General features: G+C 33.3%; 8 protein-coding genes, 2 long non-coding RNA genes and 2 pseudogenes across 16 annotated transcripts in view; 8 read left to right on the forward strand and 4 right to left on the reverse strand.

Annotated features, from left to right (window-relative positions):
- Positions 1-845: 845 nt before the first annotated feature.
- LOC108223675 (two-component response regulator ARR14) lies at positions 846-4,503 on the forward strand. The gene is made up of 8 exons (XM_017398049.1): positions 846-927; positions 2,603-2,749; positions 2,839-3,060; positions 3,161-3,229; positions 3,322-3,398; positions 3,534-3,711; positions 3,797-3,996; positions 4,249-4,503. The coding sequence occupies exons 1-8, from the start codon at positions 846-848 to the stop codon at positions 4,501-4,503; spliced, it is 1,230 nt and encodes a 409-aa protein (XP_017253538.1).
- A 131-nt stretch (positions 4,504-4,634) lies between these two features.
- LOC108200850 (uncharacterized) lies at positions 4,635-5,385 on the forward strand. Its single transcript, XM_017369116.2, has 2 exons — positions 4,635-4,827; positions 4,922-5,385. The coding sequence occupies exons 1-2, from the start codon at positions 4,714-4,716 to the stop codon at positions 5,135-5,137; spliced, it is 330 nt and encodes a 109-aa protein (XP_017224605.2). The 5' UTR covers positions 4,635-4,713; the 3' UTR covers positions 5,138-5,385.
- Positions 5,386-7,082: 1,697 nt separating this feature from the next.
- On the forward strand, positions 7,083-11,598 carry LOC108205449 (F-box protein PP2-B10). Of its 2 annotated transcripts, none has more exons than XM_017375414.2 (3): positions 7,083-7,426; positions 10,769-10,863; positions 10,976-11,598. In XM_017375414.2, exons 1-3 carry the CDS (start codon positions 7,139-7,141, stop codon positions 11,400-11,402), a joined length of 810 nt encoding a protein of 269 aa, XP_017230903.1. In that variant the 5' UTR covers positions 7,083-7,138; the 3' UTR covers positions 11,403-11,598. The 2 variants fall into 2 exon arrangements, with proteins under 2 accessions (XP_017230903.1, XP_017230901.1); XM_017375412.2 differs by having other exon boundaries at positions 7,084-7,426; positions 10,766-10,863.
- Positions 8,247-44,442, reverse strand: LOC108205450 (putative F-box protein PP2-B12). Of its 2 annotated transcripts, XM_064085795.1 has the most exons (5): positions 44,288-44,442; positions 19,029-19,273; positions 18,036-18,154; positions 17,538-17,954; positions 8,247-8,779 (listed from the first exon to the last, which is right to left on the reverse strand). In XM_064085795.1, the coding sequence occupies exons 1-4, from the start codon at positions 44,331-44,333 to the stop codon at positions 17,543-17,545; spliced, it is 822 nt and encodes a 273-aa protein (XP_063941865.1). In that variant the 5' UTR covers positions 44,334-44,442; the 3' UTR covers positions 8,247-8,779; positions 17,538-17,542. The 2 variants fall into 2 exon arrangements, with proteins under 2 accessions (XP_063941865.1, XP_017230904.2); XM_017375415.2 differs by lacking the exon at positions 8,247-8,779 and having other exon boundaries at positions 17,319-17,954; positions 44,288-44,440.
- On the forward strand, positions 12,936-13,728 carry LOC108205451 (uncharacterized). The gene is made up of 2 exons (XM_017375417.2): positions 12,936-13,117; positions 13,209-13,728. Exons 1-2 carry the CDS (start codon positions 13,004-13,006, stop codon positions 13,428-13,430), a joined length of 336 nt encoding a protein of 111 aa, XP_017230906.2. The 5' UTR covers positions 12,936-13,003; the 3' UTR covers positions 13,431-13,728.
- On the forward strand, positions 13,970-17,304 carry LOC108205452 (F-box protein PP2-B10-like; annotated as a pseudogene).
- Positions 25,708-31,507, forward strand: LOC108223682 (homeobox-leucine zipper protein ATHB-14-like; annotated as a pseudogene).
- Positions 32,887-34,116, forward strand: LOC108199216 (uncharacterized). The gene is made up of 2 exons (XR_001802336.2): positions 32,887-32,987; positions 33,767-34,116. It is a non-coding gene; the product is annotated as an uncharacterized LOC108199216 (long non-coding RNA).
- On the reverse strand, positions 38,685-44,292 carry LOC135149889 (uncharacterized). The gene is made up of 2 exons (XR_010288099.1): positions 44,214-44,292; positions 38,685-39,244 (listed from the first exon to the last, which is right to left on the reverse strand). It is a non-coding gene; the product is annotated as an uncharacterized LOC135149889 (long non-coding RNA).
- Positions 44,443-52,494: 8,052 nt separating the features above from the next.
- LOC108223699 (uncharacterized) lies at positions 52,495-53,525 on the forward strand. Its single transcript, XM_017398083.1, has 2 exons — positions 52,495-52,573; positions 52,696-53,525. Exons 1-2 carry the CDS (start codon positions 52,495-52,497, stop codon positions 53,523-53,525), a joined length of 909 nt encoding a protein of 302 aa, XP_017253572.1.
- Positions 53,526-63,363: 9,838 nt separating this feature from the next.
- LOC108198373 (B3 domain-containing transcription factor VRN1-like) lies at positions 63,364-66,792 on the reverse strand. Its single transcript, XM_017366134.2, has 8 exons — positions 66,626-66,792; positions 66,287-66,324; positions 65,553-65,636; positions 64,967-65,423; positions 64,705-64,826; positions 64,256-64,514; positions 63,962-64,101; positions 63,364-63,811 (listed from the first exon to the last, which is right to left on the reverse strand). The coding sequence occupies exons 3-8, from the start codon at positions 65,619-65,621 to the stop codon at positions 63,575-63,577; spliced, it is 1,284 nt and encodes a 427-aa protein (XP_017221623.1). The 5' UTR covers positions 65,622-65,636; positions 66,287-66,324; positions 66,626-66,792; the 3' UTR covers positions 63,364-63,574.
- A 2,662-nt stretch (positions 66,793-69,454) lies between these two features.
- The window catches only part of LOC108209117 (DEAD-box ATP-dependent RNA helicase 1-like), a 6,760-nt gene continuing 4,749 nt past the window's right edge, over positions 69,455-71,465 (reverse strand). The window contains exons 5-8 of one of the 5 annotated variants that reach the window (XR_010288100.1): positions 71,337-71,425; positions 70,424-70,676; positions 70,096-70,230; positions 69,455-70,000 (exon numbers count right to left, since the gene is read on the reverse strand). Coding sequence is in view for 2 of the 5 variants with exons in the window: in XM_064085797.1 (XP_063941867.1) it covers positions 71,004-71,104 (101 nt within the window). In the remaining 3 variants the exon portion in view is untranslated. Of the gene's footprint in view, positions 70,001-70,095; positions 70,231-70,423; positions 71,105-71,336; positions 71,426-71,465 lie in introns of all 5 variants that reach the window. The other 4 variants (XR_010288101.1, XM_064085797.1, XM_064085798.1 and 1 more) reach the window with 4 other exon arrangements.

Below are 71,465 nucleotides of genomic sequence, written 5' to 3' on the forward strand. Positions count from 1 at the left end.
AAAAAAATTTATAGTAAAATTAATGATTTGCAATGGTGTACTATGTAACTTCATATAAGGAGTACCTCCCCGGAATGTTGTCCCACATAACATATATGATTTTCAAAGTCTGCAATAAAATGCAATGGTTGGATAGCTCAGTGGTTAAGAGCTTATCCTCTATCGTCCCAGGTCCTGGGTTCGACCCTGGCTCACCCCCGAGAGTTTCGTAGAACAGATACTCATTTGTAAGGCTATAAGCCATATTTGTCAAAAAAAACCATATGTTAAATGTAACATCCCAAATCGGTCGGATAAAAGAGTATTTGGGCCTTTATTTGCACAAGCAAATAACTAATTTATACCAATTTGCTAGCACACATCTGGTTTTGGGCTTGAGATGTTATAAATGATATCAGAACTCTACTGGGTGTTTGTAACATCCTACATCGATTGGATAAAAGAGTATTTGGGTCTCTATATGCGCTAGCAAATAACTAATGTATACCAATTTGTTAGCACTTGTGGGTCGACCTGTGGTGGGTTGTTGGGTCCGGTATACATTGGGATGTTATATTATATGTCTTCATAAGTGAATATATTTTCGCAATTAAAAGATTATAGAAAATATTAACACGGACGTATCTACGATTCATCCAAGGTATAAATATATGACGAAGATATTCTTTTGCAATACAAGATATTATAAAAGAAAAGAATAAAGCAATTTAGCCACCCTATCTAAATTGTTGAAAGAATATCTGTATTCTTGTAATGCGTTGACTCTCGTACGAAATTATCAGTATATTAACAAAGAAAAATCTCGTCTCTGTCAAACAACGAACAAAAATTGACAACAGATAAAAATGTTTAACGTTTTGGTGGTTGACGACGACTCGACATGTTTAACTATTCTCAGAGCATTTTTACAGAAATGGAATTACGAAGGTATATATCTCAACTAAATCTTATAAGTTGTATGCTCGGATTGAAGGATATGAATTTCCTTTTGTGATCTAAAATTATGATGTTATATATCCTTAACATGTTTTGATAAAATTTATCATTTTTACATTCTTTTCTCCCAACTTTGCTTGCTCCGACGTGTGTATATAAACTCATATTTATTTTAAGCAAAACTTGTAATTTTTTAAAAATATTATGAAGGCTTAGACACATATCACTCATTGATTCTTGAATTGTTGTTGTCAACTTGGATTTAAGAACATTATGAAGGCTTAGACACATATCACTCATTGATTCTTGAATTGTTGTTGTCAATTTGGATTTAAAATGTTCCTATATGATATGGAAAATTTTATACATCTAGCTAATTTTTTTGTGACATAACATGTATAAATGCAAATTTATGTATTAGGAATGACAAGACATAATATTTAGTTGTATAGTATTTTAAATTAATATCATTTATTTATCTAATTTAATTTGAATTGATTATTTTAAATTTAATCTTTAATGTCATTTGATTGTGGATATAAATGTCATCTTGTTATTTAGTTGCAGTAAATTTATTTTGTTTATAGATTAAATATTGTGCACAACCTATTTATATAACTATCTTGAATATTGGATTGCTTTTTTTTTTTTTTTTTTTTTTTTTTTTTTTTTTTTTTACATTTGTCATTCAAAGTGTTGGTAATTTGGTAAGCAAAAACGTAGGCACAAATTATAAACTATTGGTTTATATGTTAACAAAATAATAAAAGAGCGTCGTGAAAGTTATAAGTATTTAAGAAAAAAGTATAGTGATATATGTATAACAATATTTTTTATTATATTATTAAAAATTTGTGTTGTCAATTGACATATGAATTTACAATGATGTTTTGTAGGGTGTAATCATAAAACATAAATATATATTTACAATTCTTAGATATGATCAAAACGTAGATATATCATATTTTTTTTGTTGTAGCAATAATTTTTTCAGTCATACGGCAAAAGGTCACATAGTGATTTTAAAAAGAACGTGTTCAACATAAGTTTTATGTAGCTAATTTGAAATATTTTATTATTCACCGGGTATGTATATGATTTTCTTAATTTTTATCTAATTTAATATATTAAGTCCATGTTATTTAACTCTCATGATATGTACAGTGTTTATTGTATGAAATGAAATAACGAAAAAGGTAAAATCTATATATTATGTTTTTTTATGTCATATATAATATTAATTTTTTATTTAAGATATTTAAAGTGTTGAGTAGGTATTCAATTTTAAATATATTATTATTATAAATTTTGCAAATCATATATGTTTGGATCGAGCGGAGAAAAGAGTAATCCCGCAGTAGAAAATGGTACACATCTGTATATTCAATTATTATAGTTTAATATAAATATTTTATTTAAGGTCTGAAAAATTATTTCTTGAATTCATTTATTGTGTTTTTTGTTTTTTACTTTTTACATGAGCTTCATAAATGGTGTTTGGTTTTATTAGTTACATGGTATAAATTTTTATCTGATATTACTCTATTCTCCTGTCATATTAGATTAACTTTTTTATCTGATAAATTGTCTTAGAACTAGAACAAAGATTGTAGTAATTTTTTCTACTTGATAAAATAAACATAATTTTGTGTACTGTTGATTTCAGTGACTGCTGTAAAGCATCCATATGATGCTCTGTGCGCGCTTCGGTTGAAAACGTATGATATTGTCATGTCTGATGTGCATATGCCCAACATGAACGGCATTCAACTCCAGAAACATATAAACCAGGAATTCCAGTTACCTGTCATATGTAAGTTTTTACATCCAATTCACATATATGTGCATTATATAACTCCAGGGAAGTTAATTGGTGCCTGATGCATATTGAACTTTGAACAGTGATATCATCCGATAGCCAAAAGCAAATGGAGGGACTTCAAAACGGGGCAGTATACTTCATGGTAAAGCCTGTAGGAATTGATGATGTGAAAAATATATGGCAATTTTCAGTCTGGTGGAAGAGCAAAATAAATAACAGTACTCTACCAAGAGAGATCAATAGTCATTCTGAAGAGGATTTAGTAAGAGAAACTGCATTATCTTCTGATGATATTATTAATGGTAAGAAAATCATGTTAGTTGTAGATTAACGGTATACAAAATAAAATATAAGTTATAGACTTATGGTAATAATAACAACTAATTGTTGCTTCGGACACAGCAAGGAGTGACAGAGTTGTCTGGTCAGGTGATCTCCATGATCGATTTGTGGAAGCTCTTATCGTCCTCGGTTTTTATAGTAAGCTCAATATATTATATGCCTATTTCAATTGCAATCATTAGTTATATGTATATATGATGTTCTAAATAATTTTTGTGCAGATGCTAAACCAAAAAAGATTCTGGAAGTCATGAACATACCAGGACTTACTCGAGAGAATGTGGCAAGCCACCTTCAGGTTTCTTAATAGTGTGAAATTGTATATTTGATTGTATGGAGTTTAGTGTCTAAGACATTTTTTTACTGGACACATGGAATCTGTTCTATCATTTATTTTTTCTAATTATTATGTGCTGGACATTGTGAAATGCAGAAATATCGAATGTTCGCGAGACGTATTTTGGATGGCGATGAAACTGAGCTTAACAATAGGCAATGGTTCAATTATCATTATCACTCAAGTGTGGTATCTGGAAATCCACACTTAATATTAATCAATCAGCTCAGAGATGAGCGAAGAACTCGCCAGTTGGCAGCCCCTGTTCCAGCTGGTAATATATCCTACAACCATTACCCCAGGTCCCCAGTTAGCATGCTAATTAGTCTTATACATGTATATCTTTGTCATCTTTGCAGGAGCTTCTTCAGGAAACAATACAAATATTGGAATGTGGCACTATGGAGGATTGGTTGGAGCAACTTACAATAATCATATCGGAACTTCTAGTTCTGCTCCCTTTGATAATTCTTACTCTAACCAGGCATTCAATAACGGCTGGCAGGAACTCAGTAACCTTTTCTTCGGACACAACACTAATGGTGGTCAGCTAAGTAATGTATGATAAATATTTAACTTCTAGCTATACATACTTTCATATTTTCTTATTTCAATGTTTAAATATTTTGCTTTGGACTTTCATTTTAAATGGTGTAGCTGGGAATTGTGCAGTGTGATCTAAATACTGGCAATTTTAAAGAGTCATGTGATATGCTTGACTAAATTCATATTAGCTCGATTGCTTTACATTAGAGGGTCGGAGTTTGTCACAGTTGTTGGAATGATATATATGATGTTTATGCATGTGCAGCAACTTGGTGCGGGTGCTGCACAATTGACTTATCAAAACATTTTCACTGGTGCGGGTGCTGCACAATTGACTGATCAAAACCTTTTGACTGGTGCGGGTGCTGCACAATTGACTGAGCAGAACCTTTTGACTGGTGCGGGTGCTGCACAATTGACTGATCAGAACCTTTTCACTGGTGTGGGTGCTGCACAACCGACTGATCAAAACATTTTCAGTGAACAGAACATCAATGGTGGTCAGGTAACTAAAGTATGATCATATACTTTCAAGTGTATGTACTTTCAGACGTTTATCCTCTACAATTGGAGCATTTTTAAAATTTTTAAAATTAGTCAGGTAACTAAAGTATGATCTAAATTGTGTCCATCAGGTCACTTACATAGTTATATGTATTCTGTTCTAAAAATTTATGCTTCCATTGGTTTAAATTAGAGTGTTGAAGTTTGTTATTGTTGTGCTGATATAATGATGTTTATGTGTGTGCAGCAACTTGGTGCGGGACAAAGCAGTGCTCAGAAAAGCTGGTTTGATGACAATGAGGCATTCTCCCCTGATAACTTTCTGTTAGATCTATTCCCGGTATGCATACATTTTACTCATCAATCTAGGTCCTGTCTCATTTGACTGCTTTAGTTGTTGACGAGGAAATAATGTCTTTTGATTATTAATATAGGGAGAAGATGAAGATACCTTTTGGGGGGATATGAACCTTGTTGCAGCTGAGGACAACGATGTTCGTGAAGCCGATGCCAAGGATGCTGAAAACTCTGGAGACAATGATAAGTATGAGAACTCCGGAGACAACAAGGATGCTGGTCTAGCTGATAACAAGGATGCTGGAAACTCTGAAGCCGCTGACAAGGACGGTCAGAACTCCGGAAATTGTTGAATGGTGATTGACACCGTGCTAAGCTACACATATGAAAAATCAACGTAAAACTGCATTCCAAGCATGCTGTACTATTGGCCTATTTGAATTTGTTTTATGAACAACCGTACTATTTCTGGTTTATTTGGTTGAAATGGTTCCCTAAACTTTTGGAAAGCTACTGATGTTTTTCCCTTTAATTAAATTCTGTCTTTGTTTGGGAATCAAAATTTTCATTCAAATTTCTCTTCTTTATACTCACTCCTCCGGCTCGGTCACACTCAAATGTTTATATTTAGGTTGGGCATAGAGGTCAAGAAAATAAGTACTCCTTTGTTTCTATTTACTTTTCTCGTTCGATATATTGGGGTTATTCCTAACATGAGACAAATTACTAGTTTATGTCTAGTTTATAAGACTAAACATAGTCGTGAGTGATATTTCAGGATTCGTATTCATGAATAATTTAATACAGTAAAGTTTTTATATTTGATACCAATACAAAATTAGAGATATTAACGATCAAAAATGTGTGTTGACAAACTTGATAAAAATATATTGAAAAAGTATTGAGAGACGGTGAGAGGAAAGTAGAATGAAAAATATGAGAAGTGTGGATAGTGATGAGGCCGATTGATATTTAATATATAAAATAAGTATAGTGGAGAAAAGTAATGTTATAAAAAATTATTATATTTGATAATTTTTGAAATGTAAAGAATTGAATGAGACATTTCGAATATATATTAGTTTTGTTTTTCTTTTCAACTTCTTATATGATTATAATGTATTTTAAGAAAGGTCCTATATGTCATAATTCTCACAAATAATGTACAAAAAACAAAGTTGGGAGAAATGACCCAAATATCATTTATTAACTTCGGCTAATCCAGCGTTTCAATATTTGGAAAAAAATATCAGATCTTGTTGTGTTTAGGTTAAAATCACTACAAAACGTAACACGATACGATGTTTTAGAAGTAAAACGTTACATAAAATATCGTTTAGAGTCTCGAAACGCTAAATTATGTAGTGTTCAGAAGAAAAAGATAATAAACACAACAAGATCTAACGTTTTGGATTAAAAAATGATACATCGAAACGATCAATTTATATTTAATTATTTTTTAGAAAAAACTATGGCTGTGAGAACTAGGGGTGATTGCGGTGCGGGCGGTGCGGTTTTTCACTAAAACCGCGAACCAAACCGCGCATGCGGTTTGGTTAAAAACTCAAACCGCAACCGCACCACGCTAGCATATAAACCGCGTAAACCGCACCACAAAAATGCGGTGCGGTGCGGTTTGTGCGGTTTGTATGCATAAGAATAAATATTTTTAGTTGAAGTTAGAAATAAAATTTAAATATACAATAATTAAAATCTTTTCTAGTAATGAATTTATATGATATTTATCATTTCAGAGCTACAACTACTAAAATAATACGAACAAAAGTGTAAATATAATAATAAATTTGAATACTAAGAGACATATTATAATAATATAATCATTTCATACAAATTTGGTATAATAGTAATGCGAGATTGATAAAATAATTATTAATTATTATTTAAAGAGATTTAACGAATATATATAACATAATTAAAAATAATATATATAAATATAATATAATTTTATTTGACAATCACTAATATATATATATATATATATATATAATAATATTGCGGTGCGATGCGGTTTGAACCGCACTCGGAATATGTCAAACCGCAACCCGCACCGCACCGCGCGGTTTGTGAAAAATTCAAACCGCAACCGCACCACGAAAATTAAAAACCGCATTTTATGGTGCGGTTTGATGCGGTGCGGGCGGTTTCTTGATCACCCCTGAGAACCACATCTTTTTAACACGTTCTAAAATTTTGATTGCTCACGTGTACACCCGTGCAAACAAAGATGATCTTTTTGCAAATAAGGTTTAAAAACTTTATGACTTTGTATATAGGTCGTACATAACTTTAATTCTTAAACAGAACGGTGTGTTCTAAAGAGGAGAGACAAAGAGATGGGTGATGACAACCGTGATTTATTCGAGAAATTACCTCAAGCATTTAGACAAAAATTCACACAAGATGTATTATCACGCACAAGCCCAGCAGATGTGGTAAGAATTTCACTTGTGTCCAAAAGTTTCCAGTCGGCGGCCAATTCTGATGTTGTTTGGGACACATTTATTCCACCTCATCATCGAAAACTTGTTCTTGATCGCTACTACAAATCCACCTTTGAATCTAGCAAAGACGTCTTTCTCTTCCTCTGTGAACATATCGCTGAGAGCCATACCGACCCTCTGGTAATCGACAATTTGCTTTATTTTGGTGCTTTTTTTTTTTATCTAGTCAATTTTTGTTTCATGTTAAATTTTCCATATAATATATTAACAACAATTGCTGAATCACTGCCTATGTATGCAATTGGGCAAATGCAAGATGAAGAATGGTGATTTTGATACTGAGAAGAGAGTATGTTTTTTTTAATTAATATAAGTTCTTGTTTGGTTAAGAATTGGAAGGTAATTCCAATGTAATTTCAAATTACTATGCAAATTGTAATATTTGGTAGGTATAAGTTTTAACTTCCCCCTGGAAATGCAAGTTACAGAGGGGGAGTGAGGTGAGGGACTTTACATGATTTATGGGTATTCAAAGTTTATGGGAATTACACTTCCCTTGTTAATGCCAACTCGTAAATCGTCAAATCTCACTTCCTAGGAATTTTAACTTCCTACATATCTCGATGTCAACCAAACAATCACTAAGGCTTTCATTAAGGTAGGTACATAGGCTTTCACTAAGACCTGAGGTCTCTTTACTCCCCTCCCAATTATCTTCTTTCATCATACTTCCACTTGGAATAGATAGAATAAATTCAGCATCCCTCATTGTAAATATATAGTGGATTATATCATGATTATAATCAGCACTCTAGACTTCCTCGGTTTGTTTCATTAAACTGTTAACTTTACCACCATATAAAGCAGGATGTTCTGAATGAACATAAGGAGCATATATATTGAAGCCATGGTACACATTCAAGACTTGGAGAAGGCCTCTTCCAATGTACCATTTTCCACCTTCCTCTGTTTAGTCTCTATCCTCTTATCTGACCAAAAAAAAGTCTCTATCTTCCCAAGTAGTACTCCATGTGTGGCTTCCATTGGACCCTAACCTCGCCCTCATAAAAGATTCTTGAGGGTAATATCAAGCCTTAAATTTCAACTAATGAGCCTTTCCTATACAATAAACTCCCTTGTCTTCCAAGAAGTGCCAAATTAAAGTCCTTCAACTTTAGGAACCCCGTGCAACCCCTGTACTTAAGAACTGACAAACAGTTCCAACTCATCCGGTGGACACCCTTTCCATTTGATGCAGCAGGTTGGTCATCAAAATTTTCCCATCAATCTCTTCATATCTCTGACAGATTTTGGTGGGTAAGATGAAAACACTCATAGCATAAGTGGGTACGGACTCAGTAACGCTTTTTAATTAACTCCTGTTTCCTGGATTGTGAAAGCATGTTACCATGCTAACTTCGGACCCTTGTCGGTATTCAGTCTTAAAAGATACATATTACAACCTAGCGTATTTGGCAATGTGAGATATAAGCTTCCTGGCCCTGCTTCCGGAATCCCCATTTTATTGCACACCTGCATTTATACAACATGAAAGAGTTTATACTAAAGAATACTAAGACATGCTCAAGTTCACTTTTTGTCTAAAACCTTTCTAGGAGTTTGTCGCAAACTTAAAACAGTAGAAGAACATAATGCAATAAGACTAGCACTTGCTTGATACTTTCTAATTAATGCTGAAAAACCCTCAGCACACATGATGAAAAGGTAAGGAGAGAGAGAGTTTCTTTGCCTAAATCTTTTTGTAGGCAGAATTGGTCCTAGTTTGTTTCCTTCATGTGCCAATATGTCCCATGCTTGACACACACTGCCGTATCGGCTCTACCAGGTCTGGTTAAACCCCATCTAAAATCCGAAGTGATACTGCTTTGAGTTTCATTGCCTAAATCTTCTCATAGGCACAATTTGTCCCAGTTCCTTTCCTCCATGTGCCACCATATATTCCATGCACACACAATGCTAAAATCCTAATTATATTGCATTAAGATAACTCCTCTCCGCTCTTTCATATGCTTTACTCCATGTAATCATCTTTTCCCTTTTATTTTATTTTCAAATAGTATGGCACCTCGAACTAATTTTTATTAATGCACTTATTTTTTAAAGCACAACATCATCGTATATTGATATCCATTTATCTTCCAACAAAAATTCATAACAATAGTATGACACTTGATATTTTATCCATCGGCTACCTTTATAAATTGAGTTTAGTATATTCAACCCGGTACCCCAATCTTATTGTGGAATTAATATTCAAGATGTTACGGTGCTTCCTAAATCTTTTAAGACGTGTAAAGGTTGTCCCTGTGTCATTACCTTTACTCCCATAATGGCAAAATTCTAAAAGATGTATATCAAATATGGATGAATACTGGATTTCAAATTCGCTGTCAGATTGATCACAATCCTCATCACTTTCTTCTGACTCAAAATTAGGAATACTCGGTGTAATAGACGGCTGTGAGCTTGTGACTCCCTAAACTACAGACTTTTGTCTCTTTATCATACTTCTGATCATAAAGTAACAAAACCCCCAAGTCCTTTTCTTTGCCCTAATAATGGAGTGAAACTAAAAGGCCTTTGTTTGCTCTTGCTTACTTCATTCTGAATTGGCTTACTAGATGAGGTTTGCTAGCATTGGAGCTGAAAATTGAGGGTTGAAAAGGCTCTGAAGCAAGTGAAAAGGCCGGTGCTCACTTTATTACCGTCACGAATAAGCTTGATCAACTCACTTAATTTTGCATCTAATATTTTTTCTTGATCTTTGAATTATCTATGAATTGATCGTGATTGTTCCTTTAATCTTTTTGTCAATTGATCATGATTGTTCTTAGAGATTTTTATCAAGAGATTTTGACTGTTTCATCCATGATTACAGACAATGGAGAAAGAATAATGGTGATCAGGCACCCTAGCAGAATTATGTGGGTGTGTGGGTGTGGGTGTGGGTGGGTGGGGGGGGGGGGGGGTGCTGCTCAGAGACTACCATGTTCTGTATGTAGACATATTCAGATGGACTAAATGAATTCGCAACTAACAGAATACACCAGCTTTTGGCTAAATATACCATTGGTTCCTATTGTCTTTTGCCCCTTGTTCCTAAAAGGATCAGATCTGTAATTACTTTTCAGTTTAAATTCGTCACTGGTAAAAATTGATTGAAAGTCTTTCTTTATTTTAGATTTTTTTTTTACTCAAGTTAATATGTTCTGTTCACCTGACAGAAGTTTTGGTTAGATAAATGGAGTGAGACTACCATGTTCTGTATGTAGACATATTCAGATGGACTAAATGAATTCGCAACTAACAGAATACACCAGCTTTTGGCTACATATATACCATTGGTTCCTATTTTCTTTTTCCCCTTGTTCCTAAAAGGATCAGATCTGTAATTACTTTTCGGTTTAAATTCGTCACTGGTAAAAATTGATTGAAAGTCTTTCTTTATTTTAGATATTTTTTTTTTACTTAAGTTAATATGTTCTGTTCACCTGACAGAAGTTTTGGTTAGATAAATGGAGTGGGAAGATGTGGCTCAAAATGACATATGAAAACCTCTCAATCACACAGCTTGCAACAGATTACTGGACGAGAAGGTGGAATTTTACTGTCATTTTGTTTTTGGGCAATAATTACCTTTTGTTACTTACGAGTTCTATATGCATGTGTTGTATGATAAGTTTTTCATGTTGTAATTGTTAAAAACAGCAAAGAACAGTATCCGGTGCTAGGTCATGTGATTTGGCTTCAAGTGTATGGCAAAATACCCACTTCAAGATTGTCACCAGAGACAGCCTATGAAGCTTATCTTGTGTTTAGACTCTCGGATTACATTTGCTATGGACTTCACATACCTATAGAGGCTTCTGTTGGGATCCCAGGGGAAGAAATCACAAAGGAGCTTATATATTTGGACCCTCGAATAGCCAAGTCTGGGAGTTTTAACTATTATCCAAACACATACCCGGGGGAAGGAAATCCCTTAATAGAAGTTAAGATGGGTGAATACTTTAACAAAGAAGGGGAGAACAGGGATGTGGAAGTAACTTTGAAAGAAGTGAAAAGTGGAAGGCCAAAGTGTGGTGTCCATATTGCTGGGATGAAGATGCTACCTAAGCGCAATATAAACCTTTAATAATCGTGCTCGCTCTTGTTTGGGATAGAGATCTGGACGTTAAAAATTGTTATCTGTTCATATCTTTGACGCTTTGCGTGTGATGATGAAGACCTGTAATCGTTAGGCAACTAATATTAGCTAAGCAGTACTACTGCAACTCTCAACATGTTTCCCGTGCTTTATTCTAAATTATTACAATGATATACTTTACTCATGAATGGTTTACCAAGAAACAGAACTATATGGCCATACCCTTCGTGAAACTCATGTCTGTAATGAAAGCCGGAGCCTAAAGACAGTCAAATTAGAAATTAATTGCCACATACAGAGCAACAAGTGTTTTGGTTGAACATTTACAGGTCTGATTGTACTATCTAGTTCAGTTTCCTTTATCTCTACATAATTAAAGTATTTGAACAAGTACTTCAAATTTGAAACAGTAATAAGAAACCGAAAATATGAGCCTCATGAAGCTGCATTAGCTGCCCTTTGGTCGGAATTCAAAGCCTTCAACACCGGGTCCAGTCTTAAGATTCTCACTGTTTTCTGTCATAGTGATCTCCAAATTCATCTCCTCCCCTCCTCTGTTGAAGTATTCTCCTAATCTAACTTCAAACCTGTCATCTTTTCTCTGTTGCGGATATTGGAGATCATCATCCCCTTCTGACCTCATCTTATGCGGGTTCAAACAAGAATTCGCCAGTTGGCAGCCCCTGTTCCAGCTGGTAATATATCCTACCACCATTTACCCCAGGTCCCCAGTTAGCATGCTAATTAGTCTTATACATGTATATCTTTGTCATCTTTGCAGGAGCTTCTTCAGGAAACATTACGAATATTGGAATGTGGTACTATGGAGGATTGGTTGGAGCAGCTAACAATAATCATATCGGAACTTCTAGTTCTGCTCCCTTTGATAATTCTTACTCTAACCAGGCATTTAATAACGGCTGGCAGGAAATCAGTAATCTTTTCTTTGGTCACAACACTAATGGTGGTCAGCTAAGTAATGTATGATAAATATTCAATTTCTAGCTATACATACTTTCATATTTTATTATTTTAATGTTTAATTCTCTTGCATCGGACTTTTATTTTAAATGGTGTAGCTGGGAATTAGAGGGTCGGAGTTTGTCACATTTGCTGGAATGATATATATGATCTTTATGTGTGTGCAGCAACTTGGTGTTGGTGTTGCACAATTGACTGATCAAAGCCTTTTCATTGGTGCTGGTGCTGCACAATTGACTGCTCAAAACCTTTTCAATGGTGCGGGTACTGCACAATTGACTGATCAGAACCTTTTCACTGGTGTGGGTGCTGCACAACCGACTGATCAAAACGTTTTCAGTGAACAGAACATCAATGGTGGTCAGGTAACTAAAGTAAGATCATATACTTTCAAGTATATGTACTTTCAGACATATTATTCTCTATAATTGGAGCATTTTTTAATTTTTAAACTTGGTCAGGTAACTAAAGTATGATCTAAATTGTGTCCATCAGGTCACTTACATAGTTATAACTTATAAGCCTATATATTCGGTTTTAAAGAATTATGCATCCAGTGGTTTAAATTAGAGTGTTGAAGTTTGTCACATATTGTTGTGCTGATATAAATGATGTTTATGTGTGTGCAGCAACTTGTTGCTGGACAAAGTAGTGCTCAGAAAAGCTGGTTTGATGACGATGAAGCATTCTTACCTGATAACTTTCTGTTAGATCTATTCCCGGTATGCATACATTCTACTCATCAATCTAGCTCCTCTCTCATTTGACTGCTTTAGTTGATGAGGAAACGATGTCTTTTGATTATTAATTTAGGGAGAAGATGAAGATCTCTTTTTGGGGGATATGATGAACCTTGTTGCAGCTGAGGACAATGATGTTCGTGTAGCCGATGCCAAGGATGCTGAAAACTCTGGAGACCATGACAAGGATGATGAGAATTCCGGAGACAACAGGGATGTTGGTCTAGCTGATTACAAGGATGCTGGAAACTCTGAAGCCACTGACAAGGATGGTCAGAACTCCGGAAATTGTTGAATGGTGATTGATACCGTGCTAAGCTACACATATGAAAAATCAACGTAAAACTGCATTCCAAGCATGGTGTACTATTGGCCTATTTGAATTTGTTTGATGAACAACCGTACTATTTCTGGTTTTTATTGGGTTGAAATGGTACCTTAACCTTTTGATAAGTTACTGATGTTTTTGAGTTTTTCCCTTTAAAATCTGTCTTGTTTGGGAATCAAATTTATTATTCGAATTTCTCTAGTTTATATCTTTTATCACCCAAAAGAACAAATTTGTATATATATTAGTTTTGTTTTTGTGTGAACTACTTGCATGATTATAATTTTTTTCCAAGGTTCACATATCATAATTTTCGCTAGTAATGTTCAAATAAAAGAGTTGGAAGGAATGGTCCAAAATACCATTTATTAACGCAGTATAATCTAATAAAATATTATATGAAATAACGTTTAGGCTCTCAAACACTAAATCGTGTAGTGTTAGGAAGGAAAAGATAATAAATTCTACATGTTAAATAAGGTTCAAGACGGATATATAACTTTTATTCTTAAACAGAACGGGGTGTGATTACGAGAGAGACAAGCGAATGGGTGATGAGAAACATGATTTATTCTTCGAGAAATTGCCTCAAGCATTTAGACAAAAATTCACACAAGATGTATTATCACGCACAAGCCCAGCAGATGTGGTAAGAATTTCACTTGTGTCGAAAAGTTTCCGGTCGGCGGCCAATTCTGATGTTGTTTGGGACACATTTATTCCACCTCATCATCGAAAACTTGTTCTTGATCGCCACTACAATTACACCTTTGAATCTAGCAAAGACGTCTGTCTCTTCCTCAGTGATTTTGCCGCTGGGAGCATTACTGACCCTCTGGTAATCTTCTTGTTTTTTTTTGTTTATGACAATTTGATTTCTTTTGGTGATTTAGGTACTCCAAAAGAATATCAGAAGAGAGTTAGTTTTTTTTTGTGTAAGTGCTTGTTTGGTTAAGAATTGGAAGTTAATTCCAATGTGATGAATCTCCTTATATCTCTGACAGATTTTGGTGGGTAAGATGAAAACACTCATAGCATAACTGGGCACGGACTCGGTAATGCTTATAATTAACTCCTGTTTCCTGGATTGTGAAAGCATGTTAGGGCAACTCTAACCGTGATCCAAAAATCCAAATTTGGGGCAGTTTTGTCCCAAACAACGCCAAACGTGGACTAAAAGTGATACTATAAATTTGGACCATCATTCATCGGTATTCAGTCTTAAAAGATACTATATATTACAACCTAGAGTATTTGGCAATGTCAGATATAATAATTAATAAGCTTCCTGGCCCTGCTTCCCTAATCCCCATTGTATTGCACACCTGCATTTATACAGCATGATAAGAGTTTATACTAAAGATTACTAAGACATGCTCACTTTTTGTCTGGAACCTGTCTAAGAGTTTGTCACAAACTTAAAACAGTAGAACATAATGCAATAAGGCTAGCACTTGCTTGTACTTTCTAATTAATGCTGAGAAACCCTCAGCACACATGATGAAAAGGTAAGGAGACAGTTTATTTGCCTAAATCTTTATGTAGACAGAATTGGTCCTAGTTCCTTTCCTCCATGTGCCAATATGTCCCATGCTTGACACACACTGCCGTATCGGCTCTACCAGGTCTGGTTAAACCCCATCTAAAATCCTAATAACTGATACTGCTTTGCTTTTCATTGCCTAAATCTTTTCGTAGGCACAATTTGCCCCAGTTCCTTCCCTCCATGCGCCACCATATATTCCATGCTTGACAAACACAATGCTATCGGGTCTCCCACTTCTTATCAAACCCCATCCAAAATCCTAATTATACTGCATTAAGATAACTCCACTCCTCTCTGCTCTTTCATATGCTTTACTCCATAATCATCTTTTCCTTATTATTTTACTTTCAAATAGTATGGCACCTCGAAATAATCTTTTTAATGCACAAACATCAGCCTATATTGATAACCATTTATCTTCCAGCCAATATTCATAACAATAGTATGACACTTGATATATCCATCGGCTACATTTATAAATTGAGTTTAGTAGATTCAATCTGGTACCCGAATGTTATTGTGAAATTAATATTCAAGATGTCACGGTGCTTCCTAAATCTTTTAAGACGTGTAAAGGTTGTCCCTGTGTCATTACATTTACTCCCATAGTGGCAAAATTCTGAAAGAGTGTATATACAAATATGCATGAATACTGGATTTCAAATTCACTTTCAGATTGATCACAATCCTCGTCACTTTCTTCTGACTCACAACTAGGAATACTCGCGGTAAACAGACGGCTTTGAGCTTGTGACTCCCTAAACTACAGACTTTTGCCTATGTTTTTACTTGCTTACTTCATTCTGAATTGGCTTACTAGATGAGGTTTGCTAGCATTAGAGCTGAAAATTGAGGGTTGAAAAGGCTCTGAAGCATGTGCAAAGCCTGGTGCTCACTTTATTCCCGTCATGAATAAGCTTGATCAACTCACTTGATTTTGCAACTAATAGCTTTTCTTGATCTTCGAATTATCTGTGTATGGATCTTGATTGTTCCATCAATCTTTTGTTACACATATACTATTGCTTCCTATTGTTTTTTGCCCCTTGTTCCTGAAAGGATCAGATCTCTAGTTCTCTTTGGTTTAAATTTGTCACTGGTAAAAATTGATTAAAAGTCTGTCTTTATTTTAGATTTTTTTACTTTAAGTTAATATTTACTGTTCACCTGGCAGAGGTTTTGGTTAGATAAATGGAGTGGGAAGATGTGCCTCAAAATGACATATGAAATGCTCTCAATCACACATCTTGAAGCAGATTACTGGACGAGAAGGTGAAATTTTACTACTCCCTCCGTCCCAAAATAGTTGTCACATTTGGTTTTGTGCCGATCAAATTGACTAAAGTTTGACTGAAATTTATTAATATCTTATCAATTGACAAAATAAAAAAAATATGTCACCGGAAATAATTTTTAATCTACTTTAAGATGTAATTTTCTGTTTTTTAAAATAATAAGTGATTGGCTTATAATCTTTGGTCAAAACTTAGTTAATTTGACCAACAAAAATAGAAATGTGACAACTATTTTGAGACGGAGGGAGTATCATTTTGTTTTTGGGCAATAATTACCTTTTGTTACTTAGAGATCTATATGCATGTGTTGTATGATAAGTTTTTCATGTTGTAATTGTTAAAAACAGCGAATACCAGTATCCGGTGCTAGGTCATGTGATTTGGCTTGAAGTGTATGGCAAAATACCCACTTCAAGATTGTCACCAGAGACAGCCTATGAAGCTTATCTTGTGTTTAGACTCTCGGAATACGTTTGCTATGGACTTCACATACCTATATATAGAGGCTTCTGTTGGGATCCCAGGGGAAGAAATCACAAAGGAACTTATATATTTGGACCCTCGAATAGCCAAGTCCGGGAGCTTTAACCATTATCCAAACACAAACCCGGGGGAAGGACATCCCTTTATAGAAGTTAAGTTGGGTGAATACTTTAACAAAGAAGGGGAGAACAGGGATGTGGAAGTAACTTTGAAAGAAGTGAAAAGTGGAAGGCCAAAGTGCGGTGTCCATATTGCTGGGATGAAGATGCTACCTAAGCGCAATATAAACCTTTAATAATTGTGCTCGCTCTTGTTTGGGATAGAGATCTGGACGTTAAAAATTGTTATCTGTTCATATCTTTGACGCTTTGCGTATGATGATGAAGAGCTGTAATCGTTAGGCAGCTAATCTTAGCTAAGCAGTACTACTGCAACTCTCAACATGTTTCCCGTGTTTTATTCTAAATTATTACAATGATAGACTTTACTCATGAATGCTTTACCAAGAAACAGAACTATATGGCCATACCCTTCATGAAACTCATGTCTATAATGAAAGCCGGAGCCTAAAGACAGTCAAATTAGAAATTAATTGCCACATACATAGCAACAAGTGTTTTGGTTGAACATTTACAGGTCTGATTGTACTATCTAGTTCAGTTTCCTTTATCTCTAAATAATTAGAGTGTTTGAACAAGTACTTCAAATTTGAAACAGGAATCAGAAACCAAAAGTATGAGCCTCCTGAACCTGCATTAGCTGCCCTTTGGTCGAAATTCAAAGCCTTCAACACCAGGTCCAGTCTTAGGAATCTCACTGTTTTTTGTCATAGTGATCTCCAAATTCATCTCCTCCCCTCCTCTGTTAAAGTATTCTCCTAATCTAACTTCAAACCTGTCATCTTTTCTCTGTTGCGGATATTGGAGATCATCATCCCCTTCTGACCTCATCTTATGCGGGTTCAAACAAACATTCTGTTTAATGCTTTCCACACCATCAATCCCTATGGAAACTTCAACAGGTTCATTAAAATATTCATCAATAATTGGGGAATGAAAGACAAGATAGATTGCATAGGTCGTATCTGGTGATAACATGCAGGTGCTTATCTTTCCGCGAATTTCAAACAATAAAAGATTGTTGCATTCAGTAATTTGATTTTGAAATCTGCATATGAAGATAGGCGGGTTAAACAGATATTGTACATTGTTGTCGAAAAATTATTAAAGGAAAAAAAAAACTCAGGACCTTGATTTTTCAGATCTTGTACACCAGCCTGGATTCAAGAAATATTCTTCAACACCACCTGTAAATGAAGCAGCTACAAGGAAACACTTCTTACCGCTCCTCTTGTGTAACCAGAAGCACTGCATGCACAACAAGTATATATTACCAAGAACTCACCGTCAAAAATTCAGATACTTAATTCATCACCAATAGCAAATGTGAATCACAAAAGAATACATGGACCCTTTGGCATAGCTTAAAAGGAGTATAATACTCAAAGTTATTACCAAGTTATTTACAGGCCAAAAGTAGTTATTATTTTATGCATTTGGATAATATTCTGGTACTTAGAGCATCTCCAGTAAGCTCTTTAAACAAGCTCTTAAATGAAAAAATAGAGAGCATTAACAAAATGGAAGCTCCAATAGACTCTTAGAGGCTTTTCAAAACCTTAAGAGTTTATTCTCTCTCCTCTATTTTAAGAGTCTCTCACTCACTCTTAAGTTATATTTTATTATAAAGTAATACAAGCATCCACTTTCTCTTTCCACTCTAGTATTGTAGTCCTATTCATTTAATAATAAAATATTGTTTAAGAGTGGATGTAAAGAGTGTTGTTGGAGATGAATATACATTAAATTGTTAAGAGTGAATATTATATATTATATTTGAGGAATGACTTAAGAGACTATTGGAGATGCTCTTACAAATTATCATCTATTAAATTATTAAGTGGTTGGGAGCTTATCCTCTGTCGTCTCAGAATTCGATCCCACTATCTCAGGTCCTGGGTTCGATCCTGGCTCACCCGAGAATTTAGTAGAACAAATACTCATTTGTAAGTATTTGTAAGGCTATAAACCATATTTGTCAAAACAAAAAAATAAGTCAAAACTAGCATTTTTGACTTCTCCTATGCAATTGCAAACATTACAAACAACCTGTTTCCGAGCTTTTAAGCTTTGCCAAACAATAATATAATGTGTAAACAATGAGAAAATAAGATGGAATTACCAGAGTATTCCCGTCAAAGATGACATGATTACCAATGAGAAAGAGAAAGACATCTTTCTTGTGAGCAAATTTGATGTTGGGTAAAGAATCCGCCCGATCAAGAAATTGTTGATAGTCAGAGGGCAAAAATCTCTCCCACACGGTGTTTGATTCCGCCGCCGAGAGAAACCTTTTACACACCACAGAGAGCCTGCATGCCTCCATAGGCCCAATAAGCGAAACAACTTCTTCTATGATTTCCTCAGGTAGCTTTCCGAATAAATCAGCGTCGGCCATCGGTGTTTATACGTGAGAGGACGCCTTTGTTATAAAGACTTGGTTTATATCCGCTCATCTAAATTAGATGAGTGAGAGCGCTTTTTTAATGCTAACAGAAAGTCTCACAACAATTTTGATTGAGGCTCTAGCCTCTATGTATACTGGGATTTTAATGCTCGCGGTGCTGGGCAGTTACTGTTTTTAAATTGCTTATATACATATAAATTAATATCTTATATTCGCGGTGATAATTTTAATAAAATTAAGTAAATAATTTTGCATATATATGAATTATTTTTCTCTTATTAAAAGACTCATTTTTCTCCTACTTTTCTTTTATTAAATTAATTTGTGAATGCAGCTCAATAGTATATAAGAAAATAGCGTTAAATTCATATATAAAAGTAACTATTCAAAATTGTCATTATTTAAGAGCATCTCCAACCATGAAGACCCCCTAGCTAAAATATGAGTTGTCATGCCAAAAATAAAAAAAATTAGCCAATCACTTTAAAAATTCACACTCCAACCACAATGACCTGTTGTCTATAAATTTAGCCAACCTCCAGTGGATGGCTAAATTTGTCGAACCTCTACAGGTCTGTAAGAAATCTGTAGGAAGATTGCACATCATTTATTACCATATTGAGCTGATATATTCTATTTTAACAATCTAAAATATTAATAACATGCTATTTTTAAATTATAGCCAACCAATATAGCTAATACCATTGAAGAGAAATGTCTTACAGGTTCAACAAATTTTACATAACGTCTTACAGGTCCAATTTAGCCAACGATTATAGCCAACACCGTTGAACATGCTCTTGTACCACGAAATCTAAATTTCAATAATATGTTCTGTTCACCTGACAGAAGTTTTGGTTGGATAAATGGAGTGGGAAGATGTGCCTCAAAATGACATATGAAATGCTCTCAATCACACAGCTTGAAGCAGATTACTGGACGAGAAGGTGAAATTTTACTATCATTTTGTTTTTGGGCAATAATTACCTTTTGTTACTTAAGAGATCTATATGCATGTGTTGTATGATAAGTTTTTCATATGTTGTAATTGTTAAAAACAGCGAATACCAGTATCCGGTGCTAGGTCATGTGATTTGGCTTGAAGTGTATGGCAAAATACCCACTTCAAGATTGTTGGAATAATCTTAAACTTATAATTTTAATTATTTGTTTAATTTTTAATATTAGCACCTGTTAGCCACGTCTATGCAGTAAACCAAGTGTTTAGTTTGTTTTAGGTTGTTTAGGTGAGTCATGGTGCAGTTAGGAGTTTGTTGGAGTAATTCTGGGTGCATGTTGTTGCTGATTTGTAGGGATTAGTTATATTAGGTGTATTTAAATTCCTATGTTTGTTTTGAAGTTTAAGCCAACGAAATAATACTTACTTTCTTAAGTTCCAAAGAAAACAAGCTTGTCTATTCTACGAATATTAGGACTTTTATTTTCAACATGGTATCAGAGCGAGGTTTCTTTGTGGCATAATAATATGTTTTTTCAAGAAGCAGTTCCAGCTGAGAAGGTGGTTGCAGTAGACCAAAATATAATACATAAACTTTGAGGGGTCATTGGGATAAAGTGGTTATCAGAAACTAATATACACATTTGTTACCTCTCAAACAGTTAAAGTTAACGGTTGTTTTTAACGGGGTGGTAAGCCATAGTTAGAGATGAGCAGAAGTCAAACTAAAAATTAAAACCGCACCAAAAAACTGCAAAAACCACACGAAATAGCACCACATAAAACCGCACTGAATAAAAACCGAATTGAGATAAAACTGCACCGATACTTTGAATTTGGTTTTGGTTTCTAAATATTCTAAAATAGGATACAAAGTGAACCGAACCACAATAATATTTATATTTATTTATTTATTTTATATATTTATATATAATATATAAATTATATCTATTATAAAATATATAATTATATATATAGTATGCACACATGCTACACAGCACACTGTCCAGTCAGGTTTTACATTTTACACTCGTTTTTGCCAGTCCATTTTTTGTTGGGTTAATCGGTTAGGCGTATAGTGCATCTTTACAGGTGAAATTTAGGTGAACAAGTGAAGCCGGACAAGATAAGATGAATAAAATAGACTAGTTATGGCTGTTGGCATCTGAATATGCACTAGTCTATCTGGTGCATGTAAAATATGTCCGAATACACTACTATTTTCCGGTTAAGCTCTTTTATTATTTGAATACTAGTTGATAACCCGTGCTAAATATGGGTTTAAATAAAATTTTAAAATTTATTATTTATTAGAAGAATAATGTCATTTTTAAATTACTTATCATGTTTTTATTATATCTATTTAAATTATTGTTTATAAATCATATTTGAATTATTGTTATTTTATATAAAACTTTCTTTGAGTTTCTATTTGTCAAGTCAGTGTTACCACCGCCTTATTCGTCTTTATCGCAAATCTTCTGAAAAACACTTAATGATAATAATTATTATTATTAAAAAATATATGACCAAGTTTTTTGGTACTTTGGTATCAATATTGAATCTTGTTTATTTTAATTATGAAATATGATAGAAATTTTATATTTTTGTTTCATAAATTTAATTGTATGAGTTTTAAAAATTAAAACGAATATTTGACGTATGTATAGAGTTTAGGTTCTTTTATTATATGGTGTAATATGGAAATTGACTTCTTTTTATTTGAGTTTCTGTTTGTCAAGTCAGTGTTACCACCGCCTTATTCGTCTTTATCGCAATCTTGAGAAAAATACTGAATGATAATTATTATTATTATTAAAAAAATATGACCAAGTTTTTTGGTACTTTGGTATAAATATTAAATCTTGTTTATTTTAATTCTGAAATATGATATAAATTTTATAGTTTTGTTTCGTAAATTGAATTGTATGAGTTTTAAAAATTAAAACGAATATTTGACGTATGTCTAGAGTTTCGGTTCTTTTATTATATGTTGCAATATGTAAGATGACTTCATTTTTTTTTGAGTTTCTATTTGTCAAGTCAGTGTTATCACCGCTTTATTCGTCTTTATCGCAATCTTATGAAAAACGCTGAATGATAATAATTATTATTATTAAAAAAATATATGACCAAGTTTTTTGGTACTTTAGTATCAATATTGAATCTTGTTTATTTTAATTCTGAAATAATGATAGAAATTTTAAAAATTTAAATTTATGATTTTTAAAAACTAAAATGAATAATTTCGTTGACATTATTATTCTATTGATAAGATATTATATTAATATCAATATGTACTCCTTATTTATAATCAATATAGAAGTCTTTTCATAAAATTCTAATCAATTTAGAAGTATTTCACTGTTCTAATGAATATTGAGGTTTTTAATAATAAAATTCTATTTAATATAGAAGTCTTTTGACAATAGTATAATAATGATTATAAAATCCTAATCAATATGAAAGTGACCAAATTTTGGTACTTTAGTACCGATGTTCCACCGAAACGTGGTTTCGCTTATTAATAAAGGGTATTGATTGATTACTGATGGCATACTTATTATAAATTTGTTAAAGGTCCTAGCATTCGAGAGTTTATTGGACTTTTCACAGTTTGAAAACCAAATCGCACCACGTAAAACCGAATAAGATTATTTTTGAAGATAATTTGAAATCTTAATTGAATAAGATTTGAATATATATTTTAAAATTCTAATTGAATAAACCTATATTTTATGAAAGAAAAAAATTCTACAAAATCTCAAATAAATACACTCCATCTAATTTAGTAGGGTCCCGAACTGTCATGATGGGATCAATTTTTTTGAAAATAATTTGATTGACTGAACTTGAAATAGACATTTATGCTAGCGGAACTGTCCGGTCCGATTTTCTAAAAAAAATTGATCCTTTTATATTTAAATTTTAAAAAGTAAATATTATATTTGGTCCACATTACATCTATAAATATTGTTATTTCTCTAACGTTGTGGTCATTTGGATGGAACGGAACGAGAAAAGAATGAAATGAAAAATTATAAAAAAGTTTTGTGTTGAATGAAAAAAATAGGAGACAATAGTGATTAGATATGAGTGAATCTAATATTCAATTGAGATTTTGTGGATAGTTTTTAATCTATGGTTTATAATGGATTGTATGCGATTCTGATTTTGTACGCGTTCTTGATAAAATGTCGCATAGTTGATATAGATTCTTTAATATTTAAGCACAATATTTCAAAATCTCATGGATTTTAGTGGGATTTTAAAAACTTAAAATAAACTGAACTATGCCACAAAATCTATCATTTTATGAAATCCAAAGAAATCCATCAACATTTGAATATCATCAGATTTTAATGGATATTAAACAATCTCAATTGAATATCATGAGATTTTTGAGCATAATTTAAAAACCTGATTACCCTTAGATTTTGTAGCAAAATTTAAAATTACAATTGAATACTTTAAGATTTTAATGAATTTTAAACGATCCTAATTGAATATTCTCGATTTTCATGAATGAAAAAAATCTTTTAAAATCCCAATAAGATATAACCCTGTAAATTTCTTATGACGAAGATTATAGGAAAACATGATAAAGAAGTGGAATGATTGTTCTTTACAAAACATATGAGTTATGTTTTTAGTGCAAATAATTAAAATACGATAATTGAAAAAATAAAAATTATAGACATTTTTCATTATCACATACAATTTGGAATATAAATTTCATTCCGTTCTCTCTCCATTCCATTCCATTTCATTCGGTCTAAGTTAATACAGTCTAAAATTTTAAAATTACAGCGAAATCCAAAGTAGTTGGATTGGTTATCTTTATTTCATTTTAATTTTGTTTATGGTTCAACTGTTAAAGTTGAGTTTAAGTTTTTTTAATATAGGCTCTGTTTGGTAATTATCAGTTAGCTATTAACTGTTAGTGGATTGAATTGGATGTTCCGACTAGCTGATTAAAATAGATGTTTTGACTAGCGGATTGAATTAATAGTTTTTCGTAAAACTGTTTGATAAATAGCTGATTGATTAGTTTTTTCTAACACAAACCAAAACGTCTAACCCAAAAAAAATTCTCAAAGTAGCTTTTTCAAAATTAGATTTTTGGATCCAAGTCTCTGTTTCAATCCATTAACTATCAACCATTAATATTGATGAATTCTAGTGGTTAAATCTATAAGACACCTCAAATAATTTTGACGAAAACCTCTTATAACTTCAACTAAAAAACTCAGGAGTTATTTTGGTATATATGTGTACTCCCTAGCTTTGATCCTCATCAAATGTGCTTTCACTCTTGAATATGAGCCCGTAAACTCGTAATTACAAAAATTACATTTTATTCTTATATTTCCACCTCTTTCTCTTGATTTTGTAATTTTGGTCGCATGTTTCCATAGAATGTCTTCACTTCCTGTTTTAATACTTTGAGAAGCCTCTAAGCTTGAAGCTTAATTGGTAGATGATTCCATGACTAGAAAAAAAACAAAGATATATAAATTAAATGTAAGGGCTAGTTGCTTGTTAGCAAGAGGTAGAAGCTCAGTCTATAGCTCTACCGAACAAGGCGGTAGAATGCTCAAAATAACAAAGTTGGAAAAAATGTCTTCAAATATCCGTCAGAGACGCGTGTTTGGCTGTTTCAAGATGCTACACCGTGTAGCGTATCGAAAGAGGATGATATAGCGGAAGATGATAGATAGAAATAAGAGTGGAATACCCGAATATGGCGGTGCGGCGCGGATGATCACGGTGGCTGAATCGCGCCCTCAGTCGCTGTGCTTGATAACTCCAGATCCCGTTCCGGCCTTTTCTCCGCCTTGCTCCGTCGTCTTGCGGTGTAGCTGCTGGATGGGTGCCTGCAAAACAACGCCGGAGGGGGGTTTGGACCCCGAGGCGCCTCCGGCGTGAGAGTAAGAGCGGGCTTGAAAGTAGTCGGACGGAAAATGAGCTATCTATCAATGTAGAGGGTGTGTGTATGGTGGTTGCTTGAGTGGTTGTGTTTGCTGAATATATTCAACATATATATTAAACCCCCCTCCGGCGTTGTTTTGCAGGCACCCATCCAGCAGCTACACCGCAAGACGACGGAGCAAGGCGGAGAAAAGGCCGGAACGGGATCTGGAGTTATCAGTGCTCTTCTATGCTTCTTCTGATTAGGGCTTCATGTAAATTTAGGAATTAAAATACGTGACGGGTATGTTTTTATTAAAAGTCAAAAATTATCATGTGAAAAATTACCGTTTCTGCCTTTCTCGCACGGTGTATCCCGGTACAAGTGCAGGGGGATAGCCACGCGGTGCACCCGGTGCGCACCAGCCGCACCCGCACCGCACCCATGCTTCATAATTGAGAAGACAGCAGCTCATTTAGGGAGTGTCCTATTCTCTCTAACCTCCTGAATTTTTACAGCCATCAATGACGGCCACTGACACTAGCTGTGAGTCTGTGGTCGTAAGTGGTCAGCAACAATAACAAAACACAACTCCTCAGCACCCACAAAGGGATGTGCAACAGCCCATCTGGGTAACTATGATTATCTACTTGTATTGACTTCAGTTTTTTGCTTTACTTGTCCGTTTGATAGCTTATTATTTATTTATCGTGTATGTAGTCTTCTCGCAATTGCAGAGTAGACCCTGGCAGAGTTCCCCTCGAAGGCTACTGGAACTGCTGTAGACTGGGTGCAGATGGTTGGGATGAAGGTATGTGCAAGATTTTCGCACTCTGATAACATAGAATACTCACAGATTTGTAGGAATGATTTGTTCTTGTGTTAAAAATTCAAGTTTGCTCTAGCTCAGAGCAAATTGCCCATGTTACATTTATTCAACATCTTCTTTATAATATTTGCAGCCTGGTCCGGATTCTATTGGCATCGTTGCGGTTTCCCGCAATTGTAGTGGGATAGCAGCACGAGCCTGCGGTCTTGTTAGCCTAGAGCCCATGAAGGTAGATATCTTAAATTTTTTGAGCTTCGACTTTGCTTTCTTTTCTTCTTGGTACATTTGATGATTGAAAAGTCCTTTTCTGTTCGTGGTATATTTATGATCACCTGTTCTGTTTTAGGTCGCCGAAATCCTTAAAGATCGTCCATCTTGGTTCCGTGATTGCCGTTGCCTTGATGTTTTGAGTGTCATTCCTACTGGAAATGGAGGAACAATAGAGCTCATATATATGCAGGTTTGCATCATATTAAGCTGATGAACTGTCCATTTTGAGTTGCTTGAATCTCAAAGTTCTTTCTATATAGAGAGTGTAAAATGCAAGGGGTTTATTACGTAATTGTTCTCTCAGACATGTGCCTACAACATTGGCATCGGCCTGAGACTTTTGGACACTGAGAAATACTACAACTTTGGAAAGATGGCAGTCTTGTGGTAAATCATTACTGTTACTTTCAGGACACTCTTTATAGAAATTTATTGTTAGTCTGGTTACGTTGGATCTAACACTGGTTCATAATTTGCAGATATGCGAGAGGTCTCTGACTTCTTTAACTGGTGGTCCACCTGGGCCACCTGCCACATGTTTTGTAAGAGCTGACATGTTACCTAGTGGTTGTCTGATTAGACCTTGTGATGGCGGCGGCTCTATCATCAACATTGTTGATCATGTCAATCTGGATGTAAGTCATAAATGAATTTGAGGTCTGCATTTTGTTGTTCTAGTACCTGAATTTCTTATGCAATGATTCGTATGTGTTATATCCTTGGAGCGTGCCTAAAGTTCTGAGGCCTCTGTACGAATCATCAAGATTACTTGCTCAAAAGATGACCATGGCACTAAGATCATCAACCCTGGGGATTATGTTATTATGTGGCAACTTCTATTATAAGTTTGTTCTTACTAATTTTATCTACAGTCTTTGAGACATATATGACAAATCGCACAAGAATCAAGTGGAGAAATTCAGTATACTGGTGGGAAGCAACCTGCTGTTTTGCGAACATTCAGTCAAAACTGTGCTGGTGAGGTTTTACTCCAAGCTCTAATGAGATCTTAGTTATAAACCCTGTTTAAAGACTTACCAGTGAATTTAGTGCATGAGTTCACTTCATAATGCTTATATCTTTATATTACCCTTCGTCTAAGATTAGATGAATTTGGATCACAGGGGTTTTAATGATGCTGTAAATGGGTTTCTCGATGATGGTTGGTCGATTTTGGGTAGTGACGGTGTGGAGGATGTTACCATTGCCATCAACTCGAATCCAGGAAAATATAACAACACATTATCAATACTGCCGACATTTGGAGGAGTGCTCTGTGCCAAAGCATCAATGCTTCTTCAGGTACTTTTTTTTCACCAGTATACATTTTCTATCAAATCATGGTCAGGCATATTTTATTCCAAAAGAAACTTTCATTAACATTGCTAATGGACACTGTGGTTATATGCAGCATGTACCCCCAGCTTTACTTGTTCGTTTTCCAAGGGAGCACCGATCAGAGTGGGCTGATTATGCAATTGATGCTTACTCTGCTGCATCTCTGCAATCAAGTCCCTATGCTATTCCCTACGCCAGACCTGGTGGTTTCCCTGGGACCCAGGTCATTTTGCCTCTAGCTGATACAGTGTAGCATGAGGTAAAAATCATGTGTTTTCTATATTGGTTAAGTCATAGGAATCATGTTTTAAGTCATAGGTTTTTTGTGTTTCAAGGTTAGCTAGTTCACGTATTGCGTTATTCAGTGACAAATGTCATGTATATATATTTCTATGACATGGTACAGAACAAAAGCACTTCAAATTATTTCCAAACATGAATATTTCAAAATTATTATTATCTTTGGTGGTTTTGATCAGCACTATGCATATTTTTCCATCAAGTGCAATGGAAAAAGTTACATTTTTTTTAGCGGTCGAATGGGTGCCAATGTATTGCGGGAGGGTACCGTGTATCCCCAATCTCATTACGAATCAGTTCACACTACACGGTCTGAGAAGATCGCGTCAGGTTGGAGAAAAGGATGATGCTGATGTGGAAAAAGTCGTAAGTATTTCACCGTACATTTATATATTATGCATATTAATTTGTGTGTTTTTTTTTAATCAATTTTTGTGCTTTTACTTGTTTTAAAGTAAGCAATGTCTCTTGGCCATGGTGACTTATAAATATAATATATACGGTGTCTTGATAATTTATGATATCTTTTCTTATTTTAATGTATAAATTCCAATAAAATATTCATCCTTATTATTAAGAAAATATATTTAAATTATTATTGTAGGGAAAAGAAAGATAGAAGGGACAAAATATGTTGAAACGGGGAGAAATGATTTTTTATTGATGAGAACGATTTTTAAGACATGTATAGTGATTATTTCAAAAATAAAAGATATCTTAAGTATTTCACGATAATGTTAAGATATTGTTGAATCACTTATTTGTTCTAAATTCCATAAATATTTGTTTATAATACCATTTTAGGACATGATTACTTAAAATAGCAAGCTGAAAATTTCATAAACATTATAACTAAATTTTGAAAGTCTGAAAAAAATATACTATTAACGATTTTCCGCACTTGTAGTGTAATTTTAAGGCAGTTTTGAAAAAGAGTTGGCCTTTCTTTTTATTTATTTTTAAAAAAGCGGCCTTTTTTTTACCCTCGTAAACTAGAAAACACATAGCTACGTGCATCAGCATTCTGCCGAAAAGTGAGAAGCATCCGCTCTTTTAACTTGCTTTTGTCTCAAATAAATTCAAACTAAAATAATTAAAAAGCTTAGATAGTTTCCACGATCTCCGATGGAACTTTGGTTTTCATAGAAATTTTTTGTGAAATATAATTACAAATTTTATTTAAAAAATCATAAATAGAAATATATACAATTATTTTATTAAAAAGTTATTGAAAAACATGAACATGATTTTACAGAAGAATACAATATATTCGGAATTATTCTACTTTATATAGCACCGGTTTCGAAATTTTTTCTATATATTAAATGTTAAATTATTCATAATATATACGTTACAGTATTCTATATTAAACTTATATATCATACACACACACCCCCACACACACATATATATATATATATATATTATAATAAAATTAATGATTTCTAATGTTATATTATGACAATACTTATTTATCTATACAATACAATACTATAATAATCCAACATGGGTATAATTTGTAATCCAAGTTTTTAGTTATATATTTTGGTTTAGTACTCTACCTCTCAAACTACAAGTTTGGAAAATAGGTCTATCACTCTTACATTGTTAAATAGTTTTAAATACTAAAAACACTCATGACAATACATTATCCTATAATATTATTTTATGAAAAAATTGTAATGATGTTAAAAATAAAATTATAAATATCCAATTTTGAATATTTTTTGAACAAAACCCACATATAACTTTTAACTCTAACGTGTTCTATTTCAATATAGACATTAACCATAATAGAAAAATCTATACTATACTATTAAAGTCGAAATTTTAAAAGTGCGGTCGGTCGGATTATGGACCTATTTATATAACCAATTATCCTTTTTAATTATAATATATTACTTTTTAAATATATTTTTTAACTAAAAAAACTCAAACTTCCACAAATAATTTAGACAACATATCAATTACCCTTTTTAACTAAAACACATTATATTTTTAGATTTCTAAACATGCAACATACATATAAAAAGATACTTTCATTATATATAATTATTGATAAACAACTGATGATAGTTTTTAACTAAAATACATTAATATTAATTTTAAATACTTTAATTATCTCACTCTAGAACTAATTTTATAAATCTTTACTATCTGTACTAGATTATACAATATATTATTATTATCTTATTAAAATAGAAATATTAAAATTTTCGTTTGTCGATTGTTATTGAGCCTACGGCCTCCTTAATTTATAATGTTTCTCACAGAATTTTTAATTATCTATTATTTGGTTGGTATGATCGATTGATATTTGAATTTACGGGGTTCTAACTTATAACATGTTTAATACTATATTATTAATGACGAAATTCAAAAAGATTGATTGGTTGATTGATATTTGGGCTTATTGATCTCCTTAAATTATGTTAAATTATAAAATTCTCATTAAACATATATTTTCGATTAGCCATTTGACATAGCATAATTATTAACTTAAATAAAAAGAACTTATTTAACACACTAAATTAATTAAAATACATCTTCAATACGTTATTAATTTTAAAAGCATATTTTATTAAAGGACACATTATTCTATCATAAATTTATCTTCACAATAAGAATATTAGTTAAATTTAAAATATATATGATAATATTACAAATATAATGAACCCGACGAGTAAATATGAATTTATTTTATTTTTGTTGCTTTAGTTGTTAATAAAAATAACTATAACATGATTCATAGTTCCTCACAATTTCGCAGATTAGAAACAGAATAAGAGATCTTCGAGCTTATTGTCCTTCAATTGCGTCGGGAAGGCCGGAAACTACTTTTTGGGTGCATGAGTGGAGGGTTCATGGAAAATATTCCGGGTTTAAAGCGGATGAATATTTTCAGCTGGCGATTGAAGTTAGTAAAATGCAAAATGTCACAAAAAATTTAAATGATAATCTTATAACTGAAGACCAAAACTTCAAATATTCTGTTGATCAGATTCAGACTACCATTAGAAGCGTAACAGGCTTTAATCCTGTTTTGACATGTCTTCGTCGCAGACAGTTCCAATATGAGCTTATGGAAGTACATATTTGTATAAAAAAGGATATCAAAGATCATCTTATGATACCTGACTATGCAGCATGCGACTACTCGACAAATACATGCGGCTGGTCGACAACTCGACCAAGTTTACGACTCCTGCCAGCTCCGGATCCGGATATAAGTTTGCCTCCGCCTCCGCCTTCGTCAGAACTAACTTTCTTGACTCAGGTATATAAGTTTGCCTCCGCCTCCGCCTTCGTCAGAACTAACTTTCTTGACTCCACCTGAGGGTGATTATAATTACGAAGATTATTTTTTTACCCTGATTTTGACCCTGATCAGCCAGATTGAGCCAAAACATTAACATCCGAAATTTTTCAAGTGGGGAAGAACATTGTTCTGATGTAGTGTAGACATACTCTGTAAAAGCACTATGTTTCTGTAATATACTTTTATTTATACGCAGCTAGCCAGCCTCCCCTATGAATTCCACCAGCGTACTTGCCTTTGTATAACAAGGTTCATTATGGTGGTTTAAGATGAGTCAGTTGGGTTGCGGCTTTAAATTGGTGTAAGGTTCTTTTGGTGTAATTGGTACTTAATGAATTGATCTTGTGTCTTGATACTCTTGCAATATATGTATTCTCTTCAATCAACATGTAGCCATGTAATATATATATAATAGCATATTTAGGTTAATGACATGAATGTTCCCCACGAGGTGTTAAGTATAGTATGTTCTCAGCTACTACAGCGTTTGAATAGTGGTTCTTGTTCAAAAGCTGATACAAATATATTATCCTCTAAAACTGTTTTCTGTATATAGAATATTTTGTCCCTTTATAGTGACAAACTACTAAAGTGTATTGTATAAATACTTGAAGACTTGGATCATGTGTCATAATTAACTACTAATTCTCTGCAACATTATGTTGATCAGCGTGGCAAAATCATTGAAAGGAGGAGCTTGACAACATCCTTGTTCAAGAGAAAACTGAGCAAATAGAGGTATTTAACCATTTGACAACGTAGCTTTATCTTTCTACCATGATAGTTTTCACAGCTTTATTATTTGTTAATTCTAAATAGTTATCATTTTAAAATTTCCCCTATCTGAGATTTATCAGGTCATAGGCTTTTTTTAAGGGTTTGGTCAAGTGATTATATATCCCTGAGATGACAAAATCGTACACAATAATTACTAGTCACTGCCCATCAAAAACTGGTAGTTAACATTTGACAGTAATATGGACACATATATGGTGCAAATCTAAATTTTCAATTCCACTCCAAAATAATTGGATGCAGCAAAATTTTAATGCAGTTTTATAGTCGTCGCTGAGTTTTTTTAATGTTATCTGGACTGCCCGTTGTTTTTGCTATGCTTTATTGTTCAAAGAGCCATGTATCGGATCAGGTTGATTATAGCCGATTTATGGTAAACAAGAATATCTTTAGTTAAATCCATAAAGCAGAAAGCAGGTTCATAGCTTGACCTTGACCTCAGCTGTAATCATGATGAGTAGTAGGATGTGATAGCATTTCGCTTGATGCCGTTGACCAATCATTGAATCATAAACCATGGAAGCTTAGATGAACAAGATCATTAGTTAAAATATGCATCAAAGCTTCTAATTTTGTAGCTAGAAGATCTTAATGTTCTTAAAATGTTACTTGCCCTTTTACCTTTTACCTCTGATTTCTTGTGCAACAGACAACAGATATTGATGAAGCTATGGCACAAGCAGTTGATATCGGGGAAAATGACGTAAGCTTCCTAATTTATCAGTCATGGAAGTTGGTCTTACATTATTTTCAATCATTATCCTACTTTCTACAAATTTGGTATCCACAGTGCAAATCTTTATGCTAGTTGGTTTCCAATGTTTGGTAACACTTTTGGTTTTCCTAAGATAGGATGAAGGAGAAGCAGTGATGCCGAGAGTAGTGAAGAGGGCGAGAAAATTACACGCAATTGGAGTGTCCTAAAAAGCACTCCTGAACTTCGTAAGACAAAGGTAATCCACTTTCTATTCTGCTGTAGTTTGTTTAGGCTTCTCCACTTAGGTTGTGTTCACTTGGTGTGAATGGAATGGAGGGAGAATGGAATGAATTTTGTACTCTAAAATGGTGTTGATCAAAGAAAATGTATATAATTTTCATTCTTTCAATTATTCTAACCTTACTATTTTGACTATAACTCTAACCCACATGTTTTGGAAGGAATGCGCATTCCATTTCAACACCATATTTCTTCACAATCTTTCTCACAAAAAATTAACTACATTCATATTTTGTTACCATTATCTCATACTTTCTTCTTTCTCCTTAAAACTTCTATATAATTTTTCATTCCATTCTCCCCTCATTCCATTCCATGAAGTGAACACAGCCTTATATGCTCTAATGTGTCTTAATGTCGGGGTGGATGATTATTTGATATATGACTGAACCTTTTTGGCTTAAAGATGCTGTCAAAACATATTTATATGGCTTAACTTAAGTATCTTCCACACAGTCTTGAGGAAAACAATCTATCACTCAAAAGACTGAATTCACGTGCTCCAGTTAACTATCTGAGTGTTCAAATTTAGTTGTCATGTCAACAACCAATAGTTTGTCTTGCTTTGTAAACATACGATTTTCATGAGTACACTTTGAATTTCATGATTCCAGGAGAAGGCAAAAAGAGAACTAAATAATTCTTTATGTTCACGATCAATTCTGTCTAACATGCTTGTTTCCTTAAATGTTTCATTACTTCTGTAGATACTATAATGTGTTGTTTTACTTGCAGGAAAAACCTAGGAAGAATGGCATGTCTCTTGACGAAGCTATAGATGATCCGGAGAACATAACTGACTTTATTCTGGATTTGGACGAGGACGTACGAGTAATGTCTATCAGATGCTAAAATACTGAGGTAAGTTGATGAGATTTAGTTAAGGGGAATCAGACAGAGACCTACATTGGTTTACATGTCATGGAGTATACTTGAAAGACAACAGCTGAGACATTAGGGCAATCATAATAGATTTAAGAGTTACTGATTTTATATGTAACTCCTATTTGGTGACTTCTAAAAATGAAGATTGTTAAGGAATTGTGAAGATTGTAATTTTGGGAAAGTGCCTGGTCTTTAAAACCTTTTGCGTCCCTCCAAAATATTTAATTTTCAAACCAAGTCCTGCGAAATCTATCTTTTGTTGCTGGCTTAATAGGATATCTAAATCCCACACCCCCAGAAGAGCTCACACAAGTGAAATATAATTAGGCGAGAATAGTTTGCTAGTGCATGTTTTCATTCCAATGTGCACTTTGTAACTGCTCGATTATACTTATATGGGTTTTGTCAATAATTTGATGACGTAATTAAACGGTCAGTTTTTCATGTAACGCAGATAATGAATAATGAATTTCCACCAGAAGTGAATTCAGATTAAATTCTTTCATATGAATTATCAATTACATAAGTTAATATATAGTAGATAATAGTGATGCAGGACAACAATTATTAAAAAAAGAAAAGAAAAAAAAGAATGATAGCTGAAAGATTGGCTTGGGTGACTTAGTCGTACAAGAACCACTACCCAGGGGTTTCCCTGTGGCAGAATCCAGAAAAGTCTTTGTATAGCAATCCTCAATATGTCTCAATTTTGATAATAATCAAAGCCTGCAAATAATAAGAACATCTGCTTATATAGGATTCAAACCCAATCTTGGATGATAAGAAAATAGACCTGATAGGTATCTTGATTTCTAGTGTTTAACTATTATTACTATATATCTAATTTAGGTTATTCCCCGGTAATCTTCTTTTTATCCAAATTAAACTTCAGTATGAATCACTAACTAATTAGCAAAAATTACAACATCGCTAAATTTCTTCCTGTGCATTAATCAGCAGATGCTTGAGAGTTTCGAAAACAGCTTTCTATTAGTAGAACGTTTGATACTTCTTACTTCAGAACCTTAATACAACTGTGATGCTAAGCTTCAAGCGTCTTTTCTTCTTTGTTCCAATCTTTTATGCGTTTTTCAGATTCAATATCTGTAACAGGGTTATCATACGTTACCCAGGAGTTCTTTCCTTTGCGCTATGATGTTATAAATTAATATAATTGAAGTCCTTTATTATGGCTGCATCAATTCACCTAAAAACAAAATCCCACTTTGACATGATGCCCATCCATAGTTTTGGCTATAGATGCAATTTTTAAACAGATAGATGAACAATAGTTGTCACTGGACTGGGCAGGGGGGAGAAACACCTGATACTCTGATAGCTGGGTATATATATATTGGTTTGTGGTCAAAATGTAAAAAATGTTTATTGTCGAGTTATGCTTCTGAAGGCCTGTACTTAAAAGACAATCGAGACAAAAGTTTCCAACATTACAGCCATGGCCCTATTGTAAGCTCAACTATATAGCTGGGAGAAATGCTTCGATCAGGAATGTTGAACTAATATTTTGGACTCACGTATTTATGAGAAAATCACAATTTTTTAATAATGGTGAACTCTGCATATATACAAAACCACATTAATCAAATTGAATTAAAAATATATTTAATATTTAGCATGTGCCATCGCACACACTAGTCAAACTGTTAATAATAATATATGAATTTTAATGGATAGTATGTAATTTTGATTTTACACGTAGTTTAATGAATTCTAAATAAAGTATAGTAGAATCCATGTAGATCGAGTTCTTAGTATTTGAATACAATATTTTAAAATTTTATGAATTATAAAAAGATTTCAAAATCAATACCCTGTTATATTAGTTTTAATATTTTAAAACTACAATATTAGTTTGTCAAACAACTACAACACCACTGTTATATCTACAAAAACTCCAAATATAATTATATATAACGTTTGCCTATTAGATTGAATATAACAATTACGACTTAAAATTTGAATTTTATTCGAGATTAAAGACGCTATAAACGAACTTATATGTGTTGATCTTTGAATATTATTTTCACAATTTAAAAATCATCAAACAATATAATGATTTTACTAAAATAAAACATATTGTTAGAGTTCCATAAAATCCACATTTAAGCTGTAGTAAGTGCCGGTTATAATCTTTTAGTTTAGTTGTAAATAATACGGAAGCTAGCTTTACAAATCAAATTTAGCGCAACTCCAGAGAGACTCGAATCCAACACATCAAACAGTAGAATAGACTAAAAAACCAACAAACTAAAAGAACATAGGAAAAAGCTTGATCATTAAACAAACGATAACCAGAAAATTGAATACTTTTCTCGACATTAATTACCAACCATCAGCAGCATATCCCTTCCCTCAAACACCCCTTAATCTTGGATGCCACCCATTCCAGCACCTTCATCTGCATTCTCTTCAGTTAGGTCGATGACCGCAGGCCTCCCTCTGCCATCCCTAAATTCTGCCATGATTTCGCCTTCCCCAAAGTTCGGTTGAACCTCCAAAAACTCAGCTTGCGGACCCAATCCCATGTCCATGTCCAGTTTCTCATGCAATTCCTCGAACGGCTGCGGAACTTCAACCAGTGAAGAGAAGTTGGACATCCCATACTGAGCTTAGTTGTATTGTCATAGAATTCTATATCATGAATAATCGTTATGTAAAAAAGTCCTGATCAATATATACGTCTTATATCATTTAATAAGGGTATAATACTTTTAATAGGAGTTTATAATATATGATGATCAAATTTTGGTACTCTGGTACTAATATTCCACCGAACGTGGTTTCGCTTATTAATAAAGGGTATTGATGGCAAAATTCTGAAAGATGTATGTATATCAAATATGCATGAATACTGGATTTTAAATTCACTTTCAGATTGATCACAATCCTCGTCATTTTCTTCCGACTCACAATTAGGAATAGTCGCTGTAAACAGACAACTGTGAGCTTGTGACTCCCTAAACTACAGACTTTTGTCTCTTTATCACACTTCTTATCATAAAGTAACAAAACCCCTAAGCCCTTTTCTTTGCCCTAATTTCTAATGGAGTGAAACTAAAAGGCCTTTGTTTGCTCTTGCTTACTTCATTCTGAATTGGCTTACTAAATGAGGTTTGCTAGCATTGGAGCTGAAAATTGAGGGTTGAAAAGGCTCTGAAGCATGTGCAAAGGCTGGTGCTCACTTTATTCCCATCATGAATAAGCTTGATCAACTCACTTAATTTTGCATCTAATAGCTTTTCTTGATCTTTGAATTATATATGAATTGATCTTGATTGTTCTTTTAATCTTTTGTCAATTTATCATGATTGTTCTCAGAGATTTTTATCAAGAGATTTTGACTGTTTCATATTAAATGAATTTGCAACTAACAGAATACACCATCTTTTGGCTACATATATACCATTGATTCTTATTGTCTTTTGCCCCTTGTTCCTAAAAGGATCAGATCTGTAATTACTTTTCGGTTTAAATTTGTCACTGGTAAAAATTGATTGAAAGTCTTTCTTTATTTTAGACATTTTTTTTTTATTTAAGTTAATATGTCGTTCTGTTCACCTGACAGAGGTTTTGGTTAGAAAAATGTAGTGGGAAGATGTGCCTCAAAATGACATGAAAACTCTCAATCACACAGCTTGAAACAGATTACTGGACGAGAAGGTGGAATTTTACTGTCATTTTGTTTTTGGGCAATAATTACCTTTTGTTACTTAGAGATCTATATGCATGTGTTGTATGATAAGTTTTTCATGTTGTCATTGTTAAAAACAGCGTATAACAGTATCCGGTGCTAGGTCATGTGATTTGGTTTGAAGTGTATGGAAAAAATACCCACTTCAAGATTGTCATGAGACAGCCTATGAAGCTTATCTTGTGTTTAGTCTCTCGGATTACGTTTGCTATGGACTTCACATGCCTATAAAGGCTTCTGTTGGGATCCCAGGGGAAGAAATCACAAAGGAGCTTATATTTGGACCCTCGAATAGCCAAGTCCGGGAGCTGTAACCATTATCCAAACACAAAGCCGAGGGAAGGACATCCCTTAACAGAAGTTACGTTTTTCATTTTTTTTTTTTTTGTGCAAGATTCTGTGCAAATCAGCACGCTGCCATCATCAAAGGTTTACCTAAATTTGGAAATCGATGCCGTGACTCTAATGCGGAATAGGTCTGTGAATAGTATATCCTTAAAAATTTATAATGTGTTTCAGCAGTGATGATGCACTATTTGGTTCATTCCATTCTCAAAATATCACACATTGCAGGCTTATTGAAGAAGGATACATAATTGGTGATGGGATTTCTAAAATAGCAGTGCAAAACTATGTTGCTCCTGCCATAGAGATGTTTGGTTTAACAGAACCCGGCGAGATAGGAGGAACAGAGAGCATCAGGGTTTGAAGATTTCAGCCAAAATATATACCTATATTTTGCAGTTGCAAAAGAAATATTCTAACAATTTTGTTATAATTTCTGTCAACAGAAACAGGTTTTCTGCATTGTAAAGAATAGCAGTGTTGAACAAAAGGTACAGCTCGCGGATGCCAGACCGGACTTGAGAAAAAGGAAGGAAAGTTATATTGTCATCATTAGGAACCTCCCAGTAGCAGAAATAAGGTTCGATACACGAACAAGACTGCTTAAAAAACCTACTACATTCTTTTACTTGGGTATTGTACGTGAATGCAAAAAAAAACATTGTTCTGCTCAATGTTTATTTACAAGTTTAGGATTGTTATACTTAGAGATGATGAGAAAGAAGCTTTTAATTTCATCCTGATGAACCGTGCAACAAAGAGAAGGCACGACTGCAACAAAATTGATTGCAGACTTCCTCAAGGTATGTATAACTTCAACACACATACCACAAGCATTTTCATTACAACAACCAACACTTTCAATTTTCTTTGTTTCTTGGGTTCAAGAAGACACCAAATGCATTTCCAAAGGAAGTTACTGAACTAACCTGGAAAGAAGTACGGCTGCTGATAGAAATTAAGAAGGACAATGTGGTTTCCAAAAGAAAGCTTTTTGTTGCTACAGATGCTTATAAATCAGGGACTTCTTCTTCTGGAATAACATCTACTACATTCACGGAATCAAACATGGATACCATATCAGCTGCAGCCTGCAGATGTAAGTTCATGCCTAAAGAACATAAATATATAGTTGATTTTGTAAGTTTTACTTAGAGGTCTGAAATATTTATCCATTTCTTCAAGCATGAGACCTATAACAATTCTTAACTATCCCAGGATTCTAGCTTTCAGTTGGGTGATTCTTCACACTCCAGGTTCTGCAAAGTCAGCTAGCAAGAAAAAAAAAAGGGTCAGTATTTCTCCTATTAAATATTTTTTTGTTTACGTTTTGATATATCCTTTTCATATTTTTAACGATAAACTTCTTCGAGAATACATTTTAAGGAGGTTTCTTTGTTTGAAACAGGAGAAATGGATGCTGCTATTACCGGAAGAACAACACTGGAGACATAGAGTTTCAAGATTGGAAATTACCTGTGGTTAATAACAGCCGGTTTACGAAAATTTGCCTATGAATTACTTAGTTTTGGATATTCATTTTCTATTTAATTTGAGTACTCAAAGACTTCATGCATTTCATTCTCATTTAACTTTTTACATAATTGTTGGTTTTTGATCGTATTTTCATCTTTATTAGAAATATTTGGAAGATCTATGCTACAATGTTTCAATACATACATAATTATAATAATTTATCGGATTTTCTAGTGTGTGCGCATAACAACCACTTTTTGTTGAGGTGCAGGGTTTTTATTGGCCAAAACCTCATTAATAATCATGGCCCCTACATATGCACAAAAATGACCTGTAAAAGCCCTCCACCTCAACAAAAAGTAATTGTTAGTGTGTGTTCATGGGCACACACTAGAAAAACCCATAATTTATATCAGACAAAAATAAGTTACAAAATTCAAAAATAAAATACAAACACAGATAATAAAAATTTATAATAATTCAACGAATAAATGAAATATATAACTAAATATAACAACATTACCGTGTGCGAAGCAGGAGCAATATTACTAGTAAAACCAAAAATGAAAATATATTGACGCATGCTGGTGCCCAGATTGCAGCTTCTGAGGGTGTTAGCTAAGTCACAGGTTTTCAATGTGGAACAGATATATTCTCTTTTGTGTGATTCACCTGTCAACAAATAACATATATATCATGACCTTTTCTGAGTGCGGCTTTTTGAGGGTGTTAGATAGGTCAATGTCTAACAGATTTATTCAATTTCGTGAGATTCACCTATCAACAAATAACACATATATATTTCATGATCTTTTTGGTACAATATTAGATTAGAAAGTAAATTATGTTTGAAAAGAGACTGAAAATATAAATGTCTCCGAATTATTGTCGTCTTTGCTAGTTTTTATCATTGTTATGCATATTTGTCCGTTAACTTTAACAGGAAAGGTTGGATTCTTGCTGTTGCATGGATTTCATTCTTTTGCGAGAGGGTACCGTGCATTCCCAATCTCATTCTCAATAAATTTACAACATATAGTCTGAGGAGGTCGCACGAGATTGCATCTAAGTGATGACGATATGCAAAAAGCGGTATGTGTTTCACCATACATTTATATAAGGTTAATGATCAAGTAGTTCACTTACTTGATAATTATTATTAAGTAGGTGACATGATAATTAACCCTATATAAATGTATGGTGAAACACATACCGCTTTTTGCACATCGTCATCACTTGATGCAATCTCGTGCGACCTCCTAAGACTACGTGTTGTAAATTTATTGAGAATGAGATTCGGAATGCAGGGTACCCTCCCGCAAAAGAATGGAATCCATGCAACAGCTAACAAGAATCCAACATTTTCCGTTGAAGTTAACGGACAAATATGCATAACAATGATAAAAACCAGCAAAGACGACAATAATTCGAAAACATTTATATTTTCAGTATCTTTTCAAATATAATTACTTTTGTTTTAATCTAATATTGTATCAAAAAGTTTATGAAATATATATATGTTATTTGTTGATAGGTGAATCTCACAAAATAGAATAAATCTGTTAGACATTGAAAATATGTGACCTAGCTAACACCCTCAGAAGTTGCACAGAAAAAAAGTCATGATATATATATATATAGAGTGTTACTCTAGTGAGAACCCTTAAAATGAGAACTAAATGAGAACCATGTCGAAACATAGCAAATATGGTATGGAAATTGATCGTTCAGAGATGAATAAAAATTCAATGAAGTCGGATTTTGAAAAAAGTTTACCAATTGACGGGAAAAATCAAATTAAAAACGGAGGGGAATCTGTGGATCATGTGTGGGAGGGTACAGGTTCATTGTGTGTGGTGAATTCTAGGGGGGCCATCAGATTAGATTGATCTAATGGCCTTGATTAGATCTCATATCTCACATGAGTGTGTAGTTCTCATTTGAGCACTTGCCTATATATATATACAGGGTAGCACTCCATATCATACCCTCTTATATGGAGTTACGTAGCACATCATTATAAATATATACATAATATATATTCTATTATATTTTTTATGAAATATAATTGCAAATTTTGATTATTAAACCGAAAACGAAGTTATACAATTTTTTTATTCCAAAGATCATCTAAAATTATGCAATATCATTAAGGTCTCCACCTAGCTAGCCGAAAAAAAAAATATAAAAAAATCACTGATGACGTGGCAGTGGACCTTTTTTTTTGAATTTTTTTTTTGACTAGCTAGGAAGAGACTAGTTTTATATACATTTTTTATATTGCGCACCCACTAGTTTGATGTTTAGATTAGCCAAAATATGATAAATTAAGGAAATTCTCACGGTTCTCATTTTAAGAAGTTCTCATTAGAGTAACCCTCTATATATATATATGTGTGTGTATATATATATATATATATAAATTATCAGTGGCGGAACCAAGAATAAAATTTAGGGGCTCAGATATTTAGTTATAAAATATCCATAATATGAAAAAACATACAATATTAAAAGAAAATGCAACTAATCTTTAGTTTCCAGAGCTAACTCAAAAGGATAAGCAGTGTGTACGGGTGTCTCCGAATTATAATGACATCAATAATTTAGCGGGTGCTAAAAAAAAATTCTGCTATTCTTTCAAGGTCGGGGGCTCTAGCATCCCCTACCCCTCTTGGTTCCGCCACTATACATTATCTGTTTCTTTGTGAATCACACAAAAGAGAATATATTTATTACTAGTATTTTTGCATGCTACGCTTGGTAATTTTTATTTTTATATACATAGAAAATCTGTGACCTAACCAACACCTTCAAGTAGAGGTGGCCAAATGAGCGGGTTCGAACTGCTCGTTCGGAACCGGACCGGATAAAAATCGTTAAAATTCGACTCGTGACGGGTTTGATTCGGCCCGGCCCGACTCGTTAAATTTTACGAATCGAATACGAATCATTAGGTAGGAATTCGGAACCGGACCGCGAATCATACGAATCTGACCCAAACGAATCATCGAACGAACGAGCTGAACGAATCATCCAACGAGCCGGTCAACGAATCAGTCAAACGTTAAATTTTTTAATATTTTCTTTAACTTTTTATCTTCCTACTTTTATTTAATATTAAATAAATATTTTAACATCTACAAAGTCATTAGAGTTATAAAATTAGAGTACCGTAATATTTGGAATATATATAGGCCAACATTCCAGAGAGGGACTCCTTATATGGAGTTACATAGTGCGCCACTATAAATCATCAATTTTATTATAAATTCTATTATAGAATACATATAAAACGTGATTCTAATATAGAATACTATAAAATAAATCTATTTTAAGTAATTTAACACTTAAAATTTGATTAAAAAAAATATATTTTCGAAACTGATTCTACAACAGAATAACTCTGGATGATTATTATTCTGTTATAGAATCATGTTGAGATATTGCATAATTTTAGATGATCTTTGGAATAAAAAAAAATTGTATAACTTCGTTTTCGGTTTAATAATCAAAATTTGCAATTATATTTCATAAAAAATATAATAGAATATATATTATGTATATATTTATAATGGTGTGCTACGTAACTCCATATAAGAGGGTATGCTATGGAGTGCTACCCTATATATCATATCATAATTGTAAAAATTTAAAATTTTAATAATATTATATTTATTAATTTATATTAAAATAACAATTTAATAATAATTCTAAAAATTAATTCATACATCAAAACAATTTAAAAAGTCTAAAGACCTATTTTATAATATTAAATAATATTCTATAATTTAATGTACATGTAAATATGAATCGAGGAGGAAGGTAAATATCGAGTTTTATATATTCAAATGCCCAGCGTTAGTTTGAATAATTATTTAATAAAAAACACTTTCAAAGTTTGTAAATGGTAAGAAACTTGTGCAATTTGAATCAGACGAATTATTACACGAATCGAACGAATCATGCGAATCTAACGAATCATTCGGTCCACCCGCCCGCGAGTTCCAGGTTCCTTTGTTTCATGCTTTATTTTATTTTTTCCTGACTTCTTTTCTCTTGACTTCTTTTATTTATAAAATAAAATGATTATTTAAAACAAATATTTGATTAAAAAACATAAAAAATAAATTAAAAAATAAAATAAAAATGAACCGTTTCAACTCGTGAACCCGCGAATCGGTTCACGAGTTGATTCGTTACGAATCGGCCCGGAACCGGACCGGCCCGCGTAATCAGACGGGCCGGTTACGAATCATATATCTGTAGCCCGGCCCGATGAAAATTCGGCCCGGCCCGCCCGTTTGGCCAGCACTACCTTCAAGCAAGCTTCATTTTGTGCACCAAGCATGCGTCAATATATTTTTATTTTTGGTCTTATTAGTAATATTGCTCTGCTTCAGGTCATGTTGTTTTCTTTTATTTTTGCTAAATCAATTTATGTGCTTTTACTTATTTTATAGTAAAGCATCATGTATAAATTTCTTTTATTTTTGTTAAATCAATTTCTGTGCTTTTACTTGTTTTAGAGTAAGTAAAGCAATGTATAATATTATCATGTATAAAATTATTAATATAATTCTAAAATATTCTATAATTATCTTTTGAAATGATCCTCTATATATTTGTAATATCAAATATCAATAATAAAAATAAATTAAAACTAGCATTTTCAAATTCTGTTGCGCAAACATCAAGAACAACCTGTTAAGCTTTGCCAAACAATAACATAATGTAAAAACAATGAGAAAATGAGATGCAAATTACCAGAGTACTCCCATCAAAGATGACATGATTATCAATGAGGAAGAGAAACACATCTTTCTTGTAGCATTCCTCAGGTAGCTTTCCGAATAAATCAGCGTCTTCAATCTCTTCTCCGGCCATCGGTGTTTATACTCTCACGCCTTTGTTATGAAGGCTTGGTTCATATCCGCTCATCTAAATTAGACGAGTGAGAGCTTTTTTAAAGAGTTAAATGCATTATGTATGCTTCAACTATACAGTTTGTGCATTTTGTGCAGCTCTTGTATCAATTGAGCTGTGTACCTAATTTTCACAAAAATGGTGCGATGTGTAGACATATGTACTAGACATATGAAGACATATGTATATATTAAAATAGTTGTGAGGTTTCAATAACAAAATAAAATTCGCAGAAAATAATCATAAAAAAATAAAATGAACTTTTGTAAAAATTAAATAGAAATGACTTTTATTATTAGAAAATGGCTTGTATTTGTATATGTTATAAACATCGTAAAATAAGCATCTAAGATTACACAATAATAGCATATATTATATATAATATTTAATTATAAAATATAGTTCATAATTTTACGTTCTAAATCAAATAAAATTAATTTCGTGAATTAAATACACCTCTCATTCTTTTTATATTTAAAACAAAATAGAAAGAGGTTTGGTTAAATTCAAATAAAAGTAGGGTCGGTAATTAGAATGTAACTTCTAATTTTTTATATTCAAACCCAATTAAAAGAGTTTTTGTAAATAGAATAACTATTATTTCTTATATTCTGTTATAATTGAAATATAATTGTAAATTTATCGCTAAATCTTTTAATTTTCACTGAAATGAAAATCTAGATTCTATAATCATGTAAATCAACATATAAAATATTAGTAATATAAGTCATAAAGTAAATCAAATAACAATATAATATAATATATACTAAATAAATATATGCACTTTCAAAAAAAATTCATACCATCACCGGTTTGTATTATTTAGACTTGAACAGTACACATGGTTGGTCGAGGGCCAAACTGCACTCTATATATTGCTTTTAAATTAATGAAGTGAGCAGAGTTCAAGCAAGTATTTGATTCTTGCTCATATTATACAAAACCAAAAACCAAGAAAGGATCACTATATATTTGAAGTAACTGACGGAAGTTATGTCATTTTATACACATGATTGCGAATAGTTCAAGCACACAATCTTTTTAGTTGACAGATGAAGCACACAAGATGCACATATACACAAAGTGCATACATCAAGTAAACACAATATAGTTAACTCTTTTTTTTAATGCTAACGGAGCGGAGTGCGTCTAATTTTAAATTTCTGAAAGTAAAATTATGAATTTGTGATCCATATGTATGACTATTCTGTTGTAAAAGTCGATGATTAATCACCGATTAATCATTGTTCCGTAACTCGAAATCGATGATTAATCATGATTAATCTCTGTTCCATAACTTGCCGAACTGATTAAATATCTCATTAATCATCGATCAATCCCATTAATCCCCGATCAATTCAATTAATCCTTGTTCTGTGAATTCATCGATTAAGTTTGATTCCCGCTTTTTATAAATTCATCAGGTTCATTTGACATGTCAATGCATGTATAATAATATATGTTGAAGATAGTAGTGCAGTGGCAAAGAATACAGCCAGAGCTGAAGATGATAAAGGTGGCAAGAAGGTTCCAGGCTGTTCAAGACAGCTCACACATACAGGCTGTCACTTGAGTTGGTTACAGAGTTAGTTACTAGTTAGGTGCAGAGTAGTGGCTAGTTAGTTGCTATATATAAACACTACTAGAGATAGCTTTCTTCTCAAGCTTTTACATAATGTTTTCACATACTGTTTTCTCTCCACTTGTAAATACAACTCTCTTAGTTTACTGATATACAACAAGCAATTCTGCAAAGTTTAACATGGTATCAGAGCGATAGAACACGATCCTAGCTTGCTGCAATTCATTAATGGCGGATTTCTTCTTTCGTTCATCTCAGTTCAGATTTCTTCAAGATTAAGGTGTTTTCTGTTCACAAATAGACATAATTGATTTCCTGTGATTAGATTTGGATCTCTTTTCGATTCTGCAATTCTTTTTCGATTGATTACTGTTAAAATGGGAGATAATGCTTGGAATATTCATAATCGTGGTGGAATGAATGATCAGTCTAGTATATACTATATTCATCCATCTGATTCGAGTTCTTTACAAATTGTTTCTGAGAAATTCAATGGTACTGGTTTCCTCAATTGGCAACGATCGATCTTGTTGAGTTTATCTGTGAAAAACAAATTAGGTTTTATTGATGGTTCAATTCCTAAACCTGCTGCAAATTCACCTGAACTCAAGGCTTGGGATCGTTGTAATGATTTAGTCTGTTCTTGGCTACTCTTTAATCTGGATGAAACAATTGCTCAAAGTGTTCTGTTCTTCAAAAATGCTACTGAGATCTGGAATAATCTCAATGAGCGTTTTGGACATACATCTATGGCTCAATTGTATGCTATTGAGCAACAGTTGACTGATTTGAAGCAAGGTTCTAAGTCAATTTCTGCTTTCTTTACTGAAATCAAGTCTCTGTGGGATGCTTTAACTGATGCAGATCCACTACCAGCTTGTGAATGTGGAAAATGTACTTGCAATGTTACTCTCAAGGTCCAGAAAAGGCAACAAAATCATCAACTCATTCAGTTTATGATGAAGCTTGGTGACAAATTCTCAGGAATCAGAGGCAATGTTCTCATGATGCAGCCTCTTCCTACTCTCACTGCTGTTTTTAGGATGTTTTCACAGGAAGAAAAACATCAAGAAATTGCCAGTTTCTCTTCTAATACTGAATCATTGGCATGTTTGGCCAACAACAACAACAAGTCATATGAACAGAGCAATAAGCAAGCTAATTCACAGAAGCAGCAATTTAACAACACTGGAAACAAGAAAGTCTCTAAATACTTTTGCACTCACTGCAAAATTTCAGGTCATAGTATTGAGAGATGTTTCAAAGTTCATGGCTATCCACCTGGTTTCAAAGGTTTTAAGGACAAGAAAGTTGCTGCTGTTGCTTGTGGAAATACAGATGATTCTGCTCCTATTTCTATGGCTCAGTATAATCATCTTTTGTCAATGATTACTAATCAGAATGTTTCAGGAATCTCAGGAGGACAAGCTGGTTGTTCTTCCACTAATCAGGACAACAATGAACATCATGCATTGTTAGCAGGTAAATTCTGTCTCCTCACTGAGCATCATATTAAAACTGGATGGCTCATTGATAGTGGAGCTACAGATCATATATGTTCTAATTTAACAGATTTCATCAACTATAAATCTGTTACAATACCTGAATTCATTACTATTCCTAATGGTAAACAAGTGGCAATTAGGCATATTGGATCAGTGAAACTTACTGCAGATATTATACTGGAAAATGTACTCCATGTTCCTGATTTCCACTTCAACTTGTTGTCTGTGCAAAGGATTTGTCAAGATCTAAATTTTGAATTATTATTCACAAAAGATAAGTGCATTTTACAGGACCTTTCACAGAACAAGCTTCAGATGGTACTTGGTGAAAAGCAAGGAGGATTATACAGTATTGATAAAGTTTCCAGTTCTGCAGGAGTTAAGAGTTGTCATGTAGCTGTTAATGATCCAAGAGTTTGGCATCTCAGACTTGGACATATCCCTTTTGACAAGATCAAGTTGCTTCTACCTCAGATTGATTTGTCAAATATCAATACAGTTTGTCAAATTTGTCCAATGGCCAAGCAGACTAGGAATAGTTTTCCTCATAGTAGTATCAAAACTAAAGCTGCTTTTGAATTGATTCATATAGACATTTGGGGCCCTTATCAAGTGAAATCTCCTTCTGGATGTAATCAGTTCTTAACAATTGTTGATGATTTTAGTAGATTTACTTGGGTACATTTGCTTAAACATAAGTCAGATTGTGTTCAAGTGTTAACTAGCTTCTTTCATTATGTTGCTACTCAGTTCAAAACAAAAGTTGCAGTGGTTAGATCTGATAATGCAAAGGAGTTTTGTTTTGGTGAAATGAAGGTTTTATTTCAGCAACATGGAATAGTTCATCAAACAAGCTGCAGTTATACTCCACAACAGAATGGAGTAGTTGAAAGAAAACACAGGTTCCTTCTTGAAACTGCTAGATCCTTATTTTTTCAGTCTAAGTTGCCTCCTAAATACTGGGGAGAATGTGTCATGTGTGCCACATTTCTTATTAACAGAATTCCATTACAAAGTATATCTAATGATACACCATATCATAGATTATACAAAGAAAATCCAGATCTTACAATTTTAAGGTCTTTTGGCTGTCTTTGTTTTGTGGCTACTTCTACTGTTAATAGAACCAAGTTTGATCCTAGAGCTACAAAATGTGTTTTTGTTGGATATTCTCCATCACAGAAGGGTTACAGAGTATTAGATTTAAATACTGGACAGGTTTTCATTTCCAGAGATTTAATATTCCATGAGAACCACTTTCCTTTTCATCATCAGTCAGGATCTTCACATGTTTTAGATGGATTTTATATTCCTAAAATCACTAATCATGATTTCTGCTCAGATATTCCAGCTAGTATTCCTAATCCTGATGAACCTTTCACACAGTTTCAAACTAATACTCCATCTAATGCTCCAGTTTCCTCTGATTCACTTGATCAGCATAATCAAGAATCTGATACTGCTCAATCTTCTTCTACCTTGGTTGATATTAGTACATCAGCTATACCACCAGTAGTTAGAAGATCTTCCAGAACACACAAAACCCCATCATATCTGAACTCCTATCAATGTCATACCACTACTAATACACATTGGTGTAATTTAGTTCAAAATAGTTCTTCTGTGGCTCAGTGTACCTTGACAGAGCCTAAAAATTATGCTGAGGCAGCTAGTAATCCTTTATGGATTGATGCAATGCAGAATGAAATTGCAGCTTTGCATAAAAACCACACTTGGGATTTAGTTCCTTTACCACCTGGTAAAAAGGCTATAGGATCCAGATGGGTATTCAAAGTGAAACTGAAAGCTGATGGCAGTTTAGAAAGGTGCAAGGCCAGACTTGTGGCAAAAGGCTTTAATCAGAAATATGGAATTGATTATGAAGAAACATTCTCACCTGTTGTGAAAATGGGAACTGTCAGAATTTTACTTGCTTTAGCAGCTAGCAAGAAATGGTCTGTGTATCAATTAGATGTAAATAATGCTTTTTTGCATGGGGATCTGGTGGAGGAAGTTTATATGACTGTGCCTGAAGGGATACCAAATCCTCATAATCTAGTTTGTTTGCTCAGAAAATCAATTTATGGATTAAGACAGGCATCAAGGATGTGGAATACTAAATTGGTTTCTGAATTGTTGAGTCAAGGATTCACTCAGAGCAAGAATGATTATAGTCTGTTTGTCAGAAATCAGGCAGGCAAGATTTGTATTGCTGCAGTTTATGTTGATGATGTGTTGCTAACTGGGACAGATACAGATTGTATTCAGTCTATCAAAGAGCATTTGGATGTTCAGTTCAGTATTAAGGATCTAGGGAAGGTTCATTATTTTCTTGGGATTGAAATTGAATATACAGCAGATGGATTTATTCTCAGTCAGAGAAAATTTGCTAAAGAATTGTTGAAATCAGCAGAATTAGATTTATCTAAATCTGTGGTTACTCCATTGCCTGTACATCTCAAATTAAGCAAGCTTGAAGGTGAATTACTGGATAATCCTGAGAAATATAGGTCCTTGGTGGGAAAGTTAAACTATCTCACTAACACTAGGCCAGACTTGGCATATACAGTGCAGTGCTTGAGCCAATTTATGTGTGAACCAAGGATGTCACATTGGCATGCTTTGGAGCATACTTTGAGATATGTTAACTCTATTGTTCATCAAGGTATTCTGCTCAATTCATCAGATGAATTGAAATTACAGGCTTTTTCTGATGCAGATTGGGCTTCATGTCCAGATTCTAGAAGATCAATCACAGGCTATATTCTGTTATTTGGTAGATCACCAATCACTTGGAAATCAAAGAAGCAGCCTACAGTATCTAAATCCTCATCTGAAGCAGAATATAGGGCCATGGCTTCTGCTGCTTCAGAAGTAACATGGGCTGTAAGATTGTTGGAGGATCTTGGTGTCACCAATCTAAAACCTGTGACCTTACATTGTGATAATCAGAGTGCTTTGCATATAGCAAGGAATCCAGTATTCCATGAAAGGACTAAACACATTGAATTGGACTGTCACTTTACTAGGGACAAAGTACTTGAAGGTTTATTACAGTTGACTTATCTTCCAACCAAATCTCAACTGGCAGATGTTTTCACAAAGGTCTCTCCTTCCAATCAGTTCAATGATCTTTTATCCAAGTTAGGAGTTTGTACAACAAACAGTCCTAACTTGAGGGGGGATGTTGAAGATAGTAGTGCAGTGGCAAAGAATACAGCCAGAGCTGAAGATGATAAAGGTGGCAAGAAGGTTCCAGGTTGTTCAAGACAGCTCACACATACAGGCTGTCACTTGAGTTGGTTACAGAGTTAGTTACTAGTTAGGTGCAGAGTAGTGGCTAGTTAGTTGCTATATATAAACACTACTAGAGATAGCTTTCTTCTCAAGCTTTTACATAATGTTTTCACATACTGTTTTCTCTCCACTTGTAAATACAACTCTCTTAGTTTACTGATATACAACAAGCAATTCTGCAAAGTTTAACAATATATAAATTACAAAAAATAGCATGTGATTTTAATTTCACGTGTAATTTAGTATTTAAATATAATATTTTAAAGTTCATGCAGAATTTTTAGGATTTAAATATAATATTTTAAAGTTGGGAAAATCATATTATAAGTCCTTAAACTATTGATATTTTATTAAAGAATATGTTTTTTTAGGCCACTTAACTTTTTCATTTTTTGATCTAAATATTTTCATTAAAGAGATTCTAACGATGTTATAATCATAAATTTAGGATTCTTGATATTCATACGGATCAAAACAATTTTGAAGGTGTTAGTAATATTCAAATTTAAATCTAAAGTAGTCAAATTGAAGTTTGAATACTAGCAACGATACTCATACGATACCAATTTTCACAAATTAGGTTTAATTCAAAAAAAATATTCTAAATTGAACCATAAATTTAGGTTTATTGGTCGAATTTAGGTACCATAATATAATTATTTTAATATCTCTCCAATTATATATATATATATATATGTATATATATTTATTTAAATCATATTGGTCAATTTGACCATTAAGAATAAAAAACAGACAATTAAAAAGTAAGTGTTGAGAGTAAAATCTAACAAATTATCTTTCTATTGATGCGCTTTTTATTATGATTCGAAAATAGACAATTAAAAAGTGACTATTGAGAGTAAAATCTAATACTCCCTCCGTCCCATTTTAACTGATGTTTGACTTTTTAACACGTATATTGAGGTGCAAAAAAGACATATCTACACTCAATAAAAAAATTCAATTCTTATATCAAATAAAAATTTAGATTCTCAACTTTTATTTGATATAAATTTTATAAAGAATAATTATGTTTAGATGTGATTTTTTTAACATATTAAAATACGTGTAAAAAAGTCAAAACAGTTAAAATGGGTCGGAGGGAGTAATATTATCTTTCTATTAATGCGCTTTTTAACATGATCGAAAATTAGATATTGTGCCTGTTTGTCTAAACTGATTTTTCAGAAATAAAGGCTTATTTATAGAGAAACTACATATAACTCTACTTTTTTTTTTTCTTTCTGAAATAAGTCCTATTTTTTTACTGAATAACGAATATAAAACATATTAATATTTATATTTTAAATATTATTATAAATATATATCTTTTAAAAGAAATAAGTACTTAAAATTTCAAAAATAAGTTCCCAAACAGACCATTATTCCATCATCCATCTGTTTTAGTAAATCAAATAATCTACCAAAACTCAAGGGGGATAAGTAACAAGAACCAATCATTTTACACCAAGCTCATACCAACAAAACATGACACATGTAATGGATGGATTTGTGCGTACAAGATTGAAGAACAAGAAGGGACCAGAGGAGGCCGGAAACGAAGAAAAAAACTCGAGGAAGGAATGCACAAGCACTCTCTCTTCTTTCGAAATCTTCAACATTAAATTTTTTATATGCATGTTGGATCCAAATAAAAAAACTAAACCAAACATTTACATAGAGTTTCATTTACAATTCTGAATATATATTCAGCTGCTTGATTCCTGTAAAAATTATGATGCCGACTCACGTGCGAGCCCAATCGTCTCCAGACTTGCCTGATTCTCGAGAGCAGTATGACGATGCGGCTTTAGAAGGTCTCTAAATTGATTTTCATTTTTTTTATCTATGCATTTCTCTGAATTTGCAGCACATGCCAAAATGTAGTTACATAAATTAAATAATTTATGTTTGATATTTTTTTCTGGTGGTTGTTTAGTGGTTGTAGCAAATGTAAAGCTATTGCTAAAATTAATCGAAGATCATAAAGAAGCATGCAAAAAGGGGCAAAACGATAGGCGTCGGATGCTGAGGGTGGCTGGGATGATGACAGTTCTTGATAATGTAAAAGACAGATTTCAAAAATGTCAATCATTTGGTAACAAAAGACCAGTGGCTAAGTTATTAACACGATGCAACACGGATATCAGGGTTAGTCCCCCGCGTGACAGAAGGGCTGGTGAAGGAATAATTGATGATGACAAAGCAAAGCTGAGGAAAGATCTGCATGCATGTTTGGTCGCAAGAAAGAGCCTTGAGTCTATGTGTTCGAGTCTTGGAAAGGAAAAAGAGATTATGGCTGCAGAACTGGCTAGGAAAAATTATGAATTGAGTGAAGTGGAGCAACACATTAATGATCTCAGAGCACAAAATAGATCATTATTACAGAAAGTACAAGAATTTGCAGGGGATCGCGGAGATGAAAAGGGTGGCAAGGGAAAAGGCAAGGTAGAGGGAAATGTTGGTGATCTTCAAGCGCGCAACAAGGCCTTATCTGAACAACTCTTGAAGTCGGTTGAAGGTTATCGTTTAATGAAAAGGAAGCTAAAAAGTACACAGGAGGAAAATCTAGTGATGCACGAGAGTATAGGGGGAATGTTAGAGAAAGTTGGTGCTGGACTTGAGCATGTTCGTGTACTGAAACAACAGATTGAAAGTAAAAGTGATGATGATAAAGTAGTTTGTTATAAAGAGGGGACTGCAGAAATAGAGCATGTCTTGGAGTGTTTGGAATCGATGGTGTCCAAACATGTTAAGAGAAAACAGTAGCTTCTGCAGACCATGTCACTGGTTTATGGACAAATTCTCTGGACTAATATTGAATCATACAATGATACAAATAAGGAATTTCATCAGTTCCATGTGGTGCAAATGAACTGATGGGGTTGTGAAGCTTACACAAACTGTCCCAATTCAACTGCTGACTTGCAGATATTATTTGGACGAAATTGTCTGGTTTTTAGACCGTGCTGCTGGAATTTGATAAATGAATAGGATAGGAAAACCATGACCAGAAGAAAGACAGGTGATGACAACATTGAGAGAAGCCAATGTCAATGGCATTGGAATTGTTCATTCAATATTAGACAATAGAAATTTTTGGTCATTAAATCCATGTAATATATATTAAGAAGACACTAACAATAAAAAACATTATAATTTAGTGATCACAACTCACAATATATACATTTGTGCATGGATATATTGGATACATATTATCATAAGCAATGATCAAAACTGCCTTTAAAATTTAACTTAAACACATTTTCCTACCATACAATTACTATGGATGCTATATACACCATGAATAGTACAATTATGTGCTACAATTAGTTACAGTAGTATTTAAGATTTTGGAGACAACTAAAATCCATACTCATATATTAAGTTCCGATAATATTAGTAAATTTTAGCATAAATAATAGCTAATAAAGATTTACAATATATCATGCAGACAGGCAGTTCTGGAACAGGCGCAGAATTTTTCGTATCAATGTTGTAGTCAATCTTTTTTCTAACTATAATCTTGTATTATTTCAACATTTTTATGTAAAATCAATAATATCTAAATACTTCAAATTAATTAAATAGGAACTAAAAAAATTAGTGGCAACAGAATTGCAATTCTTTCTTTCCACAAAGTACATTTTATACAGAGTAGTAGATTACTATGCGTCCAACTGTCTTATGACTAAGTCCTAAAATCTCCTATATATGTTGTTTCTTATTTAATGAAAGGAGGGGCTTTTGCCCCCATCCTCTGTTCTAAAAGTCGGTGATTAATCACGACGTAACTCGTCGAACTGATTAAATCTCCGATTAATTACCGATCAATCCGATTAATCCCTAATCAATTCAATTAATCCCCGATTAATCTTTGTTTCGTAACTTCACCGATTAAGTCCAATTTCCGCTTTTTACAACATTGCCCCCATCTAATAAAGAATTTAATGACATTAATGAATGTGATTATGCTAATGTTGTGTTTGGTTGGGGTCATGATTCCGGAAGAAATGGAATGAAAAATGAATTATCTTATGGACAATTTTTAAGAAATTTCATCCTTTCCTCCATTCCATTCATCACATCATATGCTAGATATCACCCATTCAATTTGAGATGAAATGCTCCATTCTCTCCTATCCTCAATTTCTTCCCAAATCTTATTATAGTAATTTTGCACTCCTCTAAATTTTTTTCAAAACTTTCTTCCTATCTCTGTTAGTTTCAAGTATTTTTACTCATTTCATTCCATTCTTCCCAACCAAACACAACATCAGGAGTAGTTGGACAAGCAAAAGGTCAGTAGTGTTCTGTATGTTGCACCAGGGAGTGAGGCAGTGCTGAGCCAGCAGGAATTGAGCAAGTTGGCTCATGCATTGGAGCGCTCCAAGCTTCGCTGGTTAAGGAATGGATCACAGTTCCAACTACTTCTCATGGGTTCACTGAACGAGTCAAAAGTCGAGGGATCGTTCACGTTATATGGGTTCCACAGGTTAAGATAATACTTCCTCTATTTTGAAATATAAATTATTTGATTTTTTGGCACACATTCTTTTGACCGCATAGTTAAAATTATTATTTTTAAAATTTTCAGTTTTTAAATAAAAATATATGATTAATATTATAATTCGAAAAAAAGAAAATTTTGAAAATAACAATTTTAACTAAGCGGTCAAAAAGACTTAGAAGTGTGTGTCAAATCAGCACCAAGTCGATCATTTAGCTGTCGGATGTTTCTTAGACTCATTGTGGTTGGAACTTAGTCATCGAGGCACTTAAATGTGGCCGATTTTGATTGTATATTTAGACAATTAAAGTCTATTATCTCAAATTTTGAACATTTTTTAATTTTACACATAGGTGATTCCCGTGTTATTATACTTTAAATCGTAACAATTACTACTCCATATAATAGTATTTTTTATTTTACACAATGATGAGTTTCGCATGTTATGCATTAAATTATTACAATTAAACTCTATTATCTTATACATGAACCAATTTTGATTGTTGGAGGAGGTTAAAGAAAATTTTTATTTTTAAATTAAATTAATGAAATAAATTTTAGTTAATAGTTAAAAATCAATATCAACTTATTATATATAATTTTTATTGATTAACATTAATAATAAAACACACCATATATCTATAGAGATACATTATAAACTAAATAGTATCTATATTCCACATTATAATTTAGCGATCACAACTCACAATATATACATTTGTGCATGAATATATTGCATACATATTATCATAAACTTACGATGAAGAATATCCTTAAAATTTTAGTTTAAACACATTTTCCTACCATACAATTAATATGGATACATACTATATACATCATTAATTCATGGTACAACTAATTAGTATTTAAGATTTTGGAGACAACTAAAATCAATATTCATATATATGAATATTAAATTATGATAATATTAATAAATTTTATGATTACGAATAATTTTCTTCACTGCACCTGTCGGTGATTATAATTATGAAGATTATTATTTTGAGTCTAATCAATCAGATCAGCTCACGAGCCTAAATATTAATCTTATGATAGTTTATTGTTATAAATGTTTTAATTTACAATTTTGGAACATAATAGAAAACAAGATGCGTCTTGTATATATTCTTAAGGTTAACAATATAGATAGTATTAAATTTTTTCTTAATGAATAATAACAAATTTATTGAATAATAAATTTGTATTAAATATAATTGTATGATAACTGATTTTACTCTTGAAAAAATGTATATAACAATTTGTGACATTTGTTTTGTTTTGCTTATTTTATTTAGATAGATTTTGTTGTTAAATTTAATTATGATAAAATTAGTATTGGAAGTTTAGGAGTTCATTTAAATAATCTTATTTGGACAAAATACACAGTAGTGAAGCAAAGAACCTTGATTACATGCCCTGACAACCACTGTAGGAACAAATGTGGTTAGTTCATGTTTAGTCCATCTCGATGAAGAAGTCAAGAAGTCACCTTTCCATTACCTGGAGTCCATAATTTATTTCCTCGTAAATAATAGCCTTGGATTTACTATAAACATATTTATAAAGTTAGTGTACTATATGACTATGCTTCCGCCTCTGAGCATTACCATAACTGGCCTTCGTCTTATGAAAGAATTAAAAAGATTGATGAATTTGTACACAGAAATAAATGAAGTGAGCATTATCATAACTGGCCTTCGTCTTGGTGCCTTGCTGTACTAAACGCCTATGGCTGCATCTGGTTCGTGAGCTTTACAAGAAATCAGTTGTACAGGAGGGGCTTTTGCCACCCTCTAATAAAGAATTTAATGATGTTAATGAATGTGTGATTATGCTAATTAGGAGTGGTCTGTGGTTGGACAAGCAAAAGGACAGTAGTGTTCTGTATGTTGCACCAGAGAGCTAGTGAGGCAGTGCTGAGCCAGCAGGAATTGAGCAAGTTGGCTCATGCATTGGAGCGCTCCAAGCTTCCCTGGTTGGGGAATGGATCACAGTTACAACTACTTCTCACGGGTTCACTGAACGAGCCAAAAGTCGAGGGAGCGTTATACTAAGTGGTTGTTTGGCTTCATAACTAATAAACTGTTTTCTGTTTTTAAACAGGGTCAAACATCACATTGTTTTCTGAAAACTGTTCTTCTGTTTCAAAAAACAGAAAACAATTTTTAGTTATGAAGCTAAACAATCACTCAGTCATTCAGCTGTTGAGCTTTCTTGACTCATTATGTTTGGAACTTATATAGTCATTGAGGCACTTAAATGTGGCATACATTTTCCAGTAATGAATGACCAGGGAATAGATGCAAGGTTTCAGAATGGAAAGAAATTTGGTTTTAAAAATCCTCGAAACGAGAAAAATAGGACTGGACATTTACAATTAACTAGTTGCGGATTTGTTGAGAATGGCTCTGGTGAGCCAAGAAGTCGAAATAGTGAAGAACAACAGAAAAGAGATGGGATTATTATTTGGAATTGGGATTAGGATTACATATGCATAGAAAGACCCTACTGCAGACTGTATTATCTTATACATAATTAGTTCCATTAAAATCAATTTACTTAGAACATACACTTTTCATAATCAGTTCCACCTGCTGTGGAATAAAATTCAAAACCAGCGACTATCACTTAGTTCATACTTCATATACAACGCTGATTATTTTCAATTATAATAAATAAAATATATTATTCTAATATGAAAATGATGATGTAGCTTGGACAAATATAACAAATATGATCAAGTTGACTAAATTTTTAGATAAAAAGAATGTCCGGTTAGAATGAAAAAATTCAACATATACCCCCAATCTTTATTTGAAGTATTTTTTATCCATTTTTATTATTGGAGAATTTCAATTATCAGACATGTTGTAAGTTTCAATAAATTGATCACAAAGTCTTGCCATTAAAGACTTCCAATATCATCTAGAGATGTACTCGTGGTCATGAGGATGGGAAGCACTGATGCAACAAGCCTAGGAGTGTTCTTCAGCTGCTGAAGTTTAGACAATTTGGCTCGATGGTAATTACAACAATAATCTGTGTCAAGGCAAACCAAGCAAAAAATCATACCAAAACTTGGAAGTTTCGTACTGCGGTACAACTTCACTTGCTAAACCAAGGCACAAAAGTAACACAAGCATGCAAATTCTACTAGATAAGGGTCTCAAAATTGGAACAAATAATAACAGTAGTTTCAAAAGTCTGTGAATCCACCACATGCTTAAATTCAGGCCTTTAGGGACTGAGTCGGAAAATAGAATACAAAATAACTACAGTCTGGAGCTGAAAAAATGAGGACAACTAATGATGACTTCATAAAGTAAGTTTATAATTTCTCAGTGTGGAGTAAAATAACAAGTGAAGTAAACCCAGTTCGACATTCTAGAAATCAAGATTGAAACAAAAAGTGATGATAATAAACTAGTTTGTTTTAAAGAGAGGACTATTTGAATTTTTGAATATGAAGGTGTCTAGGCATGAATTCTGAGAAAACTAGAAACTTCGAATCATGTATACCTACATATACATGTCACTGGTTTATGGACAAATTATCTGGGCCAATAATTATATAAATAAAACATGGAATTTATTAGTTATGCTCTTGTGAGACCCGATAGAGTTTTGAATCCCCCTTGGTTCTCGGTGGAGTTCAATAAATTGATGCAAAAAATCATGACCAGATGAAACACCAGCGAGGACATGAAGAGAGATTCTCAATGTCAATAGGATTGAAATTGTTCGTCCAAAATCAGAAAGAGATGCAACATTTATTTTTCAACTTATGGCAATTACTACAGTAAAACGACAATCATAATAAGGAGAAATGGGGAGTATACAGAAACTCATTCGCTGTTTGTTACTCCCTCTGTTTCATATTACATGTCCATTATTGAGAACGAAAAATTGTTTCAAATTACTTGTCTATTTCAACTTTCAATGGATTGTAGTCAATATTTGTATTTTCAGAATGAGTTTTATACCATGCGTAATTTGGTCATAATTTGTTCAAAAGCGGACATGTATTATAAAAACGTAGGGAGTACTATTTCTAAACATATACGCTAAACAAAATCATGTCATTTGCTGAGGGTCAATATAAATTCTCAATATATCTTTGTTTCAAATCGTTCGGACAATTAAAGTCTATTATCTTAATTTTTGAACAATTTTCAATTTTGCACCTAGGTGATTCGTTATACTTTAAATCGCAACAATTATATTCTATTTTCTTACTTGTTGAATATTTTTTACTTTACACAGCGATGTGTTTCAAATGTTATGCATCAGGTTATTATAATTAAACTCTGTTTCCAATTTTGAACTACGTGTTGGAGGAGGTTAAAGAAATTTTTTATTTTTTATCTATGTTAATGAAATATATCTTAATTAATATTTAAAAATCAATATAAACTTATTATTTAAAATTTTTATTGATTAACATTAATAAAAAAACACTCATATAAAGATACATTATAATTATAAACTAAATAGTGTTTATATTCCACGGGATAATTCAGTGATCACAACTAGGGGTGAGCAAAACCGAACCGGAACCGAAAAACCGGACCGAACCGTGTAAATTCGGTTCGGTTCGGTTAGGTCCTAATTTTCTGAAAGTTCGGTCCATTCGGTCCGGACCGAATAGACCGAAATAAAGTTCGGTCAGGTCCGGTCCGGTCCGTAAAAAAAATTTCGGTCCGGACTGAATAGACCGAATTGTCCAAAATATATATAATTTTAATTTATATTTATATTATACATGTAGGGTCGCGCTCAAGAGAGAACCAGTCCTTAAAATAGAACCATAGAACCACTAAGGTTCTGCTGCGGAACCCTAAATTTTAAATAGATTTTTAGGATCTAAATCTAAATACATGTTTTTTTCATATTTTTTCATCGTTGTTTGTGTTCAAAAATAATTTTAAAATCTAATACATAGATGTTGATATTTTTTGCATGTGAAGTTCTGCTGCAGAACCCTAACTCATACTTAAGTTCTGCTGCAGAACCCTGCCGTATAAGGTAAGAGTTCTATGGTTCTCTCTCTAATGGTTCTCTCTGGAACATTACCATGTACATGTATCTTATATGTTATAATTATAATATCTAGTTTGTAAATTTAATTATATGTATCTTTAATGAATTGGGAGTGATTAATTAATATGAAAATTTTAAAATAAATCATGAATTTTAGTTAAAAAATATAATATTTTTTTATTTTTAAAATAATTTCGGTTCCTTCGATCCGGACCGGACCGAACCGAATTATTTCGGTTCGGTCCGGTTCGGTCCATTATAAAACTTCGGTCCGGTTCGGTCCAAAAAAATCTAAACTTCGGTTCTCGGTCTATTCGGTTCGGTCCGGTTTTGGACCGAACCGACCGAATGCTCACCCCTAAATTCACAACTCACAATATATATGTTTGTGCGTGACTCCCTACATATTGTCATAAACTTATGATCAAAACTGCCTTTAAAATTTAATGTAAACTCATTTTCCTACCATACAATTATTATTGACACTATACACATCATGAATTCATGATGTGGTACAACTAATTAGTATTTAAGATTTTGGAGACAATTAAAATCATTACTCATATATTAAAGACTATTAAATTCTGATAATATTAATAAATTTTATGATTATGAATAACATTCTTCACTCCACCTGAAGGTGATTATAATTACGAAGATTATTATTTCGAGTCTGACCAGTTAGATCTCATAGATAGTAATTCCACTGGCACCTTTCTCGACCGGCCCGCCAGGACTTGGAGCTTTATATATAATTAGATTTTCCTCTTTCTCGGGAAGCATATAAAAGAAAAGGTCGAGGTCCTGAAAGAAGAGTTGGCGAAGTAAACAATTCCATCTTCCAACAGTAACTGCTGGTTCTCGACTCCGCTATGACTCTTATCGAATCCGAGCCTAAACATCAATTTAATAGTAGTTTATTGTTATAAATGTTTTAATTTATAATTTTGTAACGTAATATTAAACAAGTTACGGAACTCAATAATATTTGCCTTTATTCTTATATTCTTAAGGTTAGCAATATAGACGGTGTTAAATTTTTCATAATGAATAATAACAAATTTATTGAATAATAAATTCACATTAAATATAATTGTATGATAACCGATTTTATGTATATAACAATCTGTGACATTAGTTTTGTTTCTTTATTTTAGATAGGTTTTGTTGTTAAATTTAATTATAACAAAATTAGTATTGGAAGTTTAGAAGTTCATTTAAGTAATCTTCTCCGGACAAAATACACACCCTACCACAGCAATGGGGCTGTTTGGGAATCGGAAGTGATTTCTGCTTCTGCCTTCTGCTTTTCTTGACCCGTTTGTGTAAAGAAGTAGAAGCATTTTTAAGAAGCTGAGAATGCTAGCTTCTGTCTCACAACTTCTGCTTCTTTTCGAAACACTTTATTAACTTATTTACTTCTCACTTCTACCCCACTTCTCTGCTTTAAGCATGGAATCACTTTTTTAAGCTTGGCCAAACGGCCCCATTGATTACATGCCCTTGACAACCACTGTAGCAACAAATGTGCTTAGTTCATGTTTAGTCCATCTCGATGATGAAGTCACCTTTCCATTCCCCGGAGTACTCCATAACTTATTTCCTCCCAAATAATAGCCTTGAATTTACTATAAACTGATTTATAAAGTTTTCTTAAAAATTAAAGGCCAAGACCCGATCTTCCGCCTATGAAAGAATAAAAAAAAATGATGAATTCGTACACAGAAATAAATGAAGCGAGCATTATCATAACTGGCCTTCGTCTTGGTGCCTTGCGGTACTAAAGGCGCATCTGGTTTGTGAGCTTTACAAGAAACCAGTTGTACAGGAGGGGCTTTTGCCACCCTCTAATAAAGAATTTAATGACGTTAATGAATGTGATTATGCTAAGGAGTGGTTGGACAAGCAGAAGGTCAGTAGTGTCTGTATGTTGCACCAGGGAGTGAGGCAGTGCTGAGCCAGCAGGAATTGAGCAAGTTGGCTCATGCATTGGAGCGCTCCAAGCTTCCCTGGTTAGAGAATGGATCACAGTTACAACTACTTCTCATGGGTTCACTGAACGAGTCAAAAGTCGAGGGATCGTTCACGTTATATGGGTTCCACAGGTTAAGATACTAAGTGGTTGTTTGGTTTCATAACTAATAAACTGTTTTCTGTTTTTAAACAGGGTCAAACATCACATTGTTTTCTGAAAACTGTTCTTCTCTTTTTGAAAACAGCAAACAATTTTTTGTTATGAAGCTAAACAGTCACCAAGTCATTTAGCAGTTGTGGTTTCTTGACTCATTGTGGTTGGAACTCAGTCATTGAGGCACTTAAATGTGGCCGAGTTTTGATACTTTTTCCAGTAATGAATGACCAGGGAATAGATGCAAGGTTTCTGAATGGAAAGAAATTTGATTTTGAAAATCCTAGAAACGAGAAAAATGGGACAGGACATTCACAATTGACTTAACCACGAATTTGTTGAGAATGGCTATGGTGAGTCAAGAGGGCGAATCAGTGAAGAACAATGCAGAAGAGATGATGGGCTTATTTGGAAATGGGATCGAGAATGACAAATACATAGCAAATTTTGTATCACAACTTGAACATATTAGGGCAGAGGGAAGTTCAAAGAGGACCAAATGATTATGAAGATATCTGATGATGAGGGGAACAGATTACCAAGCTATAGTCAGGAACTCAGGAAGTATGGAAAATATATAAGGAAATAAGTATCAAATGATCTTAAATTAGCCACAGTTGAAACTAAGATATACCATAATATGGATGAATGTTCTTGACAGAATATAAATTGAATGAATGACGTTTCTCTGATAAATGACATGACGCTTTAATATTTATCAAGACCGCTTGATGTCTATGGAATTTATAAAGCTCAAAAGATATGGTGACTCAACACACCCCGAAAACGTGACAAGAAGCTGCATAATGCATAAATAAGTGTGAGAACAAATGCAGCTGGTGCATCTTGTTTCTCACAAACAGCGTTATGAGAGCTAGTTATCTAGATGTAAAAAATAACTAGTTCTGGTAACCAATCCCCAAGACAAATACTATGGAAGACCCTATTGCAGACAGTATTATCTCATGCGTAATTAGTTCCATAAAATCAATGTACTTATACATACACTATTCATAATTTGTTCCAACTGCAATAGAATAAAACATCAAAACCAGCAACTATCACTTAGTTCATACAATGCTGACTATGAACTTAGAATCAGCACAAAATATGAAAACCAACAGTATTACCTGAATCATATTATCCAACGCGAAAAATGGCAACCTTCAACAAACTTTTGTTAACCAGCTCAAACCCACAAATGTCTCCTGCAGCCAACTTATTTTCTATTGAAAAGTTCTTCCAACCAGCACTGAATTTGGCGCACTTGTCGCGGATGTAGCACTTAACTGACCAAACTTTTCCATCTGGAAGTTGAAGGTCAATGCTGCAACTGCCCCTGGTTATGTATTTGTTTATAAAATCCATTGGCACAGTCTGAAAAGGCCAGATTCAAGATAAAATTTGGGACATTATTACACAATTATTAACGCATTGGCACAGTTTTAAAAAGACCGAGTTAAGATTACACTTCAAACATTATTACATATTAATTAATTGTAGCTCATATCAGTTTGAAATGCTTACCATGGATCCACCATACAAGTAACATCTGTGAACCTTGACTGTGAAGAAGGGGCGGTTTGGTTTGTAAGCTTCAACTGATTCAAGCACTCTAGCTCTCTCAGCTTCACTTCGTACCCTAGCCAATCTTTTATTTCCTTCATCTAAAAAAAACGAACATCAGAAATTCACCGAGATAATCCACAAAGAAGGAAATTTTAAATAAAGACAACATCAAATAAAAAATGATGAAATCCCAATCACTAAATTAGTACAAACACCATAATACAATAACAATAATGTAGAGAGAGAACTAACCGTTTGTTTCTTTTGCAGCTCGAGATATGAAGACCTTGAACCTTTTGCTAGAGCGGTTGATAAGCTCAAAGACACAAACATCACCTACAACCAGTGAATTTTCCCGTGCAAATATAGTCCATCCACGACTGATTCTACACTGGCGGCAGTTCAAATTCAAATTACAGGAAACAATCCAAGAGTTTCCTTCGACGTCTAGGATAAGTTTCTCATTGCTCTGCCACTTTTTATAGGCATCTTTGAAAGTCTTTGGTATATACTGAAAAAACAAGACAATTACCAATCTTTTTAGTGTTAAATGCACTTAAAATTTAACTTAATTCTAGATTAAATCGAGTATATATCTTAAAGCAATATGTAAATTCCAAAAATCTTTGTATACATTTTACTTCCGGTGAAAATATTCATTTGAGATTCATACATATATACAGTATTATTTTGTAGCTTACCACATTAGGCCATCCTCCACCTACAATGTGCGATGCTTTCATAGCATGAACGAAAAACGGGTTCTTTGATTTAAAAGCATTAGCCACGGCAGTTGCTCTATCTTTCTGCACTTCAGTTGGCGCTGCGGTGATATGTCAATAGCCACAAACCAATATACATATACATGTGTTAGTTAATTCTTCTATATAGCTGGTAATCGTGTATGTTGGTTTTTCAGTGTAGGCAATATATCATAAAAAGAACAACTCATAAGATATATACCTTTCTCTAGTCCCAAATTTGCTGATTCTTCTGAGCTAGTAGATTTAGCTTTCTTCTTCTTACAATACCTAACTGCATAATCAGAACTACTGGAATCATCCGAACTACTAGAGTTATCAGAAGTTTCAGATTCATCAATATCAATTAGTCTTCTCTTCACTTGAGCAGATTTAACAGCATCAGGTTTGTCATTGCTAGCTAACGGATAGTCTATCTCTAAGGAACTCGGGTCAAATATAAATACTTGAAATTTGGAATCTCCCATGTATTCGAAAACTAACAGATAACCAAAAGATATGGAATAACAGTCTGCGAATTTGGGCCAACCATTTTGCAGCCAAACCTTTGCTTTCTGTCTTTCTAAATCAACTGGCCACTCCAAACCTCCTGGCACATTCAACATTATACTATCCTTGAGGTTCTTGCTGAAAATCCTTAAAAACTCTCTGGGAAGTTGCTGCAAGATGTATAAATCCAAATATCAGATATTACCATTTACAATAACATCTACCCAAGGAGAATAGAGTATATAAAAATACAAATATCCTATGAATGTGCAAGCGTTAAGGGTTTAGTATATGCTCACAAGTTTAGTATGAGAACCAACATTCGTGAGTATAATCTTAAAAAAGCGGTTTGGCTTCCCCGGCATCATGTCAGCCCAGCTCAACTGCAGGGTATGAAGATATTCATATTTAGTTATAAAATATACCAATATCTAGCCAGCATAATCAACATCATGTACATATAGGGAAATTTGGTTGTTTGATTGAAGCAATAGTAACAACTAATCTTCTGTTGTTTAATTGATGTCCCCTGTTCCTTTCAAAAGGAAAAAAACGACAGTATAAGGCTCTCTTAACTTAAAATAAGAAGGAATTATGTGTATTTTTTATAATGTACCATATGAACAGAGGCAGGAGTTGGTGTGTGAAGTTGGTCAGGGTCCTCCGGGAGTTGATAATGTGCATCATACCAGCATTCTTATTATTGGGGCATTCTATGAACTAAATTCCTCCTGCGGCACTAACTATGGTCATGTTTGTTTCATGATATGAAATTACCTGAACAATTATCTGTTTCTTCTCTGACCTATCATATTTTAACCTTAAGCAACCGCGTAATGCATATCTATTAAACCTAGTGAAGGATTAAATTTACATAATTCGCCGGAGTGAGTTTTTGGGAAGTGATCAAACTCATTCAAGAATTAATACTGAGAGAAGGATTACAAATTATAACCAATCAAGACGTATTTTAGCAAGAAAAATCACAAAGCACCTGACAATATGCAAAAAGAGTCGGTATACACAGACTTACAAGGTGTTTGAGTGGTTTTGAGAACCCTCAAGTTCCAACTGTATGATAAACAATCAAACATTTCATATTAGAGCTGTGCAAGTTGTAACAACTACTTCAAAGCAAAAAAATCTGAAAAAAAATCATTTATATCTTATCAAGGCATGTATTTGCAGGAAAAGACACAAAGCATAGGAAAAATGTAGAGATCTTCAAGATACACAGAAACTCCCCCAATTTCTCTCTGCAGAAGCTTAAAAATCAAAAACACAATATACCCACAGATGCGCACACATTTAAAGAAGCAACACACGCATAAAAAATACAAAATCATAAGAAAAAGAAGGCTCAGGTATGTACCTGAGAGTGCAAAAAGATCTGTGTGCAGAGCTCTTCAGAGAGATTGAAACCACAATGTAAAGATATGCTCAATATTATAAACATGTAAATTAAGACCCAGCTAGTTTATTTTTCAAGCTATATCATCAATGTTGTGAAGGCTGAAAAGAAGCCAAACTTTCCTGACAAAAAAGAAAATGAAGACAAACTTTCATTAAAACTGCAGCTTTTGCTGGCACATTATATGAAAGATAGCATAGCAGATACCTGAAAGTAGAATATCAGAGCTTCAAACTTGTACAGTAAACTTTATGAAATTTACATTTAATAAGCATAACTACTGTATACCTGCTGCATGGCTTCATGGCTAGTGAGAGCAAGTCCAATGGTGAGCTATATCTTGTGCTATATCTATATTATAGCTCTAAATCAAAAAATTTTAACTCCAATGGTGTGCTAAACTTGGTGCTAAAATAGCATATTGCTATAGTTGGTGCTATATTTAGCACAAACTATAGCAATAGCTATAATTGCCACCTCATTAAAAAGTAAAAAAATGTAGGGAAATGAATAAAAAATAGATTTATATCTCAACTTATTCAAGTACATGAATGCACATATATTCATTTGGCACAAGATATAGCACCAACCATTGGAGATGTGATATTATTTTAGCACTAAAAACCACTTTTTGGTGCTATATTATAGCAATAGCTACACCTATTTTTAGCTCACCATTGGACTTGCTCTGAGTCAGTCATGTCTCACATTTACTGGTTTGCAAAGCTAGCAAGTAAAAACTGTGCTTTAAAGGGTATACGTGTCTGTGCCTCTAGATCCGTCCCGGACTGTATTCAACAATAAGAATAAGAAACTTCTTTAGTTTTAGGGGCCGTTTGGTTGAGATTGAAATAAGTACTTCTTGTTTAAAGTGGAAAAAGTGAAATAGAAGTTAGAAGTTGGTTAAGCCTTGTTGAAATATAAGGTATAAGATCCATAAAGAGGCCTCCTCTTAACACCTCAAGGTTTTAGAGGGAATGGTTCTCATCATGGTATCAGAGCTCAGGTTTGCAGGAGGTCTCGGGTTCGACCCAAATAATGGGATTTCGAGTGATGAGAAGTGTTGAAATATAAGTATAAGATCCATAAAGGGGCCTCTAGCACCTTAAGGTTTTAGAGGGAATGATTCTCATCAAGCCTTATAAGTGATTAAAGTGTTTGGAAAAGAACAAAAGTCATGAAACGATAGGATTCTTAGCTTCTTATAAGTGTTTTTCGACTTTTTACGCAAACGGTACAGATAAGTGCTTCTAACTTATAACTCCAGAAGCGGGGCTTAAACACACACTTATTATAGACTTCGAAAACATTTAAAACCAAGTCATAGCAAGAAGACAATAATAATGATATATTCTACATGTTTTCTATAATTTTTGGCTTCAAATGTAGTTTGTTTAACATATTTTTAGTTGTTTGAAATATAATATTATATTGAAAATTTATAATTCTTTAAGTTGAATGTGTTTCGGATAAAATTTATTTTTTTTATTATAAAATTTGTTTTTTGGATGCCTAAGAGCATCTAAAATTGGTTGACTAAATTGAACTTTTAAAAAATTGTGTAAAATTTGTTGAACCGTTGTGCTTCAATGTTATTGACTATATTGATCGGTTATATTTTAAAAATAATATGATATTAATATTTTAGCTTGCTCACTCCAATGGTAATAAATGAAGTGATATTTTTTATAGACGGCTCTGCAGAGGTTCCACAAATATAACCAACATTAAGAAGAGTATGACTATATTTATAGACACGTTGAATTTTCTCTACATAATCCATATATTTTATTTTTATAATATGTATCATTAATTTTTAGTAAGTGTTTTATATGGTTGAAGATAATTTAAGAAGTTCATACTCTTCTTTAACTAGTAAAATTTTAATATCGCACAAGAGCCCATCATAATATTCAAATCAGTTACAAAAATAAAATGTAAAAATTGAATAATACCTTTCTTGTTGTAAATTTGCTTCCATACAAGGAGATTTCTTACGAGGCCTGACAGCATCTTCATCACCAGTTGAATCAGCTGACATCAGTAACGTTGTTTTAGCAAAATCAACCCTGCCATGAATAATGCATCTCCGAGGACTCGGGTCAAATATAACTACTTGAAATTTGGAATCTCTATGATATCCGGAAATTTACAGATAACCATCCATTTTGGTTTTTGCAGCCTTGCCTTTCTATCTTTTTAAATCAAACAACCATATGAAACCACTTGGAACATTCAAGATTATGCTATTCTCTCCAAGAATTTTTACAAAATATGGCCAAAACTATCGTGTTTTAGTGGTTCTGTAGATGTAATCACGTAAATACCATTTTGCGACAGAAAGGTCAGAAATTTCTAAATTACGATTTACGATATCACATTTTGAGAATTAAATTCTGCATATATGAAGTCCTTTTACAACACTGACACAAACGTTTAAAGATGAAAACAAAAATTTCCGATTGTGTTACGGACTCCTCGTGCCTGTTTTACATGTCTATTTGACTTATGACCGGCGAAATTGACTATTTATTTACTGTAAATAACAAAAGTTATATTATTGGAATGTATATTTTGTCTATTTTAATATGCAATTTTCAGATTTTAAAAACAAGGAATAGATAATTTGTAATGCTTAGTAAAAAAATTAGTTCATTTGACTTTTGCAAAACCAAAATAGACATGTAAAAGAGGACGTAGTAGTATAAAATTCGGGTTTAGCAGAAAAGATGCTTATTGTCACCTTCTGAAAAAATACCCAAATATATTAATTCAAAACGTAACTTCATGTCGAATTTATGATAGCAGACAAAAATGTAATTTTAAATGGATCAGGGTCCAAATTTCAAACATACACATGAACTGTTTTTTGTTAATCATTTTCAACAGGATACAAAAATATTAGGAAGATAAAAAGCATCTCAATGCAGGAATATCAGAGTCTCTGCTGATCATAACAATAAATATAAATTTGATTTCTGGCCACATATACTGATTCATGGGAGCCATGGAGAGCGCATAATATCACATTTCACCTTGCCAAGACCGCTTACACTTGGGAGAAAACATTCACCAAGTTTGCTCAACAATTGATGATTAGTTTCGGAAAATGACAACATTCAGCAACTTATGGGAGAAATTGATCAGCTCAAAGATACAAACATCACCTGCAGCTAAGTGATTCGCTCGTGCAAATATATTCCAACCAACACTAAATTTGGTACAGGATTTGTAAACATTGCACTTTACCAGCCACTCTCTTCCATCCGAAATTTAAAGGGTAACATTGCAACTGTCGTTGGTTACAAATCTCTTTTCAAACTTTTGCAGCAAACTCTGCAAGGACAACAGTCAAGACATGCTCTAAAATTTTGAGAATTTTGATTACTAGATGATCTAAAAGCTAGATTATATCAATTGAAAAAACTTACCAAGGATCCACCATACAAGGAAGATGGGTATAGTTTGATTCTGAAAAAAGGGTATCTGCATTTAAGAGCATCGACTGATGTAGGCACTTTAGCTTCCTTAGCTTCCCTTAATTAATCCTTGGCAGTCTCTTGTTTCTTTGCCACGGAAAATTTTCGATTCCAGAGAATGCATCAGGCAAACAACATACAGAGCAATAACTTGACCAAAATAATATGAAATCTAAAACAGGAAAAAAAAAAAAAAGAACAAGAATGCAGACTGCTTCATGATTAAATATAGTGGCGTATTCTAATTTTAAAGTAGTGATTTGCTAATCCAGTAACTAACCGTTTGTTTCTTTTGCTGCTGAAAATATGTGGACCTCTAGCAATTTAGTAGAGGTGTTTATCAGTTCAAAGACACAAACGTCACCTGCGGATAACAATTTGTCTTGTGCAAATCTGTCCCGCCCAGAGCTTAGCTTACACAGGTTCCACCTCATAATCTAATTAACCGGCCAAATCTTTCATGCAACTTGAAGATGAACCTGGTCAATGTCCTTCCACTTTTTAAAACTCTCTTCAAATCCCCTACTTACAACCTGCCAAGGCAAGAGAAAATGACCAACCCTGTATGTGTAAAAGCAATTAGGAGTTCACAAAATTCAGAAACAAGTTTTCTGTTTTACTCCATATTTATCTATTTGATTTTAAGGAATCAAGGAGACAACTAAAACGTTTTTGAAGACATTTACAAAATTAAACTGGAGCACAGTTCTTTCATTCCATCCAAGTCTGATGCGGCTAAGTTCAAATATAATTCAAATTTATAACACTGCTTCAACTGATACCAAACACATACAACATTACAAATTAGAGAATGGCATTATGTATAAATATGAGCTAATGTTTACCAAGCCGTGCCTTCTCTAATCTACATGTGATATTTTCATGACCTTGAAAAAAAAGAGATTATCAGATTTGAAAGCTTCATCTGAGGCAAGTGCTCTGGCTCTGGCTTCTTTAATTGCTGGCAGAAAATGTCATATGTTACATAGAGGGAGCATGTTAGCTTTCATAAACAAAACAGAGCGCATACTACAATTTCAATCACATACACAAACACGTCAAAAATTACATGCAGTAATACATCATTCTACAATTAAGAAATATTGAATAGATAGATGCATCAGATGCGTATACATATAACAGCTACACACCCAAACGTGCTCTGTAATATTAGCCATGCACAGGATACTAACCCGTCAAATCCAGAGATTATATATGTTTCATCAACCAGAGGGTACAGTTCTGAAAATCTGTGACATAGCATCTTCAAACTGATCATTGCCTGAATTAACCGCAGACAAAGGAGGTAAAATAATATGCAA

Source organism: Daucus carota, chromosome 1 (assembly GCF_001625215.2).
Source record: "Daucus carota subsp. sativus chromosome 1, DH1 v3.0, whole genome shotgun sequence".
Classification (NCBI taxonomy): domain Eukaryota; kingdom Viridiplantae; phylum Streptophyta; class Magnoliopsida; order Apiales; family Apiaceae; genus Daucus; species Daucus carota.

Coding starts and splice junctions, on each gene's coding strand:
- LOC108223675 (XM_017398049.1), top strand. CDS start 846: ATGTTTAACGTTTTGGTGGTTGACGACGACTCGACATGTTTAACTATT. Junction 3,230..3,321: donor GGAAGCTCTTATCGTCCTCG/GTTTTTATAGTA, acceptor ATTTTTGTGCAG/ATGCTAAACCAAAAAAGATT. Junction 3,399..3,533: donor ATGTGGCAAGCCACCTTCAG/GTTTCTTAATAG, acceptor TGTGAAATGCAG/AAATATCGAATGTTCGCGAG.
- LOC108200850 (XM_017369116.2), top strand. CDS start 4,714: ATGATGTTTATGTGTGTGCAGCAACTTGGTGCGGGACAAAGCAGTGCT. Junction 4,828..4,921: donor TTCTGTTAGATCTATTCCCG/GTATGCATACAT, acceptor TTATTAATATAG/GGAGAAGATGAAGATACCTT.
- LOC108205449 (XM_017375412.2), top strand. CDS start 7,139: ATGGGTGATGACAACCGTGATTTATTCGAGAAATTACCTCAAGCATTT. Junction 7,427..10,765: donor AGAGCCATACCGACCCTCTG/GTAATCGACAAT, acceptor TTCACCTGACAG/AAGTTTTGGTTAGATAAATG. Junction 10,864..10,975: donor ACAGATTACTGGACGAGAAG/GTGGAATTTTAC, acceptor TGTTAAAAACAG/CAAAGAACAGTATCCGGTGC.
- LOC108205451 (XM_017375417.2), top strand. CDS start 13,004: ATGATGTTTATGTGTGTGCAGCAACTTGTTGCTGGACAAAGTAGTGCT. Junction 13,118..13,208: donor TTCTGTTAGATCTATTCCCG/GTATGCATACAT, acceptor TTATTAATTTAG/GGAGAAGATGAAGATCTCTT.
- LOC108205450 (XM_064085795.1), bottom strand. CDS start 44,333: ATGGCCGGAGAAGAGATTGAAGACGCTGATTTATTCGGAAAGCTAC. Junction 18,155..19,028: donor TCTTTGACGGGAATACTCTG/GTAATTCCATCT, acceptor TTGTGCATGCAG/TGCTTCTGGTTACACAAGAG. Junction 17,955..18,035: donor ACAAGATCTGAAAAATCAAG/GTCCTGAGTTTT, acceptor CTTCATATGCAG/ATTTCAAAATCAAATTACTG.
- LOC108223699 (XM_017398083.1), top strand. CDS start 52,495: ATGCCGACTCACGTGCGAGCCCAATCGTCTCCAGACTTGCCTGATTCT. Junction 52,574..52,695: donor TGACGATGCGGCTTTAGAAG/GTCTCTAAATTG, acceptor GTGGTTGTTTAG/TGGTTGTAGCAAATGTAAAG.
- LOC108198373 (XM_017366134.2), bottom strand. CDS start 65,621: ATGATGCCGGGGAAGCCAAACCGCTTTTTTAAGATTATACTCACGAAT. Junction 64,515..64,704: donor GTGGAGGATGGCCTAATGTG/GTAAGCTACAAA, acceptor TTGTTTTTTCAG/TATATACCAAAGACTTTCAA. Junction 63,812..63,961: donor ACTTGTATGGTGGATCCATG/GTAAGCATTTCA, acceptor TGGCCTTTTCAG/ACTGTGCCAATGGATTTTAT.